General features: G+C 39.2%; 1 protein-coding gene across 3 annotated transcripts; it reads left to right on the top strand.

Moving 5' to 3' along the window:
- The first annotated feature begins 370 nt into the window (after window positions 1-370).
- Window positions 371-42,303, top strand: LOC128697726 (proton-coupled folate transporter). Of its 3 annotated transcripts, XM_053789589.2 has the most exons (12): window positions 371-504; window positions 829-1,027; window positions 2,134-2,247; window positions 11,672-11,882; window positions 14,062-14,210; window positions 22,861-23,057; window positions 24,547-24,701; window positions 26,589-26,822; window positions 27,719-27,802; window positions 32,768-32,924; window positions 34,386-34,546; window positions 41,534-41,970. In XM_053789589.2, exons 3-12 carry the CDS (start codon window positions 2,146-2,148, stop codon window positions 41,593-41,595), a joined length of 1,512 nt encoding a protein of 503 aa, XP_053645564.1. In that variant the 5' UTR covers window positions 371-504; window positions 829-1,027; window positions 2,134-2,145; the 3' UTR covers window positions 41,596-41,970. The 3 variants fall into 3 exon arrangements, with proteins under 3 accessions (XP_053645564.1, XP_053645565.1, XP_069955831.1); XM_053789590.2 differs by lacking the exon at window positions 41,534-41,970 and having other exon boundaries at window positions 34,386-37,096; XM_070099730.1 differs by lacking the exon at window positions 829-1,027 and having other exon boundaries at window positions 461-504; window positions 41,534-42,303.
- Window positions 42,304-68,502: the final 26,199 nt, after the last annotated feature.

A 68,502-nucleotide genomic window follows, 5' to 3' on the forward strand; every position in this document is an offset into this window, starting at 1 on the left:
ATTATTATTATTATTATTATTATTATTATTATTATTATTATTATTATTATTATTATTATTATTATTATTATTATTATTATTATTATTATTATTATTATTATTATTATTATTATTATTATTATTATTATTATTATTATTATTATTATTATTATTATTATTATTATTATTATTATTATTATTATTATTATTATTATCGAAATGTTCAAATTTCATTGTTTCAAATACTCAATTGTTCTTCACATTGTAAATTGGTTACGGTAATTTTTACCACTGAACCTTTCATTGCTTGTTAATCTTAAGTTAATTTTAAGCCTGCCCATAATGCTCTGCATACAAGGGGCTTTTAGCATGTACACCCAGCTAATATAATTCCTTGTACAATTATGTATCATGTCCAAATAAACTACATGAATATGAATATGAACATCGGGAAGTCGGGCTCGATACGGCTCATGAAGTCAGTGGCCCTGATAAACCCAACAAACAAAGAAAGATAGTCTCATTGTAAGTGTTTAACAAAGTATATATTATAGAATTTAAACTTTTAGAGTGGTTTTTGTATAGTAAAATATGTGGATTAAACCTAGGATACCTATTTAAATAAAATAAACGTGATTTATTTCCACTTGAGTCACTGTGTTGTATAATTACATAAGTTTCATTTTATCTTTACAAAGAAATATATATTCATGCCGTCTCCAACTCTGTCGTTAATAAGTGCGAGTTAGACCTGCCTAGGAGATGCCATTAGGGCTACTGCAGTGTTCTAATATTCATATTTATGTACAGCATAGTAAGTCACTATCCTCCCTGTCTGGTGACCCTCAGGCTGACCTTCACTAATGACCTGGTCCAGGACCGTCACCACTCAGGATACTACTGCCATGACCTCTCAAGTTCACAAACAATTAATACACTTTGTCATGGTTTATTGTCCTCTCAACTGAATGACACTTTGGTACTTTGTTGTTCGATACGTGAATTGAAAAACACATCCTACTGTGGTCTTTTGTCGAGCAATACAACGGTTAGTACCTGGCTATTATATATGATAGAACATGTTTTTACATACATATGTACATATGTATGTATGTATATCATGCTGAATAGGTAAAACTTGCAAGTTTGGCTTAAATAGCAACACTCTTCTTGCCGAATAACGCAAGCAAAAATTTGTGTACGCAGTAATTTTGCAAAAATCATTCTGAACGTAATAAAAAAATATATTTCATTGTGTTTGTTTATTATTGAATTATTGTAAACTTATCTAAAATATACTTAGTTCGATTAGGCTAAATTAAATTGCACTTGTAAGTTTTCTAAAGTTCTCTTGGTACAAAATTATTACTTTTTACATTAACATAAATGAAAACATTAGAAAGAACTCATTTAATTTTAAATGAGTTCTTGCTAATTGACCAATTTTACCTATTTGGCACAACATAAATATATATATATGTATGTATGTATACGTACATACATTATTTATTTGTTTATTTAACTTATTTTCTGACCACTTGGAGTGTTCAGTATTGTCAGACTGATCTGATTTATATTTGGTTAACATAGAAGTAGCTGTCAGGTCTTGTAATTTTGAAAGCTTTATAATTTGTATTATCTGTACTGTTTCATTATTTGTTGAGCATAAATTTGGTATACAGGGACTTAAGATATAAGTGAAATACATATAGACTTGAATCAATGTATTTGGCTTTACTGGCTTATCCTAGATTTAATATTCAACCTTATCACCAATATTTGCCTGAGTAAACACTCCATGCATATCAAAGTACCCAGAATTTGGAACGATCTATGTGAAGGATAATTTTTTTTTTTTTACCAATAACATTATATCCTGAAACAAACACTGTTACATTTCTGACAAATACTATGTTCTTTAGCTGGTTTATCAAGGTCTTTGACAAAATAATCAATGGTATATATATATAAAATTGCCACTCAGTTTGCTGCAAATAAAGTACTTTTGTCTGTAATTGGGACTGGCTAACCATCTGTCTTTAAAAAGTTATATGCAGTACCTCTACATGGACATCTCTTCTGAAAGCTGCATAAATCTTGTGGTTTATTTAATATATGGGTAATTAAATAATAATATTCAGTTTTGCTCAACAGGCTGTTTGAATCATGGCGATTGCATGCAAGATTACAGTTGAGCCAGTCCTCCTCCTATATATGTTAGCAGTATTCATGCTGCACCCAGCCTTGCAAGATCTTATCTACAGCAAGGTGAACATTGTTCATTTAGAAAGTTGATGTGTGTTTTGTAACAATAATTTTTTTTGTGTGTTGTTGATGGAGATGTTAATGAAACACTAATGTATACAGTATTTTTATAGGTAAAACTATAATAGGACTTCAAATACCTGAAAACTCCAAGTTTATGAAATTTTTCCAATATTCCCTTGTGTTGGCCTTTTGAATAGTAAATTGTGTTTTTTGTGCATTTAAGCCATTTTTTACAATATTATACACTAATGGTTTATAGACAGGATAGTGAAATGTTTTGTAAGAAAAAGGATAGAACTGGTTGGGTTTTGAGGATAGAAATTCTCAATACTTGTCACAGTATATGACAGGTGTTGCTGTTTATACAGTCGGGCCCCGCTTTATGGCGTTTCACCTTACGGCATTCCGCTAATATGGCAGTTATGACCAAAACTCTGTACAGGGAGCAGTCTTTCTAATACGGCGCACCCCACCCGGTTTGTTTACATTCTCCGTGAGCATGTCTCTCTATTATGTCTGGAAACTTTCCAAAATTTCAAGTGTTTTAAAGTTATTGCATATTTTATATGTACTCTGATAATTATACTTATGTGTACCTGTACCTAAATATACTTACACACTGTGCTGGCATGCAGGTACACATTAAAATCACTAAGAATATCCCTCTAGTCTTAATGCCATACTAATAATACTAATACGTACATAATAATGATTACTCTTGGGCACATTAAATGTCTTATTTTATGTTAATATAGACATTTTCATTACTCCATCTATGATATTTTCTTCAAAATTATATAAGAAACACATTACATAGCATATAAACATACTATGTTTATTTGCTATGGAGGTGTGGTAGCCGGGCGGAGGGAAAACATTACATTTTCTCTGGTGCTGGACCAGAGAAAACGTGTATGGATCTGCATTGGCCCAGTCACCCCCTTAACACATAATGCTTTTGTTTACAATTCTCCGCATGAATTATTCATTCTTCCTTTGTTTATGATGCCATCTAAAGGTAGTTGTTAGAAATGATTAAACTCAGTGAACATGGTATGGTAATAATATGGCTCTGGGTCACATTAAATATCGTGTAGCTATGTAGGTTGGTGTAGGTATGTAGCCCAGGCAGACTACATACCTACACTATTATTATTATTATAATCAAGGGAAAGCGCTAAACCCATAGGATTATACAGTGCCTGTGGGGGGATGTGGAAGGTATTCAGGTTTAATTCAGGGAACTGGAGCACAGATCCAATTCCCTAGATCAAGAGCCCCTCACCAGCATCAAGGAACCTTCCTTGAGGGGTACATACCTACATCTACCGGCTACCTTCACCTGACTTCCTACAAATAAATACTTCTCACCTCTCATCCCCTAAGACTACACATATTTTAAGGTAAATGATGAGTGTACTGTATGTGTATTTTATCTCTCTGGGCTGCTTTAAGTATCATATACTATTAAGTTTGGGACAGGGAGCCAGGGCTACCTACACCTGACTTCCTACAAATAAGTACTACTCACTTCTTGCCCTACATTAAGACTACAAATATTTTAAAGTAAGTATTGAATGTACTGTGTATGTATTTTACTTTTTATTGTGTTTTTAATGCCTAGTTCTATTACTAACTTAATATAAGTTAGTGTAAACTTGTTGTCTGGCATTTATATGCATTTATAAGTGGAAAAAATGGTGTTCTGCTTTTTGGCGATGTCTGCTTTCCGGCAGTAGCCTGGAACTTAACTTGCCATATAAGTGGGGCCCTACTGTATTAAGCAGAATGTATGTGCAGAATATTAATAACAAAAAAGGCACAATATTAATGCCTGTGCAGAGAGGTCAGTCGACTAAGAACAGTATGAGAGATTGTAATACTGTACTGGTACATCAGCTGTGTATGGTATGGTAGTTGCCTAGAAAGATATGTTGTGTCATTTATATTCAGGCATTCAGAAAAAATTCTTGAGCAAAGAAAATACAGTATGTATCCAAACATAAATTTAATGATAGGTCTAGTATAATTGATATGTCCTAGCAGTCTTCCTGCTTCCTTATGTCCTGGAATCTTTTTAGCAGTTCTTCAGTATACAGTAAGGCCCCGCTTTACGGCGTTTCGCCTTACGGCGTTCCGCTAATACGGCGATGTCAAATTATGACCAAAATTTGCTATACGGCAAGCGGTCTTTTAAATACGGCGCCCCCACCCGGTTTGTTTACATTTTCCGTGACCACATCTATTATGTCAGGAAACTTTCCAAAATTTCAAGTGTTTTAAAGTTACTACATATTTTATATGTACTCTGATAATTATACTTATGTGTACCTGTACCTAAATGTACTTTCACACTGTGCTGGTGTGCAGGTACACATTAAAATCGCTAAGTCTCTCTCTACTCATGACGATAATACTTCGTAATAATAATCACTCTTGGGCACACTAAATGTCTTATTTTACATCAATATAGGCATTTTCATTCATCCATCTATGATATTTTCCTCAAAATTATATATGAAACCCATTACATAGCATATAAACATGATACATACACTCATAATAAAAATTGATGTAAATATGAGATTTGTTTACAAAGCAGCTGTGTAGGTAGTGTCGGAAGAATTACGTTATCTCTAGTCACACACTGGGGGATAACTGTAGAAAAATATTCTTTTCCTATGCCTTTACTCTATGTATAGCAATTCACGACCCTTGTGGGTTTAGTGCTTTTTATTATTAATAATAATAATAATAATAATAATATTATTATTATTATTATTATTATTATTATTATTATAATATTATTATTATAATAATAATATTATTATTATAATAATATTATTATCATTATTATTATTATTATTATTAATAATATCTTCATTCACTCTAAAAATGGTGTGTTGCTGTTTGTTTATTCTGTACTAACTTGTACAACTTGTACACAATGTAAGAGTATTTGTATTGTGAGGTAATTATTATAATAAGAGGAGAGAGAGAGATTTTGGGAGATGTTAAGTGAATGTATAGGAGCCTTTGAACCAAGTGAGAGAGTAATTGTGGTAGGGGACTTGAATGCTAAAGTAGGAGAAACTTTTAGAGAGGGTGTGGTAGGTAAGTTTGGGGTGCCAGGTGTAAATGATAATGGGAGCCCTTTGATTGAACTTTGTATAGAAAGGGGTTTAGTTATAGGTAATACATATTTTAAGAAAAAGAGGATAAATAAGTATACACGATATGATGTAGGGCGAAATGACAGTAGTTTGTTGGATTATGTATTGGTAGATAAAAGACTGTTGAGTAGACTTCAGGATGTACATGTTTATAGAGGGGCCACAGATATATCAGATCACTTTCTAGTTGTAGCTACACTGAGAGTAAAAGGTAGATGGGATACAAGGAGAATAGAAGCATCAGGGAAGAGAGAGGTGAAGGTTTATAAACTAAAAGAGGAGGCAGTTAGGGTAAGATATAAACAGCTATTGGAGGATAGATGGGCTAATGAGAGCATAGGCAATGGGGTCGAAGAGGTATGGGGTAGGTTTAAAAATGTAGTGTTAGAGTGTTCAGCAGAAGTTTGTGGTTACAGGAAAGTGGGTGCAGGAGGGAAGAGGAGCGATTGGTGGAATGATGATGTAAAGAGAGTAGTAAGGGAGAAAAAGTTAGCATATGAGAAGTTTTTACAAAGTAGAAGTGATGCAAGGAGGGAAGAGTATATGGAGAAAAAGAGAGAAGTTAAGAGAGTGGTGAAGCAATGTAAAAAGAGAGCAAATGAGAGAGTGGGTGAGATGTTATCAACAAATTTTGTTGAAAATAAGAAAAAGTTTTGGAGTGAGATTAACAAGTTAAGAAAGCCTAGAGAACAAATGGATTTGTCAGTTAAAAATAGGAGAGGAGAGTTATTAAATGGAGAGTTAGAGGTATTGGGAAGATGGAAGGAATATTTTGAGGAATTGTTAAATGTTGATGAAGATAGGGAAGCTGTGATTTCGTGTATAGGGCAAGGAGGAATAACATCTTGTAGGAGTGAGGAAGAGCCAGTTGTGAGTGTGGGGGAAGTTCGTGAGGCAGTAGGTAAAATGAAAGGGGGTAAGGCAGCCGGGATTGATGGGATAAAGATAGAAATGTTAAAAGCAGGTGGGGATACAGTTTTGGAGTGGTTGGTGCAATTATTTAATAAATGTATGGAAGAGGGTAAGGTACCTAGGGATTGGCAGAGAGCATGCATAGTTCCTTTGTATAAAGGCAAAGGGGATAAAAGAGAGTGCAAAAATTATAGGGGGATAAGTCTGTTGAGTATACCTGGTAAAGTGTATGGTAGAGTTATAATTGAAAGAATTAAGAGTAAGACGGAGAATAGGATAGCAGATGAACAAGGAGGCTTTAGGAAAGGTAGGGGGTGTGTGGACCAGGTGTTTACAGTGAAACATATAAGTGAACAGTATTTAGATAAGGCTAAAGAGGTCTTTGTGGCATTTATGGATTTGGAAAAGGCGTATGACAGGGTGGATAGGGGGGCAATGTGGCAGATCTTGCAAGTGTATGGTGTAGGAGGTAGGTTACTGAAAGCAGTGAAGAGTTTTTACGAGGATAGTGAGGCTCAAGTTAGAGTATGTAGGAAAGAGGGAAATTTTTTCCCAGTAAAAGTAGGCCTTAGACAAGGATGTGTGATGTCACCGTGGTTGTTTAATATATTTATAGATGGGGTTGTAAGAGAAGTAAATGCGAGGGTCTTGGCAAGAGGCGTGGAGTTAAAAGATAAAGAATCACACACAAAGTGGGAGTTGTCACAGCTGCTCTTTGCTGATGACACTGTGCTCTTGGGAGATTCTGAAGAGAAGTTGCAGAGATTGGTGGATGAATTTGGTAGGGTGTGCAAAAGAAGAAAATTAAAGGTGAATACAGGAAAGAGTAAGGTTATGAGGATAACAAAAAGATTAGGTGATGAAAGATTGAATATCAGATTGGAGGGAGAGAGTATGGAGGAGGTGAACGTATTCAGATATTTGGGAGTGGACGTGTCAGCGGATGGGTCTATGAAAGATGAGGTGAATCATAGAATTGACGAGGGAAAAAGAGTGAGTGGTGCACTTAGGAGTCTGTGGAGACAAAGAACTTTGTCCTTGGAGGCAAAGAGGGGAATGTATGAGAGTATAGTTTTACCAACGCTCTTATATGGGTGTGAAGCGTGGGTGATGAATGTTGCAGCGAGGAGAAGGCTGGAGGCAGTGGAGATGTCATGTCTGAGGGCAATGTGTGGTGTGAATATAATGCAGAGAATTCGTAGTTTGGAAGTTAGGAGGAGGTGCGGGATTACCAAAACTGTTGTCCAGAGGGCTGAGGAAGGGTTGTTGAGGTGGTTCGGACATGTAGAGAGAATGGAGCGAAACAGAATGACTTCAAGAGTGTATCAGTCTGTAGTGGAAGGAAGGCGGGGTAGGGGTCGGCCTAGGAAGGGTTGGAGGGAGGGGGTAAAGGAGGTTTTGTGAGCGAGGGGCTTGGACTTCCAGCAGGCATGCGTGAGCGTGTTTGATAGGAGTGAATGGAGACAAATGGTTTTTAATACTTGACGTGCTGTTGGAGTGTGAGCAAAGTAACATTTATGAAGGGATTCAGGGAAACCGGCAGGCCGGACTTGAGTCCTGGAGATGGGAAGTACAGTGCCTGCACTCTGAAGGAGGGGTGTTAATGTTGCAGTTTAAAAACTGTAGTGTAAAGCACCCTTCTGGCAAGACAGTGATGGAGTGAATGATGGTGAAAGTTTTTCTTTTTCGGGCCACCCTGCCTTGGTGGGAATCGGCCGGTGTGATAATAAAAAAAAAAAATAAAAAAAAAATATTGAGGTAAATGTTTTACAAACTCTTACAAACGTACGTGAATGAACTAAAAGTAGACACATATTAATACGCATTTATTTCGTCTGACCAAGTGATCGTCCACTACCTGTTCAGTTTGTGTTCTTACATTGTCTCAACTCTGTATCTCGTTCTCTCTCTCGTTTACTCTTTTGTTAACTAGTTGGCTCTCATTGACGATGGCGTCTAAAGTTAGCTGTGATAAAAAGAGAAGTCATAAGTCTCTTGATTTAAGTGCCAAGTTAGAGGATGATGGTGTGCCTTTCTGATTTTATTTAATAAACACCCTGCCACTCACCTCTCACACATTAATATTAATATTTTAAGGTAAGTAATAAGTGTACTGTGTGTGCATCTTACCTTTTATTGTGTTTTTAATGCCTATTTCTATTGCTAACTTAATATAAGTTAGTGTAAACTTGTTGTCTGGCATTTATTGCACATTTTATGTGTGCTCTGATAATAATACTTGTGGAGCTAATATAATTTAGTGTAAACTTGTTGTCTGGCATTTATATGCATTTATAAATGGAAAAAAATGAAGTTCTGCCTTCCGGCGATGTCTGCTTTCCGGCTACAGCCTGGAACCTAACCTGCCGTATAAGTGGGGCCCTACTGTACAGCCTCTCCTCACTTAGTGACATACTTGTTTACCGACGTCTCAGAATTATGACAGGCTCTCTGACCAGTATTCATACCTAAATAATGTATATTAGAGCTGAGCTGATTTCCTCTATTCTGTTAATTTCAATATACAGTACACTATTGTATAAACATTTAAAAATATACTACCAGAAATGTTATAAATGGTGCAAAGGTGACATCAAAATAATATCAAAGATAGTTGACACAAACCCACTACCATTATAGTATGCTCCTCATATTCCGACAAATTCATTTAACGACGTGGTCTTAGAATGGAACTCCATCGTTTAGCGAGGATAGGCTGTACTTGGTTTGAGTGAATATTAACTATCATAATCACAGTGGCCTGTTCTTATTGTCTTCTATTTTTTAATCTACCTAGATCCTCCTACTGTACATGCTCTTTGCTGTTGAAATTGCTTTAAGTATTTTTTGATTATACAGATTTACCTTACATATTTTTTATCTCTTTTGGTTCTTGATATACAGTATTTTTGTTCTGCTCAGATCACCTTTATTACTTTACATGTATGACAAAGTAACATAAAATCCCTTGCCAAGTACAGTGGACCCTCGCCTAACGCTATTAATCCGTTCCTGAGAGCTCAGCGTTAGGCAAATTAATTTTCCGCATAAGAAATAATGGAAATCAAATTAATCCGTTCCTGACACCCCAAAGTATGAACAAAAAAATTTTTTTACCACATGAAATATTAATTTTAATACACACAAACTGAAGAAGACATGCACAGTTACATGACACTTATCTTTATTGAAGATCTGGTGATGATTGATGGGATGGGAGGAGGAGAGACGTGGATGGTGTTAATGTTTAGAAGGGGAATCCCCTTCCATTAGGACTTGAGGTGGCAAGTCCTTTTCCGGGGTTACTTCCCTTCTTCTTTTAATGCCACTAGGACCAGCTTGAGAGTCACTGGACCTCTGTCGCACAACATATCTGTCCATAGAGGCCTGTACCTCCCATTCCTTTATGACATTCCTAAAGTGTTTTACAACATTGCCAGGGTAATAGCCACCAGCATGGCTTGCAATAGCTGTGTGAGGGTGATTTTCATCAAAAAAGGTTTGCACTTTAAGCCACATTGCACACATTTCCTTAATCTTTGAAGTAGGCAACTTCCTCAATTTCTCTATCCCCTCCTCCAAAGCAGTTTCCTCAGGTGTGGCCTCTTGCTGTTGAAGATGATCTAGCAGCTCATCAGTGGTTAGTTCTTCATTGTCGTCCTCCAACAACTCTTCCACATCCTCCCCACTAACCTCCAACCCCAAGGACTTCCTCAATGCCACAATGGATTCCTCAACTGGCATAGGATTCCCAGGGTTAGCCTCAAACCCTTCAAAATCCCTTTTGTCTACACATTCTGGCCACAGTGTCTTCCAAGCAGAGTTCAAGGTCCTCTTAGTCACTTCCTCCCAAGCCTTACCTATAATGTTTATACAATTGAGGATGCTAAAGTGATCTATCCAAAACTCTCTTTGAGTCAATTGAGTTTCTGAGGTCACTACAAAGCACCTTTTAAACATAGCTTTTGTGGACAGTTTCTTGAAGTTGGAAATGACCTGCTGGTCCATGGGCTGCAGGAGAGGAGTGGTATTAGGAGGCAAAAACTTGACCTTAATGAAGCTCATTTCCGCAGAAAGTCGCTCTGCCATGTCTGAAGGATGACCAGGAGCATTGTCTAATACCAGGAGGCGCTTAAGGTCTAATTTCTTTTCAGTTAGGTAATTTTTCACAGTGGGAGCAAATGCATGGTATAACCAGTCATAGAAAAAGTCCCTAGTGACCCATGCCTTACTGTTTGCCCTCCACAGCACACACAAATTAGCCTTGAGGACATTGTTTTTCCTGAACACTCTGGGAGTTTGAGTGATACACCAATAAAGGTTTCACTTTGCAATCACCACTAGCATTGGCACCCATCAACAGAGTAAGCCTGTCTTTCATAGTCTTATGTCCTGGGAGTGCCTTTTCCTCCTGAGTAATGTAGGTCCTGCTTGGCATTTTCTTCCAAAACAGGCCTGTTTTGTCACAATTAAACACTTGTTCAGGTTTCAGTCCTTCACTGTCTATGTACTCCTTGAATTCCTGCACATATTTTTCAGCCACTTTGTGGTCCGAACTGGCAGCCTCACCATGCCTTATCACACTATGTATGCCACTACGATTCTTAAATCTCTCAAACCAACCTTTGCTGGCCTTAAATTCACTCGCATCACCACTAGTTGCAGGCATTTTTCTAATCAAATCGTCATGCAACTTCCTAGCCTTTTCACATATTGTCAGCTCAGCATGTGTGAGCATGTTAGATAGGAGCAAATCGAAACAGATGGTTTTTAGGACTGTTGGAGTGTGAGCAAGGTAAGATTTATGAAGGGATTCAGGGAAACCAGCAGGCTGGACTCGAGTCCTGGAGATGGGAAATACAGTGCTGCACTACAGTGCAGCGGGAAAGAGTTTTTAGAACATCTGTGGAGGGTGAGAGATCATGAAGGCTAATTAAATTGTTGAATATGTAAAACACTGCTTAAAATGTATAGGTCTTATGCATAATTTATTTAATCTTTCTAACCTTACAGCCATTTTTTTTCTTCGCTTTTGTTTGCAAATAAATTCTTTGTCTTTGAAAGAATATAAAATTATAGAATGTGTAGGAACATGACACACATGAAGAAATTATGGAATGTAGGATCACCAGGCAAGACTGCAGTTTGTGGGCAAAAATATAATAAAATTAAGAGAAACCATTTTGTTTTGATCACACTGGTACAGAATTTACATAGTACTTATATACAGTACCTGTATTACTGGAGTAAAGATTGTATACTTTATTATACATTACACACTTCATGTACTAGTTTTATTGATTCTGTAGTGGGAAACTTTTAGCATTCTATTATTACAGGTGTGTCTAGAGGATTACACCGAAAGTATATGTGATAACCTATATGCCCCAGAGAATCATCTGGCTCTTGACACAGTCCAGACTGGTTCTTCACACTGGGTTCAAGGATCCACCTTCATGCTAGCTGTTCCATCCATTGTCACAGCTCAGTTCCTTGGTTCTTGGAGCGACACTTATGGACGGAAAATACCCATGCTATTACCCCCAGTAGGTGAGTATCAAAATTTCCACTCATAACTCACACTGTAGTACAGTAATAGACATAGTACAAGGTGTCCCAGAATTATGGAACAGTGAGAATATAATAAGGCACGATACCCTGACTGGGACAATACACAAATGACAGTATTCTGGTCCAAGTCAGACTGAAATATTGTTATATAAGTTTCTCCAGTGTGCAGGTTATTTGTGTATTGAACAGTGAGAAAAAATACACAATGTACACTTTTTTTCTAACTGAATACCATTTGTAACATTCATAAATATATTATTTTTTTGTACAGTGCAGTGCAGTTTTTTCAGAGTTTCTTAAGTTGAAAACATAGAACTGAGGGTATGCATTCTGAGTATTTTCTTTCATCACCTCAATTTTTCTTACTGATATTTTGGGAGGTCTTGCAACCACTGAAAGAAGCAGTTGCATCATCTCTTGACTGACATAATGAATCATCAGAGTATTTTAATCTCTGAAAAAGGTTCAACCCACATTGGAAATGTGTTTAAATATAAGAATATGATGCCTATATTTTGTGTCCAGGCTTTTGGGACATCCCGCATAATAAATAGTACTTCAAGAGCTTTGTTAAAATGTACAAATTGCAGCTCAGCTGATTAGGATTTGACTTGAACTTATCAAGTTTCCTTTTGAAGACAGCCAGGGGTCTGTTAATTTCCCTTATGTATGCTGGGAGGCTGCTGAATAACTTATAAGGGGGAAAAGATAATCCCCAGAACCACTGTAATATTGATTACGACTGATAATAAATGAAGATAAATGGTTCACAGAACCGACAAGTTGATAAATTAGACACATGTGTAACACTTGGGTATCTTTATTGTGGAAATGTTTTGCAACACAGTGGCTTCATCAGTCCTATACAAAGAAGAATCGTGAATATTGGAAGGAGTTTGAGGTAATCAGTCCCTCAGCCTGGAGTCAATGTAATCAGTCCATCAGTCTTGAAAAGAATACAGCATATGTGCAAAGACATGACTTATATACTGTAGACAGGCTAGGTGCAACAGTTGTAGGCAATATCACATTGGACAAATTTACATGTGGAAGTAGTTTATGCATATAGATTAGGCAAGTGAAGAATTCCCTGTATGAAGATCTCCAGATGTTGTTGTGTCTGACAGGAATGTCAAGATAATGTTCCTCATGCAAACTGATTTCATGCCTACCTTTGCATCTGTGGATGATTTGCCTGAACATCAGTACCAATACTTGTTTGCATATGTAACAAACTACATGAATAATTTAGTGTGTTGTACATTATTTGCTTTCCTCATGAATTCAGGCATCATTTAAAATTGATTCTGGTTATAATACTAGAAAATGACTGGGTGGATAATGAGAACTTTTAAAACAAGGGAAATAGTGCCAGTGGTGACACTATACACAAATAACCCGCACATAGAAGAGAGGAGCTTACGGTGACGTTATTTAGTGGTGACACTATTCAAATTGCTTGTGCCCTCTTGCTTAGAGTTGTTCACTGTTGATAGCTTTGTTCAGGGCAGGAGAGAGATCAGAACTAAAAAGATAGAGATCATTTCTTGCCCACATGTGGCCAATAAAGCATTTAAATTATTAGGAATGCCTCAAAGTTCTAAATATGTACTGTACTTGCTGTAGCAAAGGAGAGAGAGATATGTGGAATGTACTTGTGGGATTAGTCCCAATTGTACACAATACCATAACAGCATATTGGAGTGAGAGATATGAGAGAAAATGTAAAATAAACTCAGTGAAAAGCAGGGGCACCATGAGCACAATAAGAGAACATTATATCACATTTATGGGTCCAGACTATTTAGCACTCTTATAGAAGAAATCAAAAACACAGCTAGAACAAATGTAGAAATCTTAAAGAGGTAACTCAACAAATACCTTCACCAAATGCTGCATCAGCCAGGCTGTGATGGATATGTGGGCCAGCAGCAACAACCTGTTTGATCAGGCAAGCATAGGACAAGCTTGGTCCAGGTGCCAGGCTTCAAAAGCAGGAAAATTTCTTGAAAACCATCAAATGTAAGTGGTAAGGTACACTACAGTACATTTTCAGCATGTATATGTTCCATGTATTGTTAATTTTTTGAGTATTGTTAATACTTGATTGTGAAACATTACATGCAGTTTAAATGATTGTAATTTGCACATTCTCCAGGTGCAATGTTTGCAAGTCTACTGTACATTGTGATGAGTGTCCAGCTGTCTCAAATCCCAGTGTCTCTTATACTCCTGGCATCATTCATCTCTGGGATATGTGGAGGCTTCACCTCATGTATCATGACATGTATGAGCTATGTTGCACAGGTAAGCTACATCCTGTGCTGGGTCATAAAAAGCTGATTTTTTTTTTTTTTGACAAGCCGGCCGTCTCCCACCGAGGCAGGGTGACCCAAAAAGAAAGAAAATCCCCAAAAAGAAAATACTTTCATCATCATTCAACACTTTCACCTCACTCACACATAATCACTGTTTTTGCAGAGGTGCTCAGAATACAACAGTTTAGAAGCATATACATATAAAGATACACAACATATCCCCCCAAACTGCCAGTATCCCAAACCCCTCCTTCAAAGTGCAGGCATTGTACTTCCCATTTCCAGGACTTAAGTCTGGCTATATAAAATTAACTGGTTTCCCTGAATCCCTTCACTAAATATTACCCTGCTCGCACTCCAACAGCTCATCAGGTCCCAAATACCATTCATCTCCATTCACTCCTATCTAACACTTCATTCACGCTTGCTGGAAGTCCAAGCCCCTCGCCCACAAAACCACCTTTACCCCCTCCCTCCAACCTTTTCGAGGACGACCCCTACCCCGCCTTCCTTTCCCTACAGATTTATACGCTTTTCATGTCGTTCTACTTTGATCCATTCTCTCTTAAATAACCAAACCACCTCAACAACCCCTCTTCAGCCCTCTGACTAATACTTTTATTAACTCTACACCTCCTAATTTCCACACTCCGAATTTTCTGCATAATATTTACACCACACATTGCCCTTAGACAGGACATCTCCACTGCCTCCAACCACCTCCTCGCTGCAGCATTACAACCCAAGCTTCAAACCCATATAAGAGTGTTGGTATTACTATACTTTCATACATTCCCTTCTTTGCCTCCATAGATAACGTTTTTTTTTTGTCTCCACATGTACCTCAACGCACCACTCGCCTTTTTTCCTTCATCAATTCTGTGATTAACCTCATCCTTCATGAAACCATCTGCTGACACATCAACTCCCAAATATCTAAAAACATTCACTTCTTCCATACTCCTCCTCCCCAATTTGATATCCAATTTTTCTTTATCTAAATCATTTGATACCCTCATCACCTTACTCTTTTCTATGTTCACTTTCAACTTTCTTCCTTTACACACACTCCCAAACTTGTCCATTAACCTTTGCAGTTTTTCTTTAGAATCTCCCATAAGCACAGTATCATCAGCAAAAAGTAACTGTGTCAATTCCCATTTTGTATTTGATTCCCCATAATTTAATCCCACCCCTCTCCCAAACACCCTAGCATTTACTTCTTTTACAACCCCATCTATAAATATATTAAACAACCATGGTGACATTACACATCCCTGTCTAAGACCTACTTCTACCAAAAAGTAGTCTTCCTCTCTTCTACACACCCTAACCTGAGCCTCACTATTCTCATAAAAACTCCTTACAGCATTTAGTAACTTACCACCTATTCCATATACTTGCAACATCTGCCACATTGCTTCCCTATCCACTCTGTCATATGCCTTTTCTAAATCCATAAATGCAATAAAAACTTCCCTACCTTTATCTAAATACTGTTCACATATATGCTTCAATGTAAATACTTGACCTACACATCCCCTACCCACTCTAAAACCTCTTTGTTCATCTGCAATCCTACATTCTGTCTTACCTCTAATTCTTTCAATAATAACCCTGCCCTACATTTTTCCTGGTATACTCAGTAAACTTATTCCTCTATAATTTTTACAATCTCTCTTGTCCCCGTTCCCTTTATATAAAGGGACTATACATGCTGTCCGCCAGTCCCTAGGTACCTTCCTCTCTTTCCTACATTTATTAAACAAAAATACCAACCACTCCAATACTATATATCCCCCTGCTTTTAACATTTCTGCCACGGTCCCGTCAGTTCCAGCTGCTTTACCCCCTTTCATTCTACGTAATGCCTCACTCACCTCCTCCACACTTACATCCTGCTCTTCTTCACTCCTAAAAGATGATATACCTCCCTGGCCAGTACATGAAATTACCGCCTCTCATTCTTCGTCGACATTTAAAAGTTCCTCAAAATATTCTCGCCATCTATCCAATACCTTCATCTCCCCATCTACTAACTCCCCTACTCTGTTTCTAACTGACAAATCCATTTGTTCCCTAGGCTTTCTTAACTTGTTTAACTCCAAAATTTTTACTTCTTTCTTCCTTTCAACACACTGGCTGTATCCCACCGAGGAAAAACGAAAGTTTCTCCTTTTACATTTAGTAATATATACAGGAGAAGAGGTTACTAGCCCCTTGCTCCCGGCATTTTAGTCGCCTCTTACAACACGCATAGCTTATGGAGGAAGAATGCTGCTCCACTTCCCCATGGAGGTAAGAGGAAATAAACAAGAACAAGAACTAGAAAGAAAATAGCAGAAAACCCAGAGGGGTGTGTATATATGTGCTTGTACATGTATGTGTAGTGTGACCTAAGTGTAAGTAGAAGTAGGAAGACATACCTGAAATCTTGCATGTTCATGAGACAGAAAAAAGGACACCAGCAATCCTACCATCATGTAAAACAATTACAGGCTTTCGTTTTACACTCACTTGGCAGGACTGTAGTACCTCCCTGGGCGGTTGCTGTCTACCAACCTACTACCTATAAAAATTTTTCTTATTTTCATTAAAATTTCTTGACAGGGCCTCTCCCACTCTATCATCTGCTCTCCTTTTGCACTCTCTCATCACTCTCTTCACCTTTCTTTTACTCTCCATATACTATGCTCTTCTTATAACACTTCTGCTTTGTAAACACCTCTCATAAGCTACCTTTTTCTCATTTATCACACCCTTTACTTCATCATTCCATCAATCATGCCTCTTTCCTCCTATAACCACAGACTTCTGCCCCACATTCTAATACAGTGGAACCTTGACTTACAAGTTCAATTTATTATTATTATTAATTTAAGGAACTGAAGCTCTATCATTATTAGCTCTATTGTTATAACTATAATAGTAATAATAATAATATATTATTATATTATTATTAGTAGTATTATATTATTATTATTGTTGCTATTATTAATTTAGGGAACTTAAGCTCTATCATTATTATTATTATAATTATGATTATTATTAATTTAGGGAACTGAAGCTCTATCGCTAATATAATAATATAGTAGACCGCCATTGAAGAATTGCTGCACAATTTTATGTAACACGTTGTATATTTAATTTAACGTGGTTCAGTTTGTGGGAAGGAAAAAAAACTTCTCTTTTGCTCAAGCAGCCACCTTGTTGTAGAGCAGCCGGGGAGCCCTCCCCTACCACTCCCCGACACCCCCGTCCACCATCCCAGCATTCGTAATTCATATTGTCCAGTCTTTCTCTGCTACAAGGCAGCTGTGTTTGCCAGTTATGTTATGATATTTTAATTACTATATCTTGTATCTGCCAAGCAATCATGACACCCAGTAGCCATACTAGTGTTGCCGAAAGTGGCACGAAGAGGTATAAGCATTTAAGTCTTAGAATTAACAAATATATTAAACAAGAGATAGCCTGTAGCCGTAACTGAAGTGTTACTTTGTACACAGAAAAAGAGATTAACATGAGTTTGTGTGACTGATTGACTGAATGACACTGAATGACTGACTAAAGTAACTGACTGACTTACTGAGTGACTTTCTGAGTGACTTGACTGACTGAATGACTTACTGAGTGACTTGACTGACTGAATGACTTACTGAGTGACTTGACTGACTTACTGAATGACTTGACTGACTTACTGAGTGACTTGATTGACTTACTGAGTGACCTGACTGACTTATTGAATGATTTGGCTGACTTACTGAATGACTTGACTGACTTACTGAATGACTTGGTGTGGGTGGGTGTGAGTTGGACCTGATTAGGTCGGTTGCCGTGTTCCTCCCTTAAGTCAAGGTGACCTGACCTGACTAGGTTGGGTGTATTGGCTTAACCCTTTCAGGGTCCGTCCCGTAGATCTACGGCTTTACGTTCAGGGTCCAAACCGTAGATCTACGCCATGAGCTCAGCTCACTCTGATAAACTGTGAGTGGTACATTTGGGCCTAGATATGAGAGAATACATCTATGTGGTATGTGTGCACCACATAAAACAGATCCTGCAGCACACTGTGTATAATGAGAGAAAAAAATGAAATCATCATTTTTCGATTAAAACAGCAACTTTGCAGTGTTTTTTCGTATGTTTTTTATAGTTGTATTTGCGATTTCTTGGTCTCATTTGATAGAATGGAAGACATATTAGAGAAATAGAGATGATTTTGATTGGTTTTAGCACTGGAAATGGCTTGAAACTGAGCTCAAAGTAGCAGAAATGTTAAATTTTTGCCGATATTCAAGAGTAAACAAACGACCTCACACGTCTATTACACATCAGCTGGTGGGTCTAATATACATTCACAAATATGGTGATGATATTTATACAATTATTACAGTATTGCATAACAGTAAATCTATTTTTTGGTGTGAATAAAAACTCATTATGTGAATAAAAAATCAAAATGGAATTTATTTGTAAAGCCTCAAAACATAACTAATGAACAGAGGAAATGTTAGTTTAGTGCCAAGAATGCCTACATTGTTCATTCTGGACCCTATTTTGAAATTGGAATATTTTGAACTTTGTGTTAAATTGGCCAAATTAGCAATTTCCGATCACTTTATTTTGTAGTTGAAACAGTTGACTTGGCGATTTCTTGTGCTCAATCGATAGAATAGAAGTAATACTAGTGAAATAGCTAAGAATTTGGTTGATTGGAATAATGTAATTGGCCTAAAATGGGAGTCAAAGTCGGCAAAATCGCCGATTCGTAAATATCGCTGACACATCAAAATTCGCGAGAGCATAATTTCGTCAATTTTCCACCAAATTTCGTACTTTTTGTTTTATTACCTTCACAAAAAGATTCTCTACGATTTCATAAGAAAAAATAACAAATTTTTTTTTTGAAAATTCTTGGACACTGGTGCGTGACTCCAGATTTGGGCCTTGGACCCTGAAAGGGTTAAGCCGGTAGGAGACTTAGACCTGCCTCGCATGGGCTAGTAGGCCTGCTGCAGTGTTCCTTCGTTCTTATGTTCTTATTTACTGAGTGACTTGACTGAGTGACATGACTGACTGACTTGACTGAATGACTTGACTTACTGAATGATTTGGCTGACTTTCTGAGTGACTTGACTGACTTACTGAATGACTTGACTGACTTACTGAATGACTTGACTGACTTACTGAGTGATTTGACTGACTTACAGAATGACTTGACTGAATGAATGTCATGACTGACTTATTGAGTGACGACTGACTTACTGAGTGACTTGACTGTAATAATATTATACAGTGGACCCCCGCATAACGATTACCTCCGAATGTGACCAATTATGTAAGTGTATTTATGTAAGTGCGTTTGTACGTGTATGTTTGGGGGTCTGAAATGGACTAATCTACTTCACAATATTTCTTATGGGAACAAATTCGGTCAGTACTGGCACCTGAACATACTTCTGGAGTGAAAAAATATCGTTAACTGGGGGTCCACTGTATTATTATTATTGCTGAGAAGAAAAAGAGAATGATTTCCATGGAATTAGAGCATGAAATCATAGATAAACAAGAGAGGTGTCCAGGTTTTGGGTTGAGGGGGAAGAGGGAGGGGGGAGCTGGCTCGTAACTCAAATGTTGGCTCGTAACTCAGAACAAAAAATTGACCCAGGGATGGCTCGTCTCAAAAAACTCGTAAGTTGGGACACTCGTAAGTCAAGGTTCCATTGTACTGCATTTTCAAAACTATTCCAACCCTCTTCAACCCCCCCTCCCCCCACTACCCATACTTGCACTAGCCCACCTTTCTGCCAATAGTTGCTTGTATCTCACCCGAACTTCCTCCTCCCTTAGTTTATACACTTTCACCTCCCTCTTACTTGTTGTTGCAATTTTCCTCTTGTCCCATCTACCTCTTACTCTAACTGTAGCTACAACTAAATAATGATCCGATGTATCAGTTGCCCCTCTATAAACATGTACATCCTGGAGCCTACCCATCAACCTTTTATCCACCAATACATAATCTAACAAACTACTTTCATTACGTGCTATATCATACCTTGTATATTTATTTATCCTCTTTTTCATAAAATATGTATTACTTATTACTTATTATTTACATGTGTATTTATTTCTCATTGTTTTCTGTATGTAAAACTATAGTTATTCTCTATAAAATGTATTCTTTGTTAATATTTTTGGGTGTCTGGAACATTAATTGGATTTACATTATTTCTTGTGGAAAATATTGCTTCGGTTTTCATACAATTCGGTTTTGTCAGACTTTCTGGAATGAATTAATCACAAAAACTGAGGTTCCACTATATATTTATTGTAGGAAGTCTGAATAAATGAATGGGTATAATTGAAAACTGGTGTATTAGTGAGGTGCTGTAAAGCAAAGTTGTACAGCTGGGCCCACCTGTATTGTATAGTACACAGGATTATTTATATATACCTGTTGCTGTTAATAATAAAATTAAATACAATAAGAACCCAAAATTACTAACAAGACACATTGCTGGAAATTTTTTGTTGCTTGAAAACTATTTTCTCCATATACTCCCATTCCTAGCATAATTTCTGTTATTATTTCCAAAGAATATCCAATATTTTGCTTTTGTCACTTCACCATTTCATTTTCAAGTACAATACAATAAAAGAATATTTCTTCAATTTGTGCATTTTAATTAATAAAATAACAGGACAGAGATTGTTTCTTTTTTTTTGGGGGGGGGGGGGCAGTGCTATCATCCACATTTATTAGCTTGGTGCAGAATATATATTTTACACCAAGCTAATAAATGCAGGTTTCTGTTTCACTGCAGGTGTTCAGTGTGGATGAAAGGTGGTTTCGTGGATAGTGCACTGGAGAAATACAATATGTTCTGTGCTGAAAGGTGGTAGCCTTGTGATTTTAGAAATGGCACACACTCACTGAAATCCTGATTTACCTTAAGTAACCATCTAATCTTCTCTGACATGATATAGTTGTTTCATATATATACTGTATTGTGCTTGTAGGTTGAACTAACACTAGTACAGTATTTGTAGATTTAAATAATAGTAGTAGTGGATTTAAGGATTTAGCTAACAGTAGCAGTGGATTTAAGGATTAGCTAACAGTATCACTGGATTTAAGGATTTAGCTAATAATAGTAATGTATCTAAGTAGTAGTGGATTTAAGGATTTAGCTAACAGTAGTGCTGTGTCAAAAAGAGAGTGAAAGTGGAAAGAATAAAAATTATTGGCATGTGTTGACAATTCAGTTCCAGCTGCACAGACTGTTAAGTTACAACACAGTGTTTCATGACAAATGTCCAGTGTTACTGTACCATATTGGAAAAGGAAAACAACAGAGAAAATTTTGGCTTGTCTAGTATGAGTATGGTAAGAATTACAACCAGAAGTAAGCGTGTGTGTGAGGAGGGTGGCCTCCCTCAACCCTTCCCAGTAGCTCTTCCATTGTCCATGTATGACTGGTGGGTTTAGTGCTTCACATGAAGTATAAAAATCTTTCAGCCTTCCTGTTTCTACTTCCGTATAAATGGTTTTACTGTTAAGCCATACTTGGTATTATAATTATTATTATGTACCCCCTCAAGGGAGGTTCCTTGATGTTGGTGAGGGTTCTCATTTCAAGGAATTGGACATATCTACCCCATCCTTGGATTAAACATGAATGCCTCCCATTCTGCAGATGCTTTATGACCCCATATTGGTTTAGAGCTTCTTGCTAAATATAGTAATAATAATAATACATAAGGGAAGTGCTAATCCAGTCAAAGTCATACAACACCTGGGGAAATGGAAGGCATTTAGGTTCATTCCAAGGAAATGGAGGACAGGTTCAGTTCGTCGGATCAAAACTCCCTCACCAAGCATCAAGAAACCTCCCTTGAGGGGAAGGTTATATACATAAAGGCATTTGCTGTATTCATAAATACAGCAGCTTAACAAGAGAGATTGCAATACTTACTGGAAAAATTTCTCATTCACATGCATTGAAGGGTGTACCATGATGTCATTACCCGGTTCATTACTTAGATAATGCGCATGACTGGGTTACACAACATTACCACCTAGATGACACGAGACTCGCTTTGTGCTAGAGGTGAGAGGCTCGTTGCAAGTGCCAAAAAAACAAAATTCACATTAAATGCTAAACTCATGTGGGTCACTCAGAGCAAGACATGATGGAGGCATGATCCTCTTCTGCTCTGTGCAAGACAGACACACTTCCTCTTTGTACGTGCCAAGTGTACTTCTCTGAAGAAAACACGACAAAATTATGGCCTTCTAACATGTTCATTGATGATACTGGTACATTTCTTTAATTTGAAGAGATCTGTATCTCAGCAGATAAAGCAGGACTTGCTGAATTGATGAATATACAAAGGAAATATATAAAATTATTCCTGAAACAACTGATCAGAATATTGTGTCCTTGATCCGAGTGGAGAATGCAGAAGTTGCTGGATTTGCAAAGAAAATACGTAAAATGATTCCTAAAATAAATGATCATGTACTGTATATATATATATATACATATATATACGTATATATATATTTCTTTTTTTTGCAAGTGGAAAGTAAATTTTTAATTACATGCACATATTAAATTCCGTATTGACAGGCCAGCAGTTTCCATGCACGAACAATGCGTGTGGGAATCCTGGAGAGTATGATATTTGTTGGTGGCACAATTGGACCAGTCCTGGCAGGATGGGTTCAGAAAATTGGTGGACGGTCCTCCACTTTCACTCTCATTATGACATGTCATGCAGCAGTTGTCATCTATATAATTGCATTTGTTCGCAATATTCCTCCAAGGTTTGTGAACCTGGCTGGTATGTTTATGCTAGTTTTGGCATCAGTAGTTTATGTACTACAACATGCTAGTTGTTTTGTAATGTAGTAGCTGCTTCTTATGTGTTTTAAATATTAATATTAGAAATCATAGTGCAGTAAATGCATGTGCATGTGCTTAAAAAGTGGGTGATGTAATGGTTATTTCTAACACACTGGCTGTCTCCCATGAAGGTAAGGTGAACTGAAAAAGAAGAAACACTTCCACCATCACTGTCTTGCCATAGGCATGGTAATACTACACCATACAGTTTATCTGGTATAATCAACGAGCTTATTCCTCTATAATTCTTACAATCGTTTGCCCTTTTTTCCTTATACAAGGGAACTAGGCCAGGGGTTCCCAACCTTTTCTGTGCCCTGCACCCATAGGAAATGTTTGATTATTGTTGCACCTCCTGCAAAAGTATTAAATATCACATTTGAAGATGAAGAAGTCAGATTTCTAATTTTTTAATCACAAATTGGTAAAATAAATGGAATTGTGCTCTTTATTAGGACTCTTTGTTGCACCCCCCTGAAATGCCATCTTGCACCCCCCTGGGGGTGCAGGCACCCCAGGTTGGGAACCCCTGAACTAGGCACACTGTCTGCCAATCCCAAGTTACCTTTTACCCCTTTTAGTCATTTGTTGAACAAAACCACCAACTACTCCAAAACTGTATTCCTCCCTTTTAACATTTTTATCTTGATCCCATCAATCTCAGCTGCTTTACTCCCTTTCATTTTACCCACCCCCTCAAGCACCTTCCCCACACTTGTATCTGGCTCTTCCTCACTCCTAAAAGATGTTATATCTCCCTGCTCAGTGCGTCAAATCACTGCTGCCTCTCTTCATCAGCATTTAGCAGCTTCTCAAAATATTCCCTTCATTCCAGTATCTTCACCTCCCCATCTATTAACTCTTCCCTCTTTTTAACTGTTAAATCCATTCATTCCTCAGGCTTTCTCAGGTTATTAATCTCACTCCAAAACCTCTTCTTATTTGCAGCAAAATTTGTGGACAGAACCTCACCCACATTCTAATGGCTCTCCTTTTACACTCCCTTAGCACTTAGTTAACCTCTCTTTTACTCTCCATATACTTCACCCTCCTTATATCATTTCTACTTCCTAAAACCTTACATGCCAGCTTTTTTTTTTCTCTTGCCACTCTCTTTACTAATCTTACCACTCTCTTCAACCAATCACTCCTCCTCCCTCTCACATCCAACCTTTCAATGTGTCTGGAACAAGTCACAACTAAACCATAAATTGGATATAAACTATCAGATAATTTTTGGTTCATCCTGGACTGTTATTAAGCCATAATGTGATAACTGTCAAAGATGGACCTAAATGCTATCTATAGGCTTATGTTCTATTTGTGGACTAGTTATGAATTAAACAAATGTTGTGTCACTCCAGTGGGAAAAATCTTTTCATTACATACTGTGAATTTCTCTGAACTCAGGCATCCACCACAAACCTCGTGGATCCGTAGTGGCTGTTCCTTTCAGCACTTGAGGGAGTGTGCAGGAACGGTCGTGAAAGAGAGGCAAGAAAAACGGCGCACGTATCTGTTGTGGTTGCTTGCTGCTGCCACTGTTGTTATGATTTGTACTTCTGGTAAGTTCACTTAACTACATGTTACAGCAGTTATTTTGTTGTCCTACTTTCTTTGTAAAGCTGAGATGTAATGGAAACTTGCCCAGAACATACATTTTAAGTTACAATGATAGAAAAGTATGTGGATCACTATTTAGCATACAAGCAGATTTTTTTTGTTGCATTGGCCATTTATTATCCAGGTAGTGACCCAAGGTAGTCAGTGTATTCTCTATCATTCTTTCAATAGCTGTCTTCCCGAAGGTGCATGAAAATCACAAAGCGTACATTTTAAAAAGAGAAACTGATTTTACACATGTGGAATGAGATGAGTAAATGTGAGAATGGGTTAAAATTATTTATATTGATGTTAATATATCAATACAGCTCAATCTTGGCTGATGTATATAAGAAAACCGGAAGAGGGCAGTCTACTTATTGACCCAGCATTTTTTTAACCCTTTGATTGTCGCAAGCCCACTTCCGAAACTCATTCTATGTCGCAAAATTTTTGGAAAAAAAAAATTATCCTTTCTTATGAAATGATAGAGAATCTTTTCCCAATGCTAATGCCACCAAAAGTATGAAATTTGATTGAAAACTTAAGGAATTATGTTCCCGCGAAGTTAGCGATCTCAGCAATATATATGCATCGGCGATTTTGTTGACTTTGAGCCTTATTTTCAGCCAGTTTTGTTGTTCAAGTTGACCAAACTCATAGCTATTTCTTTAGAACTCCATTTTTTCTATCAATTGAGTACAAGAAACCACCCATTTACCTATTTCAGCTATTCAATAAAGTAGTCAGAAATTGGCAATTTGGCCAGTTTCATGCAAATTAACCCTTAAACTGTCCAAACGTAGCTCTACATTTGCATGCGTAACACTCCAAACGTAAATCATTCCTTCAAATTTGGCACAATAGGCTTGAGTTGCCTAGACATGAAAAAATGGGTCTGTGCACTATTAAAAAAATCTGGGAGCACTTAGTACCTTGTGGGAGCTCCAGTTCAATTGAGTGCCAGCTACAGCAAATAGCATGGCAAACACCAGGGATTCACTGATGCCATGTCGCATTAACATTCCCATTTTAAGAGGAAAGTGAAAACAGGTTAAATAAATACATGAGTGAGTGTGGGTGGGTGTGAGTTGGACCTGACTAGCTTGTGCTACTAGGTCTGATTTCATGCTCCTTCCTTCAGTGGATGTGACCTGACTAGGTGGGTCATTGATCTAAGCCAGGGGGAGGGTGACATGTACCTGCCTTGCATGGGCCAGTAGGCCTGCTGTAGTGTTCCTTTCTTATGTTCTTATGTATTCAGTAGGCTGGCTGGCTGGCTTGCTTTGGCTGTCTCTGGCTGTTTCTCTATCTATATCTCTATCTGTCTATATCTCTGTCTATCTCTATATCTGTCTATCTACATATCTGTCTATCTATATCTCTGTCTATCTATATCTCTGTCTATCTATAACTCTGTCTCACATGTACACATAAGTACAGTTATTATACATAGTGTAAATTACCTAGAATAACCCAAAAATTCCAGGCAAAGATAAACATAGATAGACAGACAGATAGACAGAAACATGTTTGTATGTATCAGTGAAAACAAACAAAGCCAGGGTTCCCCGAGCATCCATTTATCAAATATCGAGCTGATAACAGATGCCATAACACGATTCTTCTAGGAGTGTGATATGTATATACTCCAGGCAGTCAGAAAGACAGATAAGCAGAGACAGGCAGACAGGCAAGCAGATAGACAGAGACAGACAGATAGGCAGACAGACAGACAGACAGAGCCTTTCTCTAGCATCATGTAACCCGCATTAAAGTGTACAGTTATAATGGTATTTAATCATCTATAATGACCATATATTTACTTTTTTCCTTTTTTTTCATTTCAGGCGAGATGGATATATCTTACTTGTATGTCAAAGATAAGCCAATTGAATGGTCTTTCGAAAAGTATACATGGTATTTTTCACTGAAGTATGGCCTAGGGGCATTAACACTTCTGGGGATTCTACCATTTTGTTCCAAAATACCAGATATGATCCTGGCTCTGATTGGCCTGACAAGCAAATTAGGAGGTCTGGCGCTTTTAGGAATTGCCTGGGAGGATACTTCTGTCTTTCTCAGTAAGTCTGCAGTACCTTCCATGTTTATGATTTTTTTTTAATACATCAGCCATTCTTCTCCATGGTAGGGTGATATTAGTATTATTACCAGGTTTTATTGTTATTGTTTTTAACACACTGATCATCTCCCACTGAGACAGGGTGACCTGAAAATGAAGAAACTTAATTCCTTCAGATTGTTTCAGACTGTGGAACAGAACTCTCCAGGCTGAGGGACTGACAACCTTAAATCTCCGACTGCAAGGGCAATGGACTGATTACATTGTCTTCACATCTCTACTGCTCCTGCCTACTTTCGTACTCGACTGAAGAAGCCTACTGTGTAGGCGAAATGTTTTGGAATAAAGTTGCCTAACTGTTGCCCATGTGCCTTACCTACCAACCTGTCGGTATTATATACCATTTTAATATTCACTCTGTCAGACACTGCAACACAAGGGCATCTTGGTACAGAAGAGAAAACACCTTGGACAACTTTTTCAAGTGAGAATTGTTGGATCTGAGAGAGACGTGACCTCTCAGTGACTACATTCTTTCTACTACCACCTTGCACATCTCCTTCCGACAGTATATAAGTCTCCACACTGTCCCTTGTTCCTTCCGATTGTTTCAGACTGTGGAACAGAACTCTTCTCCAGGCTGAGGGACTGACAACCTCAAATCTCAAACTACAAGGGTGATGGAGTGATTACATTGTCTTCACATCTCTGTTGCTCCTGCCTACTTTTGTACTCGACTGAGGAAGCCTGCTGTGTAGGGGAAACATTTCGGAATAAAGTTGCCTAACTGTTGCCCATGTGTCTTACCTACCGCCCCATGGAGTTGTTCTTATTATTATTATTATTATATTATTATTATTTATTATTATTATTATTATTATTACTTCTTTTTAACAGGTGCTGCCCTATCGATGTTAAGTACCTGGATCCTTCCAACACTCAGATCTGCCATGTCCAAGTTGGTAGAACCTAATGAACATGGTAAGAATACAGTACACTATTCTAAGCTGTATTATGCAATGTACTGTATGATATGCATCATTATTAAATCTGTAAGAGTTATGCAGCTCTTTGAAATGGTAGGCAATCAGGTTTAATCCAAGGAGGGAAGAGTTCTCTAGTTCCTTGGATCGAGGTACCCTGTCTATGAATCTAGCTTACAAACAGACTCTGAGCTTGACTGATTTATTTTTTCTAAGCTGTATTTTTTTTAACACATCCACTGAACCCAGTAAAGAAAGAAATACTTTCACCATCATTCATACATAATCACTGTCTTTGCAGAAGTGCTCAGATATGACAGTTTAGATGTCATTCCAAATAGCTAATATCCCAAACCCCTCCTTTAAAGTGCAGGCATTGTACTTCCCACCTCCAGGACTCGAGTTCAGCTAACCGGTTTCCTTGAATCCCTTCACAAAATATTACCCTGCTCACACTCCATCTTGTCAGGTCCCAAAAACCATTCATCTCCATTTACTCCTATCTAACACACTCACATATGCTTGCTGCATATCCAAGCCCCTTGCACACAAAACCTCTTTTACCCCCCTCCCTCCATCCTCTCCTAGGACAACCCTACCCTTCGTCCCCTCTACTACAGATTTATACACCCTCCATGTCATCCTATTTTGCTCCATCCTCTGTAAATGACCAAACTATCTCAACAACCCCTCTTCAGCCCTCTGAATAATACTTTTAGTAACTCCACACCTTCTTTTAATTTCCACACTATGAATTTTCTGCATAATATTTACACCACACATTGCCCTTACACATGACATCTCCACTGCTTCCAGTATGTTGTCTTTTATGCCTGACCAGGATTACTATATAAGGGCTACATTTTTTCAAAGTGGCCAAGACTTTACATATATCATAAGTCTAGATTTTTCAGAGAATTGGAATCAAAGCCAAAATTTGGCAATGTAATATGTTAGAAAATATTTGTGCTTGCAGTAGTGTGTGGCACAAAGTGCTAACAAGTCATATTATGGCCATAGCTTACAGGATGAGATTATTGTACAGACAGTAGGATTCTAGGACACTAGTTAGCACGACTTAGTCCTGAAGTTGGGAAATAGTGTCTGCACTCTGAGGAATGAGTGAGATGTTGCTATTCAGAATGTCATCTGATTTGTGATGTCCATGCACTTCTGGGAAAACAGCTGTTTAATGTGACATTGCATGTGTTTCTTTTATGGATTACTCTGCCTTGGTGGGAGGCAACCCACATGATTAAACAAAGTGTAGTTATTATGTTTTTTTTTATTCCTGCTGTTAGTTAATAAAAGTACAGTGGTAACTTGACTTATGAGTGCCCCAACTTAGGAGTTTTCCGAGTTACAAGCTGTCGCTCGGTTGATTTTTTGCTTTGAGTTGAGAGCCAAAATCCAAGTTACAAGCGAGTTTCAGATACACCGCCACTCACAGGAGATACCGAGAAAATATCAAAAACCTCTATAATAACCAATGTGTATCATCCTTTCAATTTTGATACCACTGGTAGTGTCATCCTGCCAGAATGTTCTATAATGTATGCCCTAAGTAAAGAGAAAAAATTCTGGAACGTGTAATACATGTCTGGCAGGCTGGCTGGTTGGGTGGCCAGCTGGCTGACTGGCTGCTGGCTGGCTGCTGGCTGGCTGGCTGATTTGTTTTGGCTATCTCTATCTCCTGTCTGTCTATATCTATCTCTGTCTCTATCTCACAGGTACACATAAATACAGTTATACATAGTGTAAATTACCTAGGATAACCCAAAAAATCCAGACGAAATGCTATACTATGCTTGTAGATATAAGACATAATAAGCATGACTGGCAAGTAATACACATTCACTTGTTCAGAAATCAGACGTGACGACTCTGCATCGTGTGTAATACCTGTTGGTTCATGAGCAGATCTCTCTCTGAGACAACTAGAGAGACAGGAAGGCAGAAACACAGAAAGACAGATAAGCAGAGACAGATAAACATAGAGTTAAACAGACAGACAAATAGACAGAAACATTTAAACAGAAACAAGCAGATAGACAGACATGTTTATGTGTAGCAGTGAAAAATAAAGCCAAGGCAGTGCATGATCATCAAATGTCACTCCACTGCTGCACTGTCAGCAGTGGAGTGACACTCATCTTACACCGTGCTTCAAGGAGTTTCATATATACTCCAGCATTTCTAAAACATTGCCGGGACCTGGCAAAAAAGGCAAAAATCATTTCTTATTTATAAATACATTTTTCTTATTTAAAAACCCGTAACAAAAAAATTTTCCTCATTTCAATGAGGAAAATGGATTTTACTTACAGTACGAGCAAATTGAGTTACGAGCTTGGTCATGGAACAAATTAAACTTGTAAGTCAAGGTACTACTGTATATTGAGTCTTGGATCTGGGAGCCATTCTTTTTATGCTATCAGGGGTGCCTTGATATTGATTCCTTGATTCAAGGAATTGGATCTATCCTCATCTTCCTCTGATTAAATTTACTTCCCATTTCCCAGATGCTGTTGAACCTTATGGGTTTAGCATTGACCTGTGAATATAATGATAATATTACCCATTTTTGTTAAATAACAGACTCTATACAACCACTGCATGTTCCAGTTTTGGCCTAATGAATGTTGTGAATTGTCCTATTTTTATTGGTAGTTGCATATATGTGTTATTTGGTCCCTGTATGAAGTCATGCGGTTTGCAAACTGTACTGAATATTTTTATTATGTATAATCAAGCATTGACGATTTTTTTTCCAGCAATACGGCCATATCCCACCAAGGCAGGGTGACCTAAAAAAATGAAACTTTTTATTTTTTAATTTAGTAATATATGCAGGAGAAGGGGTTACTAGCCCCTTGCTCCCAGCATTTGAAGATTCTTCTTTCAACTTCTTTCAACGTACCAGCCGTATGTGGCCCAAAAGGAAAAACGAAAGTTTCTCCTTTTAAATTTAGTAATATATACAGCAGAAGGGGTTACTAGCCCCTTGCTCCCGGCATTTTAGTCGCCTCTTACAACACGCATGGCTTAGGGAGGAAGAATTCTGTTCCACTTCCCATGGAGATAAGAGGAAATAAACAAGAACAAGAACTAGAAAGAAAATAGAAAACCCAGAGGGGTGTGTATATATATGCTTGTACTTGTGTGTGTAGTGTGACCTAAGTGTAAGTAGAAGTAGCAAGACGTACCTGAAATCTTGCATGTTTATGAGACAGAAAAAAGACACCAGCAATCCTACCATCATGTAAAACAATTACAGGTTTCCGTTTTACACTCACTTGGCAGGACGGTAGTACCTCCCTGGGTGGTGTTTACCAACCTACTACCTAGTTGAAGATTCTTATTATGTATAATTAAGTGTTTATGGCCTGAGTGAACAACCAAGGGCCAGGAATAAAACTACAGCATAAAACAAGGGTCACCTGTGTTTGAAAGCTATTTTTAAGGTTTCCAGTTCAGGACTTTAGCCTCTGGGGTGAGAGAGGAAGCAGCTGACTGACCCTTCCCTTTTCCCCACCTTACTTTGTATTTGTGAAGCATAAAGCCTAAAATTTGTAAATAAAAATTAAGAAATGTTAACACATCATTGTAAATTCAAGCCAGCCTATGCCTTGAAATAATATACAAAGCCTATTTTTCTCTCTGCATAATTGTAAAAAAAGTTTGAACCTTCGGTCCACAAGTAAACTGCCCTCTTCAGTTTTTAGCCCTTTCAGGGTCCGTCCTGTAGATCTACGGCTTTACGTTCAGGGTCCAAACCGTATATCTACCTCATGAGCTCAGCTCACTCTGATAAACTGTGAGTGGTACATTTGGGCCTAGATATGAGAGAATACATCTATTTGGTATGTGTGCACCACATAAAACAAATCCTGCAGCACACTGTGTATAATGAGAGAAAAAAACTGAAACCAAGATTTTCGATTAAAACAGCAACTTTGCAGTGTTTTTTCGTATGTTTTTTATAGTTGTATTTGCAATTTCTTGGTCTCATTTGATAGAATGGAAGACATATTACAGAAATAGAGATGATTTTGATTGGTTTTCGCACTGGAAATGGCTTGAAACTGAGCTCAAAGTAGCGGAAATGTTAAATTTTTGCCGATGTTCAAGAGTAAACAAACGACCTCACACGTCTAATACACGCCAGCTGGTGGGTCTAATATACATTCACAAATGTGGTGATGATATTTATACAATTATTACAATATTGCATAACAGTAAATCTTCTATTTTTTGGTGTGAATAAAAATTCATTATGTGAATAAAAAATCAAAATGGGATTTATTTGTAAAGCCTGAAAATGTAACTAATGAACAGAGGAAATGTTAGTTTAGTGCCAGGAATGCCTACATTGTTTATTCTGGATGCTATTTCGAAATTGGAATATTTTGAACTTTGTGTTAAATTGGCCAAATTACCAATTTCCGATCACTTTATTTTGTAGTTGAAACAGTTGACTTGGCGATTTCTTGTGCTCAATCGATAGAATAGAAGTAATACTAGTGAAATAGCTAAGAATTTGGTCGACTGGAATGATGTAATTGGCTTAAAATGGGAGTCAAAGTCGGCAACATCGCCGATTCGTAAATATCGCTGACACGTCAAAATTCGCGAGAGCATAATTTCGTCAATTTTCCATCAAATTTCGTACTTTTTGTTTTATTACCTTCACAAAAAGATTCTCTACCATTTCATAAGAAAAAACAAATTTTTGGGGGGGAAAATTCTTGGACACTAGGGCACCACTTCAGATTTTGGCCTTGGACCCTGAAGGGGTTAAAACAAACTTCAGCAATGATTGAGCTGTATTTTATGTACATGTATTAGTATATTCTACATAACCTTACATTGATAACATGTAAGTTATAACAAAAAATATAAATTTAAATACTTTATACAGTATGTGTATTTTCAGTTTTTGCACTTTTTCTTTATTTTGCAGGCAAATTATTTGCTTGTGTAGCTCTGCTGGAAAATGTATGCACACTGATTGCTTCAGGAGTGTTCAACAGTGTGTATCCTGCAACGAGACTCATCTTCCGAGGATTTACATTTATGATGGCCGCTGGGTTTCTCATTCTTCCTGTCATTATCATTAGGTGAGCTAAAATTAATTAATTTATCATTGTTTCATTTTAAATTGCAGTATGCACCATTCCATTGTTTTTTATTTGTATAACAAAGCTAAAATACATATAAATGAGCCATACCATTGATGTTGGCAAAGTCAGTCAGGTTTACTGACCGATTTTGTCAACATAAATGACTAGTAGGATATAGAACATAATAAAGATTACAGTTATATCAGAGCAATTTTTCTTGCTACCTCTATAGTGCCTAGTATATTGTATTAAAATAGTTAAAAAATGTACTAGTTGAGTATTTTAAAATTTAATTTTTTTTCTTTTTACAGTGCTGTTACCACCTCTCTAGTATTAATGTATTTTTGATTTACCAATCTTATGCTTTGAAAATATAGCCATTTTTTTCTTTGGTTGTCAGAATTTTTGTTGCTACAAAAGGGAACTGTCTATAGTGACCTTGGTGGTAAAGAATCTCATGGCTTGTGGAAGAACTGTATAACCCATATGAGGGTTATGTTGTGTATCTTTATATGTGGTATAAACCTTGGTAATAAATACCGACAAGTTAATTTAGAAAGACACGTAAGCAGTTCATAGTACTCCCATGTGGTGATGTTGCCACGAATACTCGCCGGGCACTTGCTATGAGTAACATCAACGTTTCCACCATAAACACATCATCTATCAAAGACCTCACTACGAAACACAGCCCCACACCTCTAACTTTTACAGCAGGTGTCTACACTATTCCCTGTGGGTTCTATCCCAAGAAATATGTAGGCGAGACAGGCAGAGATCTTGCAGTCCGTCTGAATGAGCATCGAAATGCCTCTAACAGAGACGATGTAAGGTACGCCTGTGTCCTCCATAGAGACTCCACGGGGCATTTGATGAACTGGAATGAGGCACAACTCGTTCTCACCGAACCAGTCCTCAGACGCTGACGGTGCCTAGAAGCCTCACTAATCGCCGTCACCGACACTATAGAACGCAACACTGGAAACTACAAAATTTAAAAAAACATTGGCATACATGATACTTAAGCACCACCAACCCAACAACACAGGAGTCACGTGATTTCATCGTCTACCCGTCCTCATCACAACATGACATTCCTCAGGTCACGTGCGTCACTCACACCTCACTCTCCGCCTATATATATAATGTCTTTCTACCTCTGTATGTTAGAAGTGATCAAGGTCCCAGGACCGAAACATTTTCTAATAAATATGTCATAGTGTTTGCTTACGTGTCTTTCTAAATCATCTTTATGTGTATATGCTTCTAAACTGTTGTATTCTGAGCACCTCTGCAAAAACAGTGATAATGTGGTGAAAGTGTTGAATGATGATGAAAGTATTTTCTTTTTGGGGATTTTCTTTCTTTTTTGGGTCACCCTGCCTCGGTGGGAGACGGCCGACTAGTTGAAAAAAAAAATATTTTTCTTCTTGCTTATCAGTGTAATTTATATTTCAGTGTCTTGCACAAAGCACTTCACCAATTTAGCAAATATGACTCAGTAGAATTAGCTGAAGAGGCCCAAGAAGTGTCTGAAGAGATGGAACATGAAGGGGAACCTTCACCTGTGGTTCAAGTGGTATCCCCCTCTCAGGAGGAAAGCGACTTAATGTCTGAAGGTAACACAGAAACTCAGAAAGATGGAGATGATGATATATAATCTAGATCTGTCTTTTGTATGTACTCTAGTTCAGAATTTTTAGCATAATTATTTAAGGGGAAGTGGTAACCCCATAGAAGTCATACAGTGCCTGAAGAATGGGAGGTGATATAGTTTGATTCAAGGGGGATAGAGAAGTTCTAGTTTCTTGGATCAAGAACCGTCAACAACAGGGCACCTCCTTTCAAGGGTTGCAATATAATAAATAGTTTTATGGTTGCCCTTTATTAAATAAAGTACAGTATGCTGATTCCAAATCTGAAGCCAACATGTCATGATTTTTAGTTGCATAAAAATGTATTTTTAAAGCATTCTGTATATAAAAATTGAGACTATTCCTTTAAATTTACAACTGACATATATACATGCTGTTTGATTGTCACGGACTCATCATTAGTACTCAAAATATGTGAAGATTTTGAAAAAGTCCACATGTATTTTTTGGATATTGTTGATTAAAATATTAAGCATATTGCACAGTTGCCTTGTGTATACTGCTTACCTATCACTAGGTCATCATCAGTACTCAGCATATATGAAAAATTTATTTTAATTTTTTATAAATTCATTGCATGCTGTGTCAGTTCCAATTTCAGATTCGAAATCATACTCAAATTAGTTTAAAAACATGTACTTTTATCTTAGTATCAGTTTTATTGTTGTCCTGCATTATCCAAGTTCAGTATTATAATGAATATTAAAAATATTAAAGGAGGGGTTTGGGATATTGGCAGTTTGGAGGGATATGTTGTGTATCTTTATGTGTGTATGCTTCTAGACTGTTGTATTCTGAGCACCTCTGCAAAAACAGTGATAATGTGCGAGTGTGGTGAAAGTGTTGAATGATGATGAAAGTATTTTCTTTTTGGGGATTTTCTTTCTTTTTTTTTTGGGTCACCCTGCCTCGGTGGGAGACGGCCGACTTGTTGAAAAAAAAAAAAAAAAAATTAATAAAAATAAAAATATTATTTTTATTATAATTTTTTTCAACACACTGGCCACATCCCACCAAGGCAGGGTGACCTAAAAAGAAAAAGAAAGTTTTTCTTTTTAAATTTAGTAATTTATACAGGAGAAGGGGTTACTAGCCCCCTTCTCCCAGTACATGTATTTTAGTTGCCTCTGTTATTATTACTACAGTATTATTATTATTTATATGGAGTGGGAAATACCCTTTAACCCTTAAACGGTCCAAACAAATCGACATTCAAATTCGTATTGCTATAAAAGTAGAACTACTTTTTTTAACATATTTTCAAATGTAACAAAAAAAAATGTCGATAAAAGTTTTTTTTTACACGTTTTCAAATGTAAAACAAAAAAGAAGATTACATTTTTTTACATACTTTCAGTTGTTGAAGAAACGTATATATACGTTTGGACCATTTAAAGGTTAAACAATTTGATCCAAGGAAGGAGAGGGTAACTTCAGTTTCTTGGATCAGACCTTCAACATCAACATTTACCCATTTGTTATTTCTATATTAAGTTCTACATATTATGGTCCTTTTAATTTTTAAAAAGCTGTATGTAGAATGAATTATTATTAAACAGTTAATGTTAAAGCCTCGTTGGTCATACAACACTGGGGTGGCATAATGGTCTACGACTTTGGTGTGACTTGCAATTTGTGGGTTTGTGAATTTTTTTTTTTATCACACTGGCTGTCTCTTCCCAAGATAAGGTGACCTGAAAAAGAAGAAACACTTTCACCATCATTCACTCTGACTGTCTTGCTAGAGGCATGCCAATGCTACAGTTCAGATGCCTTTCCAGACTGCAGATATCCCCACCCCTCCTTTATGAAATATTGAATGTAAATACTATACTCATGTTTGTAATTATTTTCTGTTGCATATGGAAGCATGTTTAGGAACCATTCCAATGGCACATAGCTTCACAGTACTGAGTTTGCTGTAAAATGTATATTTGTTGATCCCAGGTGTTTCTGAAATGAAAAAAAGTTGGTACAGTGGAACCTCAAATATTGAACTGCTCCCAACTCAACCAATTATGTAAGTGTATTTTTGTAAGTGCTTTTATAAGTGTATTTTTGAGGGTCTGAAATGAACCAATCTAATTTACATTATTCCTGATGGGAATAAATTCGTTCGGTAACAGCACTCAAACAGCCGTCTGGAACGAACAAAGTTCGATATTTGAGGTTCCACTGTAATTACAAATTGATTTTGCAAATGTTTATTTTTGTGTTTAATAGTTGAACTTGGCTATAATATGTAGTGTTTAAGTTCAGATGCAATATAAACAATGACACAAGTAAGTCTAAATCATGATCTCCACGATGCAAGAAAATACATACTTTTGTAAAAGATGCTCTATGAAAATGAAAGTTACCATACACTTTTAACTTATGATCTAGATAAAAAAACATAAATCAAATTGTATAGGTTAGAAAAACAAAAAGTTACACCAAAGAAACAGGTTTGTAAAAGCTCATCATGTATTTGTTTTATTTTACAATTAAAGATGTTTTTATCCAAGATATATATTGTATAGTTTTTCATTACCAACTGTTATAGATTTTTATCCCAGGCTTTACAATTTATAATTATGATGGTGAACCGCAAAACCCATTATGATTTATAAACGTTGTACAATACTGTGCTATTTGTTTAAATTATTATTATTATCAAAAAGAAGTGCTAAACCACAAGGGCTATACAGCACTGCAGGGCAGGAAGGAAGTGAGGGTATCAGGTGGCAAAAGGGAGATGGATGAGTAATAGGTTACGGAGAACAGCGTGGCAGTGGATGGTGAAAGGGTAGAGGGCAGCAAGAGATTGAGGTAGAAAGGGCTGAGGGGAGTGCGAAAGGTATCATCATCAGAGTTTGTGGAGTAAATCAGTTGTTGTCAAGAAATCAATGAGAGAGTCAGGATTAAAGGAGACTCCATCAGCAAGAAGGGAAGGTAAAGAGAGAGTAGTAGAGCAGAGACGACGACGGAGGTAAATTCTGCGTGCTCGTTGATAGAGAGGGCAGTCTAACAGAATGTGGCTAATCGATACTGGAACTTGACACTGCTCACAGAGAGGAACAGGGTGCCTCTCCATGAGATACCCGTGAGTAAGATGAGTGTGGCCAATGCGAAGGCGGAAGAGAGTAGTCTCCCAACCTAGGCACTGATGACAAGAAGACGGCCAGTAACCTATGCTCGGTTTAATAGAATGAAGTTTGTTACCGAGCAGAGTTGACCAACGTTGTTGCCAATGGGTGTGAAGGTGGGTAGCTATTACAGCAAATTAGTCCAGAAATTTGTTTAAAACACTTTTTAAATTAAGTACAATGTATGAATATATAAAATTTAAGTTTATAAAGTTTCTACATATGAAGTTTTATAATAAAGTAAAAGACTTGGAAACAGGGATATGTATGTGGGAATGGAAGAAAGAAAAACATTTGAAGTGTATGCACATTACGAAAGAACCATAAATTCATTATACAGTGGACCCTCGACCAGCGATGGCATCGATTAACGATAAATCTGACTAGCGATACATTTTATCGCAAAAATTTTGCCTCGATTAGGGCTAAAATACTCGACCAACACTATTTGTTCCATCTGAGACGCGTCCACTTCTGGCCAGTGTTTACAAGCCAGCCAGCCACCGCGGTCGCTTCCAAGCATACAATCGGAACATTTCTTATTATCACAGCCTTTTTAGTGATTGCACCTGCAAAATAAGTCACCAAGGGCCCCAAGAAAGCTTCTAGTGCCAACCCTACAGCAAAAAGGGTGAAAATTGCTATGGATATGAAGAAAGAGATCATTGCTAAGTATGAAAGTGGAGTGCGTGTCTCCGAGCTGGCCAGGCTGTACACAAAACCCCAATCAACCATCGCTACTATTGTGGCCAAGAAAACGGCAATCAAGGAAGCTGTTCTTGCCAAAGGTGCAACTGTGTTTTCGAAACTGAGATCGCAAGTGATAGAAGATGTTGAGAGACTGTTATTGGTATGGATAAACGAAAAACAGATAGCAGGAGATAGCATCTCTCAAGCGATCATATGTGAAAAGGCTAGGAAGTTGCATGACGATTTAATTAGAAAAATGCCAGCAACTAGTGGTGATGTGAGTGAATTTAAGGCCAGCAAAGGTTGGTTTGAGAGATTTAAGAATCGTAGTGGCATACATAGTGTGATAAGGCATGGTGAGGCTGCCAGTTTGGACCAAAAAGCAGCTGAAAAATATGTGCAGGAATTCAAGGAGTACATAGTGAAGGACTGAAACCTGAACAAGTGTTTAATGGTGACACTGACAATGTTGTGAAACACTTTAGGAATGTCATAAAGGAACGGGAGGTACAGGCCTCTATGGGCAGATATGTTGTGCGACAGAGGTCCAGTGACTCAAGCTGGTCCTAGTGGCATTAAAAGAAGAAGGGAAGTAACCCCGAAAAAGGACTTGCCACCTCAAGTCCTAATGGAAGGGGATTCCCCTTCTAAACACTAAGACCATCAACACACTCCCCTCTTCCCATCCCATCAATCATCACCAGATCTTCAATAAAGGTAAGTGTCATGTAACTGTGCATGTCTTCTTCAGTTTGTGTGTATTAAAATTAATATTTCATGTGTTAACATTTTTTTTTTCAATACTTTTGGGTGTCTTGCACGGATTAATTTGATTTCCACTATTTCTTATGGGGAAAATTAACTTGACTAACGATTATTTTGACTAACGATGAGCTCTCAGGAACGGATTAATAGCGTTAGTCGAGGGTCCACTGTAATTCGTTAAGTTCTCCATGGGGAAGCGGAACAGAATTCTTCCTCCGTAAGCCATGCGTGTCGTAAGAGGTGGCTAAAATGCCGGGAGCAAGGGGCTAGTAACCCCTTCTCCTGTATATATTACTAAATGTGAAAGGAGAAACTTTTGTTCCTTTTGGGCCACCTCGCCTCTGTGGGATACAGCTGGTGTGTTGAAAGAAAGAAAGAATTTGTAAAGTATTTCTGGAATGTGTCAAGCATACTGGTGAGACCATAAATAATAGTGTATAATAAATAAAAGCATTAAGTTTGTGTGTTTAAATTACTATTCTACTGAGGAAATACTATTTTGTGCATTGAGGTATATGTGGAGGCAAAAAATTTTATCTATGGAGGCAAAGAGGGGAATGTATGAAAGTATAGCAGTACCAACATTCTTATATGGGTGTGAAGCTTGGGTTGTAAATGCTGTAGCGAGGAGTGGTTGGAGGCAGTGGCGATGTCCTGTCTAAGGGCAATGTGTGGTGTAAATATTATGCAGAAAATTCGGAGTGTGGAAATTAGGAGGTGTGGAGTTAATAAAAGTATTAGTCAGAGGGCTGAAGAGGGTTTGTTGAGGTGGTTTGGTCATTTAGAGAGAATGGATCAAAGTAGAATGACATGGAGAACGTATAAATCTGTAGGGGAAGGAAGGCAGGGTAGGGGTCGTCCTCGAAAAGGTTGGAGGGAGGGGTTTGGTGGTTTGGTCATTTAGAGAGAATGGATCAAAGTAGAATGACATGGAGAACGTATAAATCTGTAGGGGAAGGAAGGCAGGGTAGGGGTCGTCCTCGAAAAGGTTGGAGGGAGGGGGTAAAGGAGGTGTGGGCGAGGGGTTTGGGCTTCCAGCAAGTGTGCGTGAGTGTGTTAGATAGGAGTGAATGGAGACGAATGGTATTTGGAATCTGACAAGCTGTTGGAGTGTGAGCAGGGTAATATTTAGTGAAGGGATTCAGGGAAACCGGTTATTTTATATAACCGGACTTGAGTCCTGGAAATGTGAAGTACAATGCCTGCACTCTAAAGGAGGGGTTTGGGATATAAGAACATAAGAATGTAGGAACACTGCAGAAGGCCTACTGGCCCATACGAGGCAGGTCCTTATCAAAACGACATCTACCTAAAGCTACTCAAGAAATAACTCCCGTACCCCATGACACCAATCAAACCCAGCCCCCCCCACTCATATATTTGTCCAGTCTCTTCTTAAAGCTACCCAAGGTCCTAGCCTCTATCACCCCACTGGGAAGACTGTTCCACGCATCTACAACTCTGTTAGAAAACCAGTACTTACCTACGTCCTTTCTAAATCTAAATTTATCCAACTTAAATCCATTATTCCTGGTTCTTACCTGGTTTGACACCCTCAGTACTTTATTAATGTCTCCCTTGTTTATGCCCGTCATCCACTTATACACTTCAATGATATCTCCCCTCATTCTACGCCTCTCCAGAGAGTGGAGATTTAAGGCAGTTTGGAGGGATATATTGTGTATTTTTATACATATCTACTTCTAAACTGTTGTATTCTGGGCACCTCTGCAAAAACAGTGATTATGTGTGAGTGAGGTGAAAGTGTTGAATGATGAAAGTATTTTATTTTGGGGGATTTTCTTTCTTTTTGGGTCACCCTGCCTCAGTGGGAGATGGCCGACTTGTTGAAAAAAAAAAAAAATACAGGACTCTTAATATTTGTTGTGTACATAGCCTGTAGGAAAAGTCAGCACTGTCTTGCATATATCACTATGGCAGCAATCTACATGCAAAAACATTTACATAAATTGTCAGAAAAGCTCAGAATTTGTCCACGATGATTTTTATTTCTCGCACTAACCTTTCACTTCTCTAACCCTTCGCCTCATGGGAGGTTCCTTGATGCTGGTGAGGGGCTCTTGATCTAGGGAATTGGATCTGTGCTCCAGTTCCCTGAACTGAGCCTGAATACCTTCCATCCCCCCACATGCACTGTACAATCCTACGGGTTTAGCACTTCTCTGTGATGATAATAATAATAATTCTCTAACCCTTTGTGTGACACCCCTTACAATGCAATACTGTATGACTCATAAGGGTTTTGCATTTGTTTTATAATTTATAGTACACACACAAGGAGCTGGTAAAAATATTAAAAGACCCCCATTAGTGTAAATTGAAATAATAACTATTAACCATCTTTTAGGTTTAAGTATTGTCGGCCATCATCCACTAAATTTGACCCAGATTCAGAAGAAAGAAGAATAATGTGGACTGATCACATTAATACTGTTACTACTGCTTCCAGTGCTGCATTCATCTGTATTTGACCGAAGAAGCCTGTTATGAAGGTAAAAAGTTTCAGCAATGAAGATCCACAAGTGTTTCAAATTTCATAAGTCAAGGAAAAAAAGTTATTTCAAAACTAGAATGTAAGTAGAAAATGGAAATAACTTGAGTGAAAGATACTGTATAATACTTTTACATTATTAACCCTCTGGTGGAAGTTATGAAATATAGACTGTCTGCAGAAGGTTCCTTTGATGCCAGTGACAAGCTCCTGATGTAAAGAATTGGACCTGTCATCCCTTTCCTTGGACCAAGCCCATTATGGCAGGTGCCCAGCAGCCAGTGAAGGACTCACTCTCTCTCTCTCTCTCTCTCTCTCCATCTGAGATGCCTTAAGAAAGGTTTGTTTATGCTGGTGAGGTGCTCTTCATCTGAGTAATTGAGCATCCTACTATTCCTTGGATTGAACCTGAGTTCCTCCAGTTTCCTAGGAGCTGTATGACCCCTGTGGGTTTAGCACTTCCCCTAAATATAATAATACTAATGTGAACTGAAAGAAACCTAAATCATTAAGAAATGTTATAATATTGCTGTACATAAAGTAGCAATGCTGTAAACTCTTACAGGTTTAGTGCTTAGGTTGAGAATGATAGTACACACAAAATAGGTATCACCTGCTGCTCCTGTTCACCTAGCAATAACTACAGTATGCATCTGGTTGTTAGGCCAGTGTTGTGAGTTGCATCCTGGGGAGGGTAGTATACCTTAGGGCTGGTCTCTGAAATGAACAGAGATGGATTTAACAGCTCTTTGTCTGTAAAATTGATCTGTATAAAAATAAAAGATATATTTTGATTAATGTAAGATGACAATGAGATTGCCATTGGTTTGTATATCTGATGGGTTCCAAGAATTTTTCTGCTCCCAGAGCTCGGCCTTGGGCCAGGCTCATGTCTTCTTTTACTTATCAGTTGCATGATGCACAAAAAATCAAGAGGTGAGGGGGTTCTTGATGTCTCCAAGGGGCTTTTGATATAAGGAATTAGGCCTATGCTTCAATTCCTTGAATCAAGCCTGAATACCTTCTGCTATTCCCAGGCACTATATGACCCTTTGGGTTTAGTGCCCCCTGTGAATGAAATAATCTTGATACAAGAAACAAGACTTTTATCCTCCCTCTCCTTGGATTGAAGCAGACTGCTTGCCAGTCCCCAGATGCTATATGACTCCTATGGGCTCAGCACTTCTTTTGATGAATATAAATATATTACCTCTATGGGTGTAGGGACTTCTCTCTCAATAATACGGACATGCATGTGACATCAGTGGGCAGAGCTCTGAAATTAGTAGTTGGGTAGTTACAAGGCCCTGATTACTGGTGACTTCACTGAAGAACTTGAACTTCATTGGCAGCAGTGCTTGCAGAGCCCTATCAACTAGTGATGTCACTGAGAGTCCCACCCACTAGTAATGTCACTAGGAGAGCCCCACCCACTAGTAATGTCACTAGGAGAGCCCCATCCACTAGTGATGTCACTGAAAGAGCCCCACCCACTAGTGATGTCACTGGAAAAATCTCACGAGTGATGTCACAGGCAGAGCCTCAACCCCTAGTGATGTCACTGGGAGTGCCCCACCACCCTGTTCCTCTCATTCTTAGGAACTGTATGATTCCTACAAGTCTAGCGCTCTCCTTGAACGAAATAATAAAGTAAATATTAGATATCCTCTTAAGTTTAAATCCCATTACAAAATAATTTAAACTGAACAGGAAGAAATAAAAGATTAAGTCACTTCTCTGGCCCCTCAAGGGAGGTAGGTTCCTTGACGCTGGTGAGGGGCTCTTGTTCAAGGGAATTGTATCTGTGCTCCGGTTCCCTGAATTGAGCCTGAATACCTTCCATTCCCTCCCCCCAAGTGCGCTGTATAATCCTACGGGTTTAGCGCTCCCCCAAGATTATAATTATAATTACTTCGTTGAGATTTTTTTTTCACTGCTCATCAAGAAGTTGTCAACAGCAAGTCATGAGACAGCGTTACTAAGTTATCAAACTCCCACGTGACGTCACTCCTTAGTTGGCATTTTATTGGCAGAAACTCTTTATTTACATCCAGACAAACAGCCAATCACAGCAAGAGTTAAAGTGGCGTGAATACCTGAAAGGCTTGTGACACGAACGCTAATTGGTTGCTTTTGGGAAAGTAAACATTGGAAGCAGCCAATGAGATATATTCCCGGGAAATATCTTCACAACTTGGCTTAATTACTTGATCTTCAGTTTAGGTTTCTCCAGAGGACGATCTGAGGTTTTGACCTTTATTAAGTACACCTGTCAACCAAAAAAAAAAAAAAGCAATTGCAACTTGTATATTTACTACCAATTCAGAGTCATGTACTTATATATCTGTTATAGCTATGTGACTGATGGGTTAGTACTATAACCCTTCAAGAATATTTTATTATTCCACATACACTTTTTAAACTACACCAAAGTGGTTGGGCCACTTACCTTTTATATCCTACCTCTCTCCCCCTCCCAACCTTTTCCAATATTTCTATCCTTACCCATCCTTCTTCTTTACCCATCTTACCAAACCTCTGATCATAAGAAGAAGTCAACCAATAAATTATTTAATCTAATTAATCAGTAAAGGCAAATAACTCACGATATATATCTTACCTCACTAAAAGATGTAGTCTGTTCCTTATATTCATGCATTTCTCTCTGTGTCCAGCACTGTATGACCCTTTTAGGTTTAGCGCTTCTTTGTGATAATAATAATAATAATAATCTCACAAGAAAAAGGAAACTTGCTTATCTAAGCAAAAAATAAATTCTTTCTCACAAAACTCAAAATTAAAATGATTAACAATGAAACATCAGAAAAAACTTATGAATTTGATTCAAACTTTAAGTTACAAGATTAGAAAACTATGAAATAAACTTATAATGAGCTCTTATGAGTTTAGCGCTTTTGTTGAAAATATTAAAATAATTACAAAGCTTTAATTACCCTCAAAATTATAATGTAACTTCATTATATAAAGCTGTATTTTGTTTTTGTTTATTATAAGGTAACAATGAGATGCCATTTGCTGGGAGAATTAATAAAGTGAATTTTGTATTTTTTTTCACTTACTCGTCCTGTGATCATCATAATTCACAAAAAAATGATAAGTGATAAATATGAAGTCATAAGAGAAGGTTACTGTGTTGAGTAACTCATGTGACGTCATCAGTGGGCGGAGCTTTGAAACGAACAGTCAGGTTGTTACTAAAGCTTTGAAACTGGCAGTTTATTGGTAGAAACTCTTACGAGACCCCACCTACTAGTGACGTAACTCAAGATCTGGCCTTTCATTGGTAGAAACTCTCATGGCCCCGCCCACTGGTAGAGTCAACACAACACAGCTTCTTATGAGTTGCTGTTGCTCCTCTTAGTTATAAATTCTCTCACTAGATGGCATCTGTTAAAAAATGCACCGTATTAGCTTAAAGTTGTTAAAATGCCTTATAAATCCAAGCACTCAATCAGAACTTATATGGACGTATTTCAATATCTTAATATTTTTTTTCCTCTGGCTAGTAGTGACCTTATTTAGAGCAAATACAAATTCACGTATTATAACAGACACTAAAAGTTATATATTATTCAAGGGAAAGCACTAAACCTGTAGAGGGACATAGGACGCAGGGAATTGGGAAGTAATTAAGATGCGGTTTAATAAATAACTCTTCTTTTTGCGAAATTATTGCATACACAAATTTTCTCTTGCTTTATTCGGCAAGAAGAACGTTGCTATTTAATGCTCTATTATTATTATTGGAAAACGAAACCCGGAAAGATGAGTTATTTATTATACAGCAACTGGAGAATATGATATTATCAAGAGCTCTTTACAGCTACTAAGATATATATATATTGAAGCTTTTCACTAAGTGAGAGGGAGCACCTTGATGCTCATGAAGGGCTCTTGATCCAAAGAACTTGGGCTACCCTTCTCTTCCTCGCATCAAACTTAATTACTTCCCAATTCCCTGCGTCCTATGTCCCTCTACAAGTTTAGTGCTTTCCCTTGAATAATATATAACTTTTAGTGTCTGTTATAATACGTGAATTTGTATTTGCTCTAAATAAGGTCACTACTAGCCAGAGAGAAAAAATATTAAGATATTGAAATACGTCCATATAAGTTCTGATTGAGTGCTTGGATTTATAAGGCATTTTAACAACTTTAAGCTAATACGGTGCATTTTTTAACAGATGCCATCTAGTGAGAGAATTTATAACTAAGAGGAGCAACAGCAACTCATAAGAAGCTGTGTTGTGTTGACTCTACCAGTGGGCGGGGCCATGAGAGTTTCTACCAATGAAAGGCCAGATCTTGAGTTACGTCACTAGTAGGCGGGGTCTTGTAAGAGTTTCTACCAATAAAATGCCAGTTTCAAAGCTTTAGTAACAACCTGACTGTTCGTTTCAAAGCTCCGCCCACTGATGACGTCACATGAGTTACTCGACACAGTAACCTTCTCTTATGACTTCATGTTTATTACTTATCATTTTTTTGTGAATTATGATGATCACAGGACGAGTAAGTGAAAAAAAATACAAAATTCACTTTATTAATTCATCACTAGGGGGTGAGGCTCTCCCAGTGACATCACTAGGGGGTTCTCCCAGTGACATCACTAGAAGGCTCTCCCAGTGACATCACTAGGGGGACTCTCCCAGTGACATAACTAGGGGCTCTTCCAGTGACATCACTAGTGGATGGAACTCTCCCAGTGACAGCAGTAGTGGGTGAGGCTGTGCCAGTGACATCATTAGTTGGTGATGCCCTCCCAGTGACATTACTAGTGGGTGGGACTCAGTGACATCACTAGTGGGTGGGACTCAGTGACATCACTAATGGGTGGTCCTCTGTGACATCACTAGTGGGTGAGGCTCTGCCTGTTACATCACTAGCGGGTGGAGCTCTCCCAGTGACATCACTAGGGGGCTCTTCCAGTGACATCTCTAGTGGATGGAACTCTCCCAGTGACAGCAGTAATGGGTGAGGCTGTGCCAGTGGCATCATTAGTGGGTGATGCCCTCCCAGTGACATTACTAGTGGGTGGAACTCAGTGACATCACTAGTGTGTGGTCCTGTAACATCACTAGTGGGTGAGGCTCTGCCTCTTACATCACTAGTTGGTGGGGTTCTCCCAGTGACATCACTAGTGGGTGAGGCTCTGCCAGTGACATCACTAGTGGGTCGGGCTCTTCCAGTGACGTAACTAATGGGTGGGGGCTCTCCCAGTGACATCACTAGTGGGTGAGGCTCTGCCAGTGACATCACTAGTGGGTGGGGCTCTTCCAGTGACATCACTAGTGGGTGGGGCTCTCCCAGTGACATCACTAGTGGGTGGGGCTCTCCCAGTGACATCACTAGTGCGTGAGGCTCCATCAGTGACATCACTAGTGGGTGGGGCTCTCCCAGTGACATCACTAGTGGGTGAGGCTCTTTCAGTGACATCACTAGTGGGTGGGGCTCTACTAGTTACATTACTAGTGGGTGGTACTTTCAGTGACATCACTAGTGGGTGGGGCTCTGCTGTGACATCACTAATGGGTGAGGCCCTGCCTGTTACATCACTAGTGGGTGGGGCTCTCCCAGTGATATCACTAGTGGGTGGGGTTCTGCATGTGACATCACTAGTGGGTGAGGCTCTGCCCGTTACATCACTAGTGGGTGGGACACTTAGTGACATCACTAGTGGGTGGGACTCTTAGTGACATCACTAGTGGGTGGGACTCTTAGTGACATCACTAGTGGATGGGGTTCTGCTGTGACACCACTAATGGGTGAGGCCCTGCCTGTTACATCACTAGTGGGTGGGGCTCTCCCAGTGACATCACTAGTGGGTGGGGTTCTGCATGTGACATCACTAGTGGGTGAGGCTCTGCCTGTTACATCACTAGTGGGCGGGGCTCTCCTAGTGACATTACTAGTGGGTGGGGCTCTCCTAGTGACATTACTAGTTGGCGGGGCTCTCCTAGTGACATTACTAGTGGGTGGGACTTTGTGACATCACTAGTGGGTGGGGCTCTCCTAGTGACATTACTAGTGGGTGGAGCTCTCCTAGTGACATTACTAGTGGGTGGGACTCTCAGTGACATCACTAGTAGGCGGGGCTCTCCTAGTGACATTACTAGTGGGTGGGGCTCTTCTAGTGACATTACTAGTGGGTGGGGCCCTCCTAGTGACATTACTAGTGGGTGGGGCTCTCCTAGTGACATTATTAGTGGGTGGGACTCTCAGTGACATTACTAGTGGGTGGGGCCCTCCTAGTGACATTACTAGTGGGTGGGGCTCTCCTAGTGACATTACTAGTGGGTGGGACTCTCAGTGACATCACTAGTGGGTGGGGCTCTCCTAGTGACATTATTAGTGGGTGGGGCTCTCCTAGTGACATTACTAGTGGGTGGGACTCTCAGTGACATCACTAGTGAGTGGGGCTCTCCTAGTGACATTATTAGTGGGTGGGGCTCTCCTAGTGACATCACTAGTGGGTGATGCTCTGCCTGTGACATCACTAGTGAGATTTTCCCAGTGACATCACTAGTGGGTGGGGCTCTCCCAATGACATCACTAGTGGAATTCTCCCTTTGGCATCACTAGTGGGTGAGGCTCTTTCAGTGACATCACTAGTGGGTGGGGCTCTCCTGTTCACCTAATTGTACTCACCTAATTGTGGCTGCAGGGGTCGAGACTCAGCTCCTGGCCCCGCCTCTTCACTGACCGCTGCTAGGTCCTCCCTCTCCCTGCTCCATGAGCTTTATCATACCTAGTCTTAAAGCTATGTATAGTTCCTGCCTCTACTATATCGCTTGCCAGACTATTCCACTTCCTAACTACTCTATGACTGAAGAAATGCTTCCTAACATCCCTTTGACTCATCTGAGTCTTCAGCTTCCAATTGTGTCCCCTTGTTTCTGTGTCCCATCTCTGGAACATCCTGTCTCTGTCCACCTTGTCTATTCCACGCAGTATTTTGTATGTCATTATCATGTCTCCCCCTGACCCACCTGTCCTCCAGTGTCATCAGACCGATTTCCCTTAGCCTTTCCTAATAGGACATTCCCCTTAGCTCTGGAACTAGCTTTGTTGCAAACCTTTGCACTTTCTCTAATTTCCTGACGTGTTTGACCAGGTGTGGGTTCCAAACTGGTGACATCACTAGTGGGTGGGGCTCTCCCAGTGACATTACTAATGGGTGGGGCTCTCCTAGTGACATTACTAGTGGGTAGGGCTCTCCTAGTGATATTGCTAGTGGGTAGGACTCTCAGTGACATCACTAGTGGGTGGGGTTCTGCCTGTTACATCACTAGTGGGTGGGACTCTCAGTGACATCACTAGTTGATAGAGATCTGGAAGCACTGCTGCCAATGATCCTCTCCAAGATACGATACTACGTGCCGCAAAATGCCCTTCTCACACTATACCACTCACTTATTTATCCATACCTCACCTATGCTATTTGTGCTTGGGGATCAACTGCAGCAACACACCTAAAGCCAATAATAACCCAACAAAAAGCTGCAGTAAGAATAATCACTAAATCCCATCCCTGGCAACACACCCCCCCACTCTTCATAGACCTAAACTTACTCCCAGTTCAGTACATCCACACTTACTACTGTGCAATCTACATCTACAGGGCCTTAAACTCTAATATCAACCTTGACCTAAAACGCTTTCTTGATAGTTGTGACAGAACCCACAGGCATAACACTAGACACAAACATCTCTACGACATTCCCCGTGTCCGACTAAACCTTTACAAAAATTCAATGTATGTCAAAGGCCCTAAAACCTGGAATACCTTACCTGAGAACTCTAGAACTGCAGACACATTCATCACCTTCAAAACTACCATTAAAAAACATCTTATCTCCCTGATACACCCTGTCAACTAGCTACACGAATACCACCTGGTGGTTCACACTTACACTCACTCATTTGACCATAAACAGAAATATTAATCTCAATCTTAAAATAATGAATCCTGTGATACTCCAATACTGAAACTATGTACTGTGCCAAAACAAAAGCATTCACATTGCTAAACTCACAAACTAGTATTTAGTCACTTAGCCATAATACCAACTTACCTCATAATTTGTAATATTTTACAATTAAGAATAAAACTAAGTCTGCCCGAAATGCCTAGCCATGCTAAGCGTTCTAGTGGTACACTCTGTAATCACAATTTTACTACATGTAAACCACACAATAACCAAATTTCTGTAAACTCAGCATTGTAATCCTTATAGAGAATAAACTTTGAATTTGAATTTGAATGAAGTTCAAGTTCTTCAGTGAAGTCACCAGTAATCAAGGCCTTGTAACTACCCAACTACTAATTTCAGAGCTCTGCCCACTGATGTCACATGCATGTCCGTATTATTGAGAGAGAAGTCCCTACACCCATAGGGGTAATATATTTATATTCATCAAAAGAAGTGCTGAGCCCATAGGAGTCATATAGCATCTGGGGACTGGCAAGCAGTCTGCTTCAATCCAAGGAGAGGGAGGATAAAAGTCTTGTTTCTTGTATCAAGATTATTATTTCATTCACAGGGGGCACTAAACCCAAAGGGTCATATAGTGCCTGGGAATAGCAGAAGGTATTCAGGATTGATTCAAGGAATTGAAGCATAGGCCTAATTCCTTATATCAAAAGCCCCTTGGAGACATCAAGAACCCCCTCACCTCTTGATTTTTTGTGCATCATGCAACTGATAAGTAAAAGAAGACATGAGCCTGGCCCAAGGCCGAGCTCTAGGAGCAGAAAAACTCTTGGAACCCATCAGATATACAAACCAATGGCAATCTCATTGTCATCTTACATTAATCAAAATATATCTTCTATTTTTATACAGATCAATTTTACAGACAAAGAGCTGTTAAATCCATCTCTGCTCATTTCAGAGACCAGCCCTAAGGTATACTACCCACCCCAGGATGCAACTCACAACACTGGCCTAATAACCAGATGCATACTGTAGTTATTGCTAGGTGAACAGGAGCAGCAGGTGATACCTATTTTGTGTGTACTATCATACTCAACCTAAGCACTAAACCTGTAAGAGTTTACAGCATTGCTACTTTATGTACAGCAATATTATAACATTTCTTAATGATTTAGGTTTCTTTCAGTTCACATTAGTATTATTATATTTAGGGGAAGTGCTAAACCCACAGGGGTCATACAGCTCCTAGGAAACTGGAGGAACTCAGGTTCAATCCAAGGAATAGTAGGATGCTCAATTACTCAGATGAAGAGCACCTCACCAGCATAAACAAACCTTTCTTAAGGCATCTCAGATGGAGAGAGAGAGAGAGAGAGAGAGAGTGAGTCCTTCACTGGCTGCTGGGCACCTGCCATAATGGGCTTGGTCCAAGGAAAGGGATGACAAGTCCAATTCTTTACATCAGGAGCTTGTCACTGGCATCAAAGGAACCTTCTGCAGACAGTCTATATTTCATAACTTCCACCAGAGGGTTAATAATGTAAAAGTATTATACAGTATCTTTCACTCAAAGTTACTTCCATTTTCTACTCACATTCTAGTTTTGAAATAACTTTTTTTCCTTGACTTATGAAATTTGAAACACTTGTGTATCTTCATTGCTGAAACTTTTTACCTTCATAACAGGCTTCTTCGGTCAAATACAGATGAATGCAGCACTGGAAGCAGTAGTAACAGTATTAATATAAGATTTTGTTTGGACTTTTAACCCCGGAGGGTTATCTTCCCAGGGTAACCCAAGACAGTCAGTGCGTTATCAAGGGACTGTGTCTTATTTCCACTGGGGTCCTCAATCTTGTCCCCCAGGATGCGACTCACACCAATCGACTAATATCCAGATACCCACTTACTTGCTAGGTCAACAGGAACAAGTGTAAGGAAACATGCCCAATGTTTCCACCCTTGCCGGGGATTGAACCACGGACACTCAGTGTGTGAAGCGAGAGCGTTGTCTACCAGACCATTGGGCACTTTCCTAGTGTATCTCTTGCCTCTGCTGAGTGGAAATAACTGTATTACTGATAACATTAACAACACCAAGGACTCATTCCTCCACCACTCAAAATCCCATCCAGTGAACATTTACAATTAGGCTATAAATTACCGCAAAATTGATAAGTACGCTAACAGTAAGTATACTTTACTCATTTAATTCGGTATATATGGACTGAGAAATACGTTTTTTGCTATATACCCTGACAGGACAAGAGGAAAGCAAGGAAACACCTACTGTTGTTCTAAGCTCACAGTGTGTATTAAATCTTAACCCTCCGTATTCTCTTACACTTACAACTGATTGCATACATCTTTAAGACTGTGTATTGTCTTCCATAATTACACGTTCCCTTATGCCTTTGACAAATGTATATATTTTCCTCACGTTGTTGTCCTCTGCCTTCAATACAATGACACAATTTTGAGTTGTCTTTGTATAATGAATAAGTTTCTGTCATGAACCGTACAGAGCGCGAGGGTGGCTTTGTAATGCTCGTATTTATGATCCTTATCAAATATATACAGATGCCTATAAAACACATGGATAAGTAAGACACACGTGCAATAATTTGGCATATTTTATGACGAGACATTTCGCCTACTCAGTAGGCCTCTTCTTTCAAAATACAGAGGAGACAGCAGAAGCAATGATGTAGGTACGAGGTTAAGAACATAAGAACATAAGAACGTAAGAACGAAGGAACACTGCAGAAGGCCTACTGGCCCATGCGAGGCAGGTCCAAGTCCCTACCGGCTTAAGCCAATGCACCCAACCTAGTCAGGTCAGGTCACATTGACTTAAGGGAGGAACACGGCAACCGACCTGTTAGCACAAGCTATCAGGTCTAACTCACACCCACCCACATCTACTCATGTATTTATCCAACCTATTTTTAAAGCTACACAACGTTCTGGCCTCTATAACGGTACTTGGGAGTTTGTTCCACTCATCCACAACTCTATTACCAAACCAGTACTTTCCTATATCCCTCCTGAATCTGAATTTTTCCAACTTAAAACCATTGCTGCGAGTCCTGTCTAGGCTAGATATTTTCAGCACACTATTTACATCCCCTTTATTTATTCCTGTCTTCCACTTATAAACCTCAATCATATCCCCCCTAATTCTACGTCTTTCTAGAGAGTGCAGTTTCAGGGCCCTTAGTCTATCCTCATAGGGAAGGTTTCTGATACATGGGATCATCTTTGTCATCCTCCTTTGTACATTTTCCAGAGAATTTATATCCATTCTGTAATACGGTGACCAAAACTGTGCAGCATAATCTAAATGAGGCCTAACCAAGGATGTATAGAGTTGAAGAACAACCTGAGGACTCCTATTATTTATGCTTCTTGATATGAAGCCAAGGATTCTATTAGCTTTATTGCGAACACTTATGCACTGTTGTCTTGGTTTCAGATTACTGCTAACCAGAACTCCTAAATCTTTTTCGCAATCCGTAATATTAAGATCTACATTATTTAGTTTATATGTGGCATGGTTATTGTCCTGTCCAACATTTAGAACTTTGCATTTGTCTATATTAAACTGCATCTGCCACTTCTCCGACCACTGCATCAGTCTATTCAAATCTTCCTGGAGTGCTCGAATGTCCTCGTCAGAATGAATTCGACGGCCTATTTTGGTGTCATCGGCAAACTTGCCGATGTCGCTCTTTATGCCCTCATCTATGTCGTTTATGTAGATTGTGAACAGCAGGGGGCCCAACACTGACCCCTGTGGAACACCGCTCGTGACGCTTCCCCACTCTGATTTCTCCCCATTTATGCAAACTCTCTGCTGCCTATTTGTCAACCATGCCTCTATCCAGGAAAAAATTTCTCCTCCTATTCCATGTGCTTTAATTTTCCTCAATAGTCTCTGATGTGGGACCCTGTCAAAAGCCTTACTGAAGTCCATATACACAATATCATATTCATTACCATGATCTACCTCCTCAAATACCTTAGTGAAAAAAGTTAATAAATTCGTAAGGCAGGAACGCCCCTTTGTAAAACCATGCTGAGATTCGTTGATTAATTTATGCTTTTCAAGGTGGCTACGAACTGCCTCGGCAATTATTGATTCCATAAATTTTCCCACTATGGAGGTTAGGCTTATTGGTCTATAGTTCGAAGCTAAGGACCTGTCACCTGTTTTGAAAATAGGTATCACATTTGCCATTTTCCACTTATCTGGCACCATGCCAGTTTGTAGTGATATGTTGAAAAGATTAGCCAAAGGTGTGCTAAGCTCCTCTTTACATTCCTTTAGAACCCTTGCATACAGTTCATCAGGGCCTGGGGATTTGTTAGGTTTTAATTTATCTATTTGCCTAAGGACCATGTCACTTGTGACCCTAATAGTGCACAGTTTATTATCGTCCTGTTCTACATAATTTATCATTACTGGAATATCGCTGGTATCCTCCTGTGTAAAAACTGAGAGGAAGTATGTGTTAAAAATTCTACACATTTCCTTATCACTGTCAGTGAGCTGACCCGAGGAACTTTTGAGTGGGCCTATCTTGTCCCTGATCTTACTTCTGTATACCTGAAAGAATCCTTTTGGGTTAGTCTTCGATTCTCTTGCAACTTTAACCTCATAATCTCTTTTTGCTTTTCTAATTCCCTTTTTTATTTCTCTCTTTAACTGAATATATCGATTTCTTAATTGCCCCTCTCCTCTTTTGATTTGCCTATATATGCCTCTCTTTTGACCAATCAGATATTTTAATCTATTGTTCATCCATTTAGGATCATTTTTGTTTGATCTGATTTCCCTATTTGGAACATAATTTGACTGAGCAGCTAGAACTATGCCCTGGAAAGCATCATATCGGCAACCATCACCACCTACCTGACCCCTAGTCAGGTCATTCCAGTTCAGCCCACCTAAGTAATTTTTCAGTCCTATGAAATCAGCCAAGCGAAAGTCAGGGACGGAGACTTGATTGCCATTATTAGGGGAATTCCATGATATGTTAAAACTGAGTGATTTGTGATCACTCTCCCCAAGCTCATCATTAACCTCAAGATTATTAATTAGTGTTTCCCTACTGGCAAGAACCAAGTCAAGGAGGTTATTTCCCCTAGTTGGCTCTGTCACAAACTGTTTTAAAAAACAATCCTGGATCGTATCAAGAAAGTCACCCGACTCTAAATTTCCTGTCAAATTGCTCCAGTCAATCTGTCTATAGTTGAAATCTCCCATTAGCACAACATTTTCGTATGTAGATGCCTTACGAATTTCGTCCCATAGAAGTTTACTGCACTCCCTATCAAGATTTGGGGCCCTGTAAATCACACCCAAAATTAGTTTTTCTCGGCCCTCGAGAAGCTGTAACCAAACAGATTCAGTGGCTGACGCTTCTAATTTAATATCTTGTCTAACACAACAATTTAAATTGTCTCTGACATACATCGCTACTCCACCACCTTTCCTTATCAGTACCTCGGCCTGAAGGAGGAATGTTTGAGGTGTTCAGTCCCTCAGTTTTGGTGTGTGTACTTCCACGGTTATAGCTAAAACCCTGAGACTATAGCAATCATACAGCGCTTGAGGAATGAGAGGCAATCAAGTTTGATTTAAAAAATGGGTAGGGTAGCTCTAATTCCTTGGGTCGAGAGCCCTTCACCAGCATTCACGCACATCCCTTGAGGAATTCAGTTTACTTAGCAATTGTACTTCGTGTTGCCCATATGCACATTGAGCACAAGCTTATTTGCATCTAGGTGATAGGTTAGGTTAGGTTTGAACATTAAAATGGTATAAAATACCGACAGGTTGTTAGGTAAGACACATATGCAACAGTTAGGTATCTTTATTATGAAACGTTTCGCCTACACAGTAGGCTTCTTCAGTCAAGTACAGAAAAGTTGATAGAAGCAGAAGATACTTGAAGACGATGTAATCAGTCCATCACCCTTAAAGTTTTGAGGTGGTCAGTCCCTCAGTCTGGAGAAGAGCATTGTTCCATAGTATGAAACAATATGGAGTAGAAGTGACAGGATGGAGCCTTATATAACGCCAGGAGGTGAGACGTAGGTCACTAGTAGAACGCAGATGTTGGGACAATGCTCTTCTCCAGACTGAGGGACTGACCACCTCAAAACTTTAAGGGTGATGGACTGATTACATCGTCTTCAAGTATCTTCTGCTTCTATCAACTTTTCTGTACTTGACTGAAGAAGCCTACTGTGTAGGCGAAACGTTTCATAATAAAGATACCTAACTGTTGCAGGTTAGGTTTGTAAAGTAAAAGGACACAAGTGCAACTAATGTGACATTTATTGTGGCAACGTTTCGCTCTCCAGGAGCTTTATCAAGCGAAACGTTGCCACAATAAATGTCACATTAGTTGCACTTGTGTCCTTTTACTTTACATATTGTCGGTAATTATACCAACTTTATTACAATAGGTTAGGTTTGTCAGGAAACAGGACTAAGTGATAGTTGACCAACATAATCTACAGTCTGAACTTTGGAAGTTTTGTCATTTAGACTATGCTGCTCAGTTCTGGTCACCGTATTACAGAATGGATATAAATGCTCTGGAAAACGTACAGAGGAGGATGACAAAGATAATCCCATGTATCAGAAATCTTCCCTATGAGGATAGACTGAGGGCCTTGAATTTGCACTCTCTCGAAAGGCGTAGAATTAGGGGGGATATGATCGAGGTGTATAAATGGAAAACAGGAATAAATAAAGGGGATGTAAATAGCGTGCTGAAAATTTCCAACCAAGACAGGACTCGCAGCAATGGTTTCAAGTTGGAAAAATTCAGATTCAGGAAGGATATAGGAAAGCACTGGTTTGGGAATAGAGTTGTGGAAGAGTGGAACAAACTCCCGAGTACAGTTATTCAGGCTAAAACGTTGTGTAGTTTTAAAAATAGGTTAGATAAATACATGAGAAGGTGTGGGTGGGTGTGAGTTGGACCTGACTAGCTTGTGCTGCTGGGTCTGGTGCAGTGCTCCATCCTTGAGTGGCGGTGACCAGACTGGGTGGGTCATTGGGCTAACCCGGGGGGTGGGTCATTGGTCTAATCCGGGGGGAGGACATGGACCTGCTCCGCATGGGTCAGTAGGCCTGTTGCAGTGTTCCTTCTTTCTTATGTTCTTATGAAACAACGAAGTCAACATCAACAGAAGTATGAGACACTTATGCAGCATATGGGAATCTTTATTCAGGAAACGTTTCGCCACACAGTGGCTTCATCAGTCCAATACAAAGAGGAAGGCGTAAGGAGAGGAGGAGAATGAGGTAATCAGTCCCTCAACCTGGAGTCGATGTGTTCAGTCCATCAATCTTGTAGAATGTACAGCATAGGGCCGTAGACGTGGCTTATATACTGTAGTGAGGTGACGTGAAGCAGGTGTAGGCGGGGTCACCTCACTACAGTATGTAAGCCACGTCTACGGCCCTATGCTGTACATTCTACAAGATTGATGGCCTGAACACATCGACTCCAGGTTGAGGGACTGATTACCTCATTCTCCTCCTCTCCTTACGCCTTCCTCTTTGTATTGGACTGATGAAGCCACTGTGTGGCGAAACGTTTACTGAATAAAGATTCCCATATGCTGCATAAGTGTCTCATTCTTCAACTTGTCGGTTTTTCAAACCATTCATCACATCAACAGAAGTCTTGCCAGATCCCATCAAAGAGAACCTCCATTTCTTACATCTTACAGCCAGACTAATACTGCTTGTCATGTGGACGAGCTGGCGTTATATCCCTAGAGAGGTAAACTAACACTGTGGTGGTTATTTACCTTCTCCGATACTAAATTTCCTTTAGTACTGACCATCGCAGCCTATCAAAGGAAATCAGAAAAGCTGCGTACCACTTTAAAACTTGCCATGTAACTTGCCATGATTAGTGACCAGATCTACCTGGAGTTCATTACCTTTGTAACTAGTTCAGCTATCATAACTTTGGGGTCCAGTCACTGGACCCATTATGTACCTTTGTAATCTTTTGACTACCGCCCACAGGATGGGTATGGGGTGCATAAAGATATTAAACTAAAGTGTGTGTGTGTGTGTGTGTGTGTGTGTGTGTGTGTGTGTGTGTGTGTGTGTGTGTGTGTGTGTGTGTGTGTGTGTGTGTGTGTGTGTGTGTGTGTGGTGTGTGTGACTCAACAATCAATATTTGCACCAATAACTCATTACAGTTGTGACCGGGTGTGGAAGTGTGAATTGCTCATTACTCTATAATTTGTTCATGATTGTAGCCAAAGTATAAACGTAAGTAACCATTCTACAGAATTCATTACCTTTGTAACTTGTGAGCTCATTACCTTTGTACCTAGTTCATCTATCAAAACTTTGGGGGCCCAGTCCCTGGACCCATTACGTACCTCTGTAATCTGTAAATACCTTTGTAACTTGTCATGATTGTGACCAGACTTACCTGGAGTTCATTACCTTTGTAAATTGTGAGTTCATTACCTTTGTAAATTGTGAGATCATTACCTTTGTAAATTGTGAGTTCATTACCTTTGTAAATTGTGAGTTCATTACCTCTGTAACTTGCTCAGCTATCAAAACTTTGGAGTCCAGTCCCTGGACCAATTATGTACCTCTGTAATCTTTTGACTACCGCCCACAGGATGGGTATGAGGTGCATAATAAACATATTAAACTAACTAACTAACTAACCACTTTAAAAGTGGAGTCCAGGTAATTGTCAGTTTTCCTTAGTGGCCTTCTCCTCTCATTACCTAGTGTCCCATGAGCCTTCACCTTTTAATTTCAAAGCTGAGGCCCTTCAGTGGGGGGGGGAGTGTACTGATTCTGGTGAAGGAATCTTGATTGTAGATGAATGGTTCTTGATTGAAGGAATTAAGAATAACCTCTGTATCTTTGGATCAAAAATTATTACCTCCCAATCTCTAGGAACTGTAAGACCCTTACAGGGTTAGTGCTTCCCAACTAATTTAACACTAAATCAGTGCTACAACATGATACAGGGTGGAGCAGATAAAACACATGTTCAAACGGCCAGTACTCGGCGGTGGGTGAGGGTAATGACCAGGAGCGACCGTTGATGGACAGCTCATAATAATAATAATAATAATCAAGGGGGAAGCGCTAAACCCGGAGGATTATACAGCGCCTGGGGGGGGGGATGTGGAAGGCATTCAGGCTTAATTCGGGGAACTGGAGCACAGATCCAATTCCCTAAATCAAGAGCCCCTCACCAACATCAAGGAACCTTCCTTGAGGGGGATGGACAGCTCAGACAATGCAGCTTCAGTAGCCATGGAGCGTCGTAGAGCATCCTGTTTGCCGTCGAGCAGTTCTTTTTTAGAAACCATGGTTCTGTAGTGACAGTAGCTCCATGGCTACTGAAGCCGCATTGTCTGACCTGTCTATCAACGGTCGCTCAAGGTCATTACCCTCACCTGCCGCCGAGTACTGGCCGTTTGAAGAACATGCGTTTTCTCTGCTTCAACAATACCTTTGTAAATTGTGAATTCATTACCTCTGTAACTTGCTCAGCCATCAAAACTTTGAGGCCCAGTCCCTGGACCCATTAAGTACCTCTGTAATCTTTTGACTACCGCCCACAGGATGGGTATGGGGTGCATAATAAACATATTAAACTAACTAACTCTGCTTCACCTTGTACTAGCCTTGCTTCCGAGTTCTAACATCGTCACAGCTTCTAGGTTTTACCTGTAATCTATGATCTGTGTCCTATCCTTATTTTTTCTACAAATTCCTGAGCTGATAATGGTCCATGGTGAACCGAGACGTCATCCAGCATTTTGTTCTAATTCGTGTGTCAGTGTTTTCTTCTAACTACGGCATTATGACTTTATTCTTCCCTATTGGGGCTATGTGAAGCGCAACTTAAACGTGTATTTAAGGAGAACATGTAAGATTTTCCCTTAGCACTTAATATTCTCCCCACAGAGGCTACACATCCTCAAATACTTCACTAAGGTTCATACCTCAATACATGAGCAACCTTCTCTAGTCGTAATCTAGGGTAAAAAAAGATAAAAAATCCTGTGGTCGTTAGCAGCTTGACCCTGCCTATGTTACTATTATTATTATTACTGGGAAACCCCAGACTTATAATAATAATCTTCATTTCTACAAGAACAACTTATGCAGACCTAGATGACATCAATGCCACTATATAGAAAGTCCCTTGTTATGCAGAGCATTTCGGGCAAATTAGGTTTTGTTCCCAGGATGCGACACACACCAGTCGGCTAACACCCAGGTACCTATTTTTATTGCTAGGTAAACATGGACAGCAGGTGTCTCAAGGAAACACATCCTAAAGTTTCCACCCCCCCCCCACCGGGGATCAAACCACGGATTTCAGTGTGTGAGCTGAGTGTGCTACCAACCGAGCTACGGGACAAACAGCGCTTGTAAAATAATGGGAAGGGGGGCTAATCTGATTTGATCCAGCGAAAAGGGATGGCAACTCCATTTCCTCGCATCAAGAGCCCTTTAAGAGCATCAAGGCACCTACTAGGATCCACTTTCCCCATATCCTACACGAGTCATGCAGTCTCCCAGCGGTAAGGTCCCCATTCAGACCTCAGTCTCCAGTGTCAGAAAACGTCATTAAAATTCTACCAGTGGAAATACAAATGCGTTTCAGACCTAGTCCGTGTATACTGTTTTTTATACAATATTTGAATTATGTATCAGTATTTTACTATGCAAGGGAAGTACGTTTGTGAACTCTGAGTTGCGACACCCAGCTGGTGTCCTGTACTGAATGATTGTAATCCTGAGCAGCGGTGAACTCTAGTAGGTTATTCAGAAATATCCACAAAATGTTGCGTCAATGTCACACAGATTTAACTAATGTGGTATTATATTGTGGCAACGTTTCGCTCTCCTGTAGCTTTGTCTTGGTAAAGCTGCTGGAGAGCGAAACGTTGCCACAGTAAAATGTCACATTAGTTGCATCTGTGTCCATTTATCTAGCTTAATATTAAGAGTGGTGGAGGCTCGATCCTTCGTCCGCTGATCGCCAAATATACACGGTACCAACCAGCGTTCATCTAGTACCTCTTCATCACTCACGAAACAATAACACGACTGTAAACAAACCAGGGAACGGGTGAGGTATGAACCCATGGCGAGTGAGTCGCAAAACTCCAGGTTAACCGTATATGCATTACTCAGTCTACATAATAATAAAAATAATAAATTACACACTAAATCAGTATTATTCAGCTTAAAGCTTACTGAAAAGTCGAACCTCCGTCCACCGAACACAACCTGGTTTTTGGATCAGTCGCACTTGTATATATGTATATGTGTATATGTATATGTGTGTGTGTGTGTATATATATATATATATATATATATATATATATATATATATATATATATATATATATATATATATATATATATATATATACATGTAGTATCGAATAGGTAAAGCTTGCGATTATGGCTTAAATAGCAACGCTCTTCTTGCCGAATAAGGCAAGCAAAAATTTGTGTATGGAATAATTTCGAAAAAATCATTCTGAACCTAACAAAAAATATGTCATTGTGTTTGTTATTAAATTATTATAAACTTATCTACAATATATTTAGTTGGATTAGGCTAAATTAAACTGCGCTTGTTATAATAAGATTAGGTAAGTTTTCTAAGGTTCTTTTGGTACAAAATTATTAGTTTTTACATTAACATAAATGAAAAAATATATACCTTTAAACGTAAAAGAGAAAATTTTAGAAAGGACTTAATTTTAAATGAGTTCTTGCTGTTTGACCAATTTTACCTATTCGGCACGACATACACACACCGAGAGGTGCATGTCTCAGCGTATTTACTGTATACTGAGAGTTTACTATAAACCCTATTATAAGGATTAAAGTATTCTTGTCTGGTGGTGAAACAGTTACGTGCAACCTTAATGACCCTAGCGTAATCGATAGGCTTCAAACTCATTAATTAAGTGAAGAGATACGAAGTAGTGACGCCAAGCAGACACTCAACAAAACATCCTGGAATACTTTACAATAACGTCGCTAGTCTGATGCAAAAAGTGAATCAAGGTGTATTAACTTTTATAGAGGTCCTGTGTGAACCAAACGTTATCAAGAAGTGTTCCATATTGTTTTTATGTCATAGTGTCCAGTGCAAGGGTGTTGACGTGGTGTTACTGAAGTCCCAGAATATACTTATCCAGTCGCCACAACACCAACACCACCAACAGGTACCTCAGAACTAATACAGAATACAATAATAGGATAACCTAGCTCCACGATCACTGTCAGGCATGAAATCTGGCGTCCTGGAATGTTCTTCTACCCGTATAGACCCCAGCTTGAAATCTGACGTCCTGGAATTTCCGTCTACCCATAAAGACCCCAGCTTGAAATTTGACGTCCTGGAATGTTCTTCTACCCATAAAGACCCCAGCTTGAAATCTGACGTCCTGGAATGTTCTTCTACCCGTAAAGACCCCAGCTTGAAATCTGACGTCCTGGAATTTCCGTCTACCCATAAAGACCCCAGCTTGAAATCTGGCGTCCTGGAATGTTCTTCTACCCGTAAAGACCCCAGCTTGAAATCTGACGTCCTGGAATTTCCGTCTACCCATAAAGACCCCAGCTTGAAATCTGGCGTATTGGAATGTTCTTCTACCCGTAAATACCCCAGCTTGAAATCTGGCGTCCTGGAATGTTCTTCTACCCATAAAGACCCCAGCTTCAAATCTGGCGTCTTGGAATGTTCTTTACCCGTAAAGACCCCAGCTTGAAATCTGGCGTCTTGGAATGTTCTTTTACCCGTAAAGACCCCAGCTTAAAATCTGGCGTCTTGGAATGTTCTTCTACCCATAAAGACCCCAGCTTAAAATCTGGCGTCTTGGAATGTTCTTCTACCCGTAAAGACCCCAGCTTGAAATCTGGCGTCCTGGAATGTCCGTCTACCCATAAAGACCCCAGCTTGAAATCTGGCGTCTTGGAATGTTCTACCCGCAAAGACCCCAGCTTGAAATCTGGCTTCCTGGAATGTCCGTCTACCCATAAAGACTCCAGCTTGAAATCTGGTGTATTGGAATGTTCTTCTACCCATAAAGCCTCCAGCTTGAAATCTGGCGTATTGGAATGTTCTTTTACCCATAAAGACTCCAGCTTGAAATCTGGCGTCTTGGAATGTTCTTTACCCATAAAGACTCCAGCTTGAAATCTGGTGTATTGGAATGTTCTTCTACCCATAAAGCCTCCAGCTTGAAATCTGGCGTATTGGAATGTTCTTCTACCCATAAAGACCCCAGCTTGGAATCTTGCGTCTTGGAATGTTCTACAGTCTACCCCTGAAGACCCCATCTTCTCGGATGCCGTTACGTTTTTTTTTAATATAGTTGCCGAAGGTACCGTTACTTGCACCTGCACATCGCCCGCCTCTAGAGGCTAGACTCTACTAGAATTTAAATTATAGTAGCATGCACCATTCTTTTTGTAAATCTAATTTTAGTTATACTTCTTATTTAAACTGACTCAGTACATATCAAATTACTATGATTTTCTGAAGCCTAGTGTTCATGTTTTTGTCGTCAAGTTTGTCTCTAACTTTCTGATTACACATTCTTATCATTTTCTGGAAAACGCTAAACCCGTGAGGGCCATATGGCCTTATACAGTGGATGTGAACGGCTTCGAGAGATGGTGGTGGTATTATTATTATCACGGCAAAGGGATAAACCTGTAGGAGTCATAGCCTCTGAGGACTGGTATGGGGGGAGAGTAGCTTCAATTCCTTGGAACAAGAGGCCTTCACCGGCATGAAGGAACCTACCTGGGAGGGAGTGATGGACCGGCATGAAGGAACCTACCTGGGAGGGAGTGATGGACCGGCATGAAGGAACCTACCTGGGAGGGAGTGATGGACCGGCATGAAGGAACCTACCTGGGAGGGAGTGATGGACCAGCATGAAGGAACCTACCTGGGAGTGATGGACCAGCATGAAGGAACCTACCTGGGAGGGAGTGATGGACCGGCATGAAGGAACCTACCTGGGAGGGAGTGATGGACCGGAAGGAACCTACCTGGGAGGGAGTGATGGACCGGCATACCTGGGAGGGAGTGATGGACCTGGGACCTGAAGGAACCTACCTGGGGGAGGGAGTGAAGGAACCTACCTGGACCAGGGAGGGAGTGATGGACCGGCATGATGGGAGGGAGTGATGGACCAGCATGAAGGAACCTACCTGGGAGGGAGTGATGGACCTGGGAGGGAGTGATGGACCGGCATGAAGGAACCTACCTGGGAGGGAGTGATGGACCGGCATGAAGGAACCTACCTGGGAGGGAGTGATGGACCGACATGAAGGAACCTACCTGGGAGGGAGTGATGGACCGGCATGAAGGAACCTACCTGGGAGGGAGTGATGGACCGGCATGAAGGAACCTACCTGGGAGGGAGTGATGGACCGGCATGAAGGAACCTACCTGGGAGGGAGTGATGGACCGGCATGAAGGAACCTACCTGGGAGGGAGTGATGGACCAGCATGAAGGAACCTACCTGGGAGGGAGTGATGGACCAGCATGAAGGAACCTACCTGGGAGGGAGTGATGGACCGGCATGAAGGAACCTACCTGGGAGGGAGTGATGGACCGGCATGAAGGAACCTACCTGGGAGGGAGTGATGGACCGACATGAAGGAACCTACCTGGGAGGGAGTGATGGACCGGCATGAAGGAACCTACCTGGGAGGGAGTGATGGACCGACATGAAGGAACCTACCTGGGAGGGAGTGATGGACCGACATGAAGGAACCTACCTGGGAGGGAGTGATGGACCAGCATGAAGGAACCTACCTGGGAGGGAGTGATGGTGTCGAGGGAATCTCTCCACAACACCTGAACTATTTTCAATATATTATGGAAATTTATGATTTATAATGATTTACGTTACTGTCTGGTGTGACTGATGTGATTGTTATTGTATGATGTGATTGTTATTGTATGATGTGATTGTTATTGTATGATGTGATTGTTATTGTTTGATGTGATTGTTATTGTATGATGTGATTGTTATTGTATGATGTGACTGTTATTGTATGATGTGATTGTTATTGTATGATGTGATTGTTATTGTATGATGTGATTGTTACTGTATGATGTGATTGTTATTGTATGATGTGACTGTTATTGTATGATGTGATTGTTATTGTATGATGTGATTGTTACTGTATGATGTGATTGTTATTGTATGATGTGATTGTTATTGTATGATGTGATTGTTATTGTATGATGTGATTGTTATTGTATGATGTGATTGTTATTGTTTGATGTGATTGTTATTGTATGATGTGATTGTTATTGTATGATGTGATTGTTATTGTATGATGTGATTGTTACTGTATGATGTGATTGTTATTGTATGATGTGACTGTTATTGTATGATGTGATTGTTATTGTATGATGTGATTGTTATTGTATGATGTGACTGTTATTGTATGATGTGACTGTTATTGTATGATGTGATTGTTACTGTATGATGTGATTGTTATTGTATGATGTGACTGTTATTGTATGATGTGATTGTTACTGTATGATGTGATTGTTATTGTATGATGTGATTGTTACTGTATGATGTGACTGTTATTGTATGATGTGACTGTTATTGTATGATGTGATTGTTACTGTATGATGTGATTGTTATTGTATGATGTGATTGTTATTGTATGATGTGATTGTTACTGTATGATGTGACTGTTATTGTATGATGTGACTGTTATTGTATGATGTGATTGTTACTGTATGATGTGATTGTTATTGTATGATGTGATTGTTATTGTATGATGTGATTGTTATTGTATGATGTGATTGTTATTGTATGATGTGACTGTTATTGTATGATGTGACTGTTATTGTATGATGTGATTGTTACTGTATGATGTGATTGTTATTGTATGATGTGACTGTTATTGTATGATGTGACTGTTATTGTATGATGTGATTGTTATTGTATGATGTGATTGTTATTGTATGATGTGATTGTTATTGTATGATGTGACTGTTATTGTATGATGTGACTGTTATTGTATGATGTGATTGTTACTGTATGATGTGATTGTTATTGTATGATGTGACTGTTATTGTATGATGTGACTGTTATTGTATGATGTGACTGTTATTGTATGATGTGATTGTTACTGTATGATGTGATTGTTATTGTATGATGTGATTGTTATTGTATGATGTGATTGTTACTGTATGATGTGACTGTTATTGTATGATGTGACTGTTATTGTATGATGTGATTGTTACTGTATGATGTGATTGTTATTGTATGATGTGATTGTTATTGTATGATGTGATTGTTATTGTATGATGTGATTGTTATTGTATGATGTGACTGTTATTGTATGATGTGACTGTTATTGTATGATGTGATTGTTACTGTATGATGTGATTGTTATTGTATGATGTGACTGTTATTGTATGATGTGACTGTTATTGTATGATGTGACTGTTATTGTATGATGTGATTGTTACTGTATGATGTGATTGTTATTGTATGATGTGACTGTTATTGTATGATGTGACTGTTATTGTATGATGTGACTTATTGTATGATGTGATTGTTACTGTATGTGATTGTTATTGTATGATGTGACTGTTATTGTATGATGTGATTGTTATTGTATGATGTGATTGTTATTGTATGATGTGATTGTTATTGTATGATGTGATTGTTATTGTATGATGTGATTGTTATTGTATGATGTGATTGTTATTGTATGATGTGATTGTTATTGTATGATGTGATTGTTATTGTATGATGTGATTGTTACTGTCTGATTATGTTACTGTTTGATGTGATTGTTATTGTATGATGTGATTGTTATTGTATGATGTGATTGTTATTGTATGATGTGATTGTTATTGTATGATGTGATTGTTATTGTATGATGTGATTGTTATTGTATGATGTGATTGTTATTGTATGATGTGATTGTTATTGTATGATGTGATTGTTATTGTATGATGTGATTGTTATTGTATGATGTGATTATTACTGTATGATTATGTTATTGTTTGACGTGACTGTTTGTTACTGTTTAAATATTGTTTATATTTTGTTTATGTGTTGTTTATGTTTTGTTTATATTTTGTTTATATTTTGTTTATGTTATTGTTTGATGTGACTAATTATGTTATTGTTTGATGTAGTGTTTGGTGCCACGTAACCCCAGCAACAGTGTCTGACATTTTAACGCTCAAATGCTCATTTTTCCTACAGTAACTACTGGGTGTAATAAAGTTATGAAGCCAAAACTTATGTATGTACTTTGTTACAAGATGTTATAACACATTATAGAATTATTGGTAGCATTAGAATAAGCTCATACTCGACCCCTTGCAACCACAATTAGGTGAGTACACACACACACACACACACACACACACACACACACAGAGGAATAATGAAAAAGCTAGGATGAGGCCATGGTTCACCCAAAAGTGCAAGGAGGCAAAAACCAAGTGTGCTAGGGAATGGAAGAAGTATAGAAGGCAAAGGACCCAGGAGAATAAGGAGAACAGTCGTAGAACCAGAAATTAATATGCACAGATAAGAAGGGAGGCCCAACGACAATAAGAAAATGATATAGCAGCGAAAGCTAAATCTGACCCAAAGCTGTTATACAGCCACATCAGGCGGAAAACAACAGTCAAGGACCAGGTAATTAGGCTAAGGAAAGAAGGAGGAGAGATCACAAGAAACGACCGCGAAGAATGTGAGGAACTCAACATGAGATTCAAAGAAGTGTTCACAGAGGAGACAGAAGGGGCTCCAGAAAGACGGAGAGGTGGGGTACACCACCAAGTGTTGGACACAATACATACAACCGAGGAAGAAGTGAAGAGGCTTCTGAGCAAGCTAGACACCTCAAAGGCGATGGGGCCGGATAACATCTCTCCATGGGTCCTGAGAGGGGTGAATCTATCGAAACAGGGAGATTACCTGAGGTATGGAAGACAGCAAATGTTGTCTCAATTTTTAAAAAAGGAGACAGACATGAAGCACTAAACTATAGACCAGTGTCACTGACATGTTTAGTATGCAAAGTCATGGAGAAGATTATCAGGAGAAGAGTGGTGGAACACCTAGAAAGAAATGAGCTTTTCAAGAACAGCCAACACGGTTTTAGGGACGGGAAATCCTGTGTCACAAACCTACTGGAGTTCTATGACAGGGAGACAACAGTAAGACAAGAGAGAGAGAGGGGTGGGTAAATTGCATTTTCTTGGACTGTAATAAGGCGTTTGACACAGTTCCACACAAGAGATTAGTGCAAAAACTGGAGGACCAGGCAGGGATAACAGGGAAGGCACTACAATGGACCAGGGAATACCTGCCAGGAAGACAGCAGCAAGTCATGGTACGTGGAGAGGTGTCAGAGTAGGCACCTGTGACGAGTGGGGTTCCACAGGGGCCAGTCCTAGGACCGGTGCTGTTTCTGGTATTTGTGAACGACATAACGGAAGGAATAGACTCCGAAGAGTCCCTGTTTGCAGATGATGTGAAGTTGATGAGAATAATTCAGTCGGACGAGGACCAGGAAGAACTACAAAGGGATCTGGACAGGCTGCAGACCTGGTCCAGCAACTGGCTCCTGGAGTTCAACCCCACCAAGTGCAAAGTCATGAAGATTGGGGAAGGGCAAAGAGGACCGCAGACCGAGTACAGTCTACGGGGCCAGAGACTACAAACCTCACTCAAGGAAAAAGATCTTGGGGTGAGTATAACACCAGGCACATCTGAGGCGCACATCAACCAAATAACTGCTGCAG

Source organism: Cherax quadricarinatus, chromosome 68, assembly GCF_038502225.1.
Source record: "Cherax quadricarinatus isolate ZL_2023a chromosome 68, ASM3850222v1, whole genome shotgun sequence".
Classification (NCBI taxonomy): Eukaryota; Metazoa; Arthropoda; class Malacostraca; order Decapoda; family Parastacidae; genus Cherax; species Cherax quadricarinatus.

Excerpts from the sequence above, each read along its gene's own strand:
- LOC128697726 (XM_053789589.2), top strand. The coding sequence starts at position 2,146 with ATGGCGATTGCATGCAAGATTACAGTTGAGCCAGTCCTCCTCCTATAT. Across the intron at positions 11,883-14,061 it reads CATGCTATTACCCCCAGTAG|GTGCAATGTTTGCAAGTCTA; the intron begins GTGAGTATCAAA and ends CACATTCTCCAG. Across the intron at positions 14,211-22,860 it reads GTATGAGCTATGTTGCACAG|GCCAGCAGTTTCCATGCACG; the intron begins GTAAGCTACATC and ends CCGTATTGACAG.